Raw genomic sequence first — 68787 nt, forward strand, 5'->3', positions numbered from 1 at the left:
TCTTCCATATTTCGCTTAATGCCCATTGTTACACACATTACTCTAAACGGGTGGTCTATCTGTTGTCCGTAAGCTGCATTGCATGGCCTGCCGAAGACCATTTCGTTTAATTTCCACTAGAATCTCGACAAACCGAGTTTCCTAATCCATAGCGCAGTTTGCTTATGCACGGGCGTTATTCTGAGAATTTTTGAAGACCATAGTTTTTCTGGGCTATTTAAACGCAGATATTTTGGTTTATATGCATGTATGTCTGTCTGTCTGTGTGTCGAAAGTCAGATTTCTAATAACCGATACAAAAACCCGCTTTGATACATAGCTACACGGATCGCCTAAAAAATAACAATAGTTTCACAGATTGTAATCGAAAATACCCATAAAGGTCTCTCAAGCAGGAAACCATGCACACTACATGTATCACTTTACACCTCTATTACACCATCCACTACAGTTCTCCACAGTGCATACACGACATAACGACTATTACACCGACAGATCACTGTAGATCACAACCTCGACAGTTCATGACAAAACTTCACCACGAATGCAAAAATCTGTGACTTCTCGAATTCCTCGCGGGCGGTACCCAATGTCAGCTATGTCTGCCAAGCGATGGATGGCGCCAAGCAGACAAGCAGCCAAGCGTCGGCGCAGTCGTGACTATCGCAGAATATACACTTCATTACACACGCTATAGTATTATCGGCCAAACTCTCCTGCATGCTTTTGCAGCCCGCTTCTTGTTACACAAGCGTAGATATTCACTGCATCGCATTGAGGTGATTACTATCGGTGATGTCACTCTTTATGTAGGGGTTTTCCGCCTGGCTTTACAGATTTGCGTCAGCGCCCTTAGCCTACAACAAAACATTTGGAGCCATTACTTTTCGACAGCGTCTTTGTTGCGACCTTTTGAGACGGAGTGGTGAAACTAATGTAGGGTCACGTGGAGGACAAGTGCATGTCCTTTATGCATGTAGGTTAAACCATCTGCATCAGCAGACGTAGCTACCATTGGTGTAAAGTGAGCTGTCCCTACATAGCTTTGTTGCAATCCGTTTCATGCAGACGGGCGGTGGCGACACCATCAAAACTTGGAGCAACCAACCCACAGTCAGACGTGCATCTGTGGCTGGAAAGGAACACACGGAACGTACGCCCGCATCCGCGCACAGACCTTGATGTGAAACTTGCAGTAGACACTAGTCCCGTCGGCGTTGACCAGCTTGAAGGTGTGGACGCCGTACCCGTCCATGTGTCGGTAGCCGTCCGGCATGTCTCGGTCGGAGAAGAGGTGCATGACGGCATGCGTGCTCTCTGGATGGAGGCTGAAGAAGTCCCAGTACATGTCCGCGTCCTGCAAACGCATTTATTCACTATAGGCCCCGTGCCATACATCGCCTGAAAAGGGTGCCCTTACGTCGAGTAAAAATGACGCAGAACGGTCCTACATAGGCCACAAGCTCCCCCTATGAATGTGCAACAAGTACATTCTGTCTCGATGAACAGATCTCACGTCCAAGAGAAGTCTGAAGACCTGTGATTACGCAGTACCGTTGTCTATGAGCGCCACGTTTACGGTTAAATATTTGCTCATTCATTCTCTCCCGTCCGTGTGCGCACCCGACGAGCATAGTTGGCCGATAGCACAGTTGGACCACACGACAGTTGGCCTAGTATACAGGTGGCATCTGGAAAGTAGATTGTCATTTACTCTAAAAAGCAAGAGGTTACTGCGAGAACATGTAAAACTCACCAGCAGGTGGGTCACCGGGTTTCTGTTCTGGCTGTGGACGAAACCTGGAAACAGGAACGGGTCCCGGAAGAAGAAGACCGGCAGGTTGAGGCCCGCCAGGTCCCAGTTGCCCTGGTCCGTGTAGAACTTGATTCCGAAGCCGCGAGAACCGCGAGTTGTGTCCGGAGAACCCTTATCACCGACTGGGCAGCAGCAGAAACCCACGACTGACATTAGCAGCTCATCAGATCTTGTGGATCCTCTGGTCGATGCTCGCGATGCTCCCGGCGATCCTACGGTGTGCATCCCGCAAGCTAACGCTTACAATAAGGATCGGAATATTAACAAAGCCTGATCTGCAAACGATGGATATAACACTACCCAAGGATAATGCCTTAACTGCCCAGTTGGGCGAAAAACCGTCGTTGCGGTTGTTATCTGGTACAGAAAATGGCAACTTCACTCAAATTTCACCTCAGCCAAATTTACTGTGAATGTACAGTATGTACCACCAAACCATTACCACCAAACCATTGTCGGACATTACTGTTAGCCCCATGGAATGCGTTGTTAATAAGTTAGAAACGTTTAAAATAGCTCCGTCGCAGGTGAGGCTGCCCCTGCCGGTAAAACGCCCAAACAGCCATGAAGCGGAAGTGACGATGCGGCCGGCCGGGAGCTCTTTCCCTCGGCCAGCTAAGAGAACAGGTCGAGCTGCGCTGGCGCTTTTCTCCTAGGGCTGCTTCGAGAGCGAAGCGTTGTGTGGAGGTTTGCTCCGCCATGCCTGCCGATTGCGGCCGCTCGATCGCCGTCAGGGCCAGCTGCAACATCATTTTCGCTTTGCGCTCTTCTCACTTTCTATTTCAAAATCACCAATTTTCAATGGCCGTTCGCGCCGTAGATACGCGTATTCAGTCAGCTGTCATATTTTGCATCCTGAAGTATTTTGTTTAGGCAGACTATACGAAATAAGGTTTTGAAAAGGTATAAATTGTGAGTGCAGTTGGTCTTTAAATAGTAAATAAACACATCTGGCTCTTATGGGAATTGAACCTGGGTCTCCAAAGAAGGAGCCCAGCGCGTTATCATTGTGTTACCACTCCTCACGTAATCAACGGTAGAACAAAACTTAGACTAGTGCGTTCCGCGTGACAGGAGAACGTGATGGCACGTGGGTAGGACAGGTACACCACAGCCGCGCTGAACTCAGATTACAGCCAACCTGTGGCATGTGTAACCAGTCTGCCTGCTTAAATATTTCGCGACAAAGGACGAAGAAACAGAAGAGAAAAAAGGTAATGTCACATAATGCGAGATCTGGTAACAAAGCTTTGAGTGAAATGTCAACAACAAAGAAAGATGCCATTTTGTGCGTGCTAAAAAGCAGAAACAAGGCCAGAACGAATTTAACAACCCAATCCAATTCATCTCATACCAATGCTCCTCGCGCATGCGCAGCACGGCTCTTCAGGAGCCACGCGAAACTGCTAAACCTCTCTCTCCCTCTCTCTCTAACCTTTTTGGAACCTTTTATATGGTTCTTGTTAACCTGTTGTGAACGTTTTGTGCACAGTTGTTTCGATTTACGCGGTGCTGTTCCGTGAGCACGGACGCCGGACAAGCCTCGGCCTTAAAGGTGTACTGACACAAAAATGTGAAGGCGAAATAACTTCGGAGATAGATTGGTGGGAACACATATACATCTTCTGCAAAATATCAGCTTTGAATACAGCCTAGAACATATTTAAAGTCAATTTTAAAGTGTCCGAAACGCTACCGAGCAGCCAGCAGAGGACCACGTGCAATCGACATCCCGCGGATATTTTGTAAATAAACAACATCCAAACCCCTCACAAGTTTGTGTTTGCCGTTTCCGCACTGCCGGCGTTTTTCGCCGGCTCGCCCGGCTCGCCGCTCCAATCGGAGGGCCGGAGGGCGGAGCTTCTGCTCTCGAAAACGAACGACCCAATCGTTGGCGGCGGAGGCGCCGTGATTTTGTCAGCTCTCCGGGAAGCTGGCCGCGACCACAGTTCTACAGCGATTCCAGGCACTCTGTTTCTATTACTTTGTATTTACATTGGACGCGAAAACGCGCCGGAGACACGAAAAGCCCACTGAGCGAGCCGCACGGTCGCTGTGCAGGCGGCGGCCACGGCTGCGAAGTGGCCCAGGCCGGCGCAGGCAGCTCGAGTGATAGCTTGTTACCGCTGCACGAAATTGTACCCAAGTCTCAACCATGGCAGCTTATATTACAAAGGAGTTAATGATGCGATGGCGGGTTGCATTAAAAATTGTCGTCTGCACCGCTTACGAGAGCGGCAATCGAATATCCACCGCAGTGCTAAGCCGAACCCATCTGTAGGCGGACCTGTAGGCAGACCGGCCGGCTGCTCCCAGCGCGCGTCTTACCACCCAATGTCTCGAGCGTCGCGCGTCGTTCTTTAGCTGCGGAAGCATTTGCACTCGCAGCGCCTGCGTCACGTCTACGGTCGCTTTTTAATTAAGCGGCTCACGAGATCAGTACGTGGGGGCATTCGCAGAAACTGCCGGCGATGCGGATTTCACAGTGCTACGGCAGCTCTGCTCTGTGATATCCCTCTGATGGTCACGTGGTCAGCTTTGTTCGCACAAAATCCAGCGTTTCGCGGCGCCCGCTGAAACCGAAGCTGCGACTGGCTGCATTGAAAATGCCTCTAAATACACAACCATCGAACGCTGAAGCAAATGAGGTTTCGGCAGGTGATGAGTAGGTCACTAGCTACTTATCGCAAAAAAAAAAAAAAAAAACAAGACGAAAAATTTTTGTGTCAGTGCCCCTTTAAGGTGCTTCACCCCAAAAAATTCGCAAACAAATTGTAGCACTACGGTAGCCTGTAGAATCATTTCGCGCCAAGAGACCGAGGCACAAAAGCGAAGGCAATCGCAAACGTGATGTAGGAATACAGAAGTCGACAAGTATCCTCCGTCTTTTGCCTCCAAAGCACGTAAGCAAGCTCTTCATTTCCTGTGATGCCACTAGTTTGGAAATTCGTTTATAGCCGAACGCACGAACGGGGCGGAAGCAGTTTAAAGCCAATAACAGGAAGAGCTTGCTAACGTGCTTTGGAGGCAAAAGACGGAGGATACCTGTCGACTTCTGTACTCCTACATCACGCTTGCGATTGCCTTCGCTATTGTGCCTCGGTCTCTTGGCGCGAAATGATTCTACAGGCTACCGTAGTGCTACAATTTACCGCAGTGCTACAACAGGAACACCCAATGGACGATATTTATATTTATCAGAAAGGTGTATACGTACTGGCCAGCGAAAAGCGAATCGCCACCGGGGTTTTCTTTCCGACGTGGTCGAAGACTGAGGCCCTGGTGTAGTTGGTGATGTCGTGGGTCACCTGGAAGTACCCGAAGGCTCCGGCCCCGTTGGCATGCGCAACACGCTCGGGAATGCGCTCCCTATAGAGGGAATGAAGAAAAGTGGCGGGAATTTCGAATGCCCATGGGACCACTTAGTTCAAAAACAGAATACCGGTACGCTCCTCGGCAATACAATACAGTGCGCCTGGTACCTATTTTCGAAATTACCGAAACTTCCAGTGTTCCCCAGCTCGATAAAACATCGGCCTGGTGGTCTCTAGAGTAAAAGTTAATTAATCAATTTTAGTTAATTAAAGCCTCCGAAATCAGTAATTACCCCCTATTTATGAGTCCCCCTGGGCGCATAACTTCACTGTAGAGGTCGTCTTCACGTAAATATAAGCGGCTATTTAAAAAAAAAACATCCCCCTCGCGAGGGGCACGGTCAAATGCAGAGCATTTTCGGGGGGCGCACATACCCGATTTTATCTGGTTCGAAAGAAATTGACAGCGAGAGCGAACGCCGAGAACGCCCCATCACGGCACGACCGCGCCACGACCACGTCACGACTACGTCACGATCACGCCACAACTGTTGTTGCTCCCGCTCCAAACTACGACGCATGCGCGCCCCACCTGTTGCTGAACGCGATCCGAGCACGCAGAGAACACGCGAGGAGCAGCGGAGAGCAGGCGAGGAGGAGTGGGGGAGAGGGCGCACCTGGAACGGCTGTTGCGGACGCCGAGACACGCCAACGCCGGGTGACATCGTGAGTTAAAGAAATGCTCTGCATTTAAAAGGCCGTTACTTAGAACTCGAAGGGGACCATAAAATTGATTAATGCGGATCTCTGGGCAAGTTGGTATTCCATAGGGGACGATTAAAGCGCAAAAAGTGCACAAGAGACGAAAGAAGGACACAGAGACAAGCGCTTGTCTCTGTGTCCTCACCTGTTAAAGCGAGCTCACCTGTTAAAGTGCGCCATTTCATCGATGAACGCGAAGTCCTGGAGAAGCACGGGCCCGCGAGGACCAGCAGTGAGGACATTACTTTTGTCGCCGATAGGGGCGCCCCAGGACGTCGTCACCTGTCCGGCTTTCTGAGAGGATGTTCCGGGAGTTTAAAGATAAAAATAAGGGTCCATTGCTGTTTTGGAGACATTGGCAAAAACACAGAACACGTCTACACACACCGCTTCAATCGGCTCCTCTCATGATTGTTGATGAAAGGGACCGGATGACTTTGCACTCGAAAAGAAATGGTGTATCATTTGACCATACGGCTTGGCCACTGCTTATCGCAAGGGGCGGGATCGCATTCCTACTGTTCTTCTAAAAATTCGAATTCGGGTTTTCGCGCCCAGATGCTACGCCAAGGGCCATGAGGCGTGCTGACTCGATTGACGCTGATCACGGCGGAATCGTTTCTCCACGGCATCGCAAATTGAGTGATTAGATGAAGGCGTGAGCAGGGCGAAACCGTAGAACAAAGGCGCTGGTACAGCCCAACTCGTCCGTAGACCCCGCAAGTTTAAAGCAAAAGTTAAAAGGAATGCAGTAACCATTTCATTGTGCCTAAATACGTGGACCGAATGAAAGTCTGAAATGGGGTGAGGGAAGCAACTCTTCCATTTTCTTCTCTCTCTCATTCATTTTTTACGTTGATGATGATCATGATTTCTATTGGTTTCCCCTTTGTATCGGGTTGATGACGTGTCATCTTACCAAAAAGGACTAATATACCTATGTTTTACACTCTTGGTTTAATATTAGCGCTGCATGGGGCAGGCACAAAAAGCTTATTAGGCACAAAATACTTTTTTTTTCTGTTACAGGTGGTAACTGTCTTAGGCAATATTCCCCTCTCTGCTTTTCATCCACCAGCATTCTAATCTTCTTCTCGACCCCTCGACAGCCTTGAAGATAACTTCCTCTGTGATACCCTTAAATCCTAGCGCTTTTTTCCCAACTTTTTTCCTTTTATCTGTTTTTTTTGCCTCACTATATTCTCTTACATGTGAAGAAACAAGCCCCGCCATTTGTGGGGCTAGCGTGTTCAGTATTCATTAAAGCTTTCTCTCTCTCTCTCTCTCTCTCTCTCTCTCTCTCTCTCTCTCTCTCTCTCTCTCTCTCTCTCTCTCTCTCTCTCTCTTCTCTAGCCGAGACTCACCTTCGGGACTTGGAAGCGCTGCCTCTGTGTTACAACTAACTGCCTCTGGCAAGCGTAGAACCGAACTACGAGAAGAAATGAGGTTGCTGTTGTCGAAATACGCCATTTAAGTACACTCTTAAAAAAGGCCGTGGCACTTACTAACAGAACACTAACCAGTTTCTTGTCCCCAATATAACCTAGGTACTACCCTTTTAGTAAGCTGGGTATAAACTAGGTATAAATTAGGTACTACCATTTTAAAACGAGCTCTTTTGTTAAGAGTGATAGACGTGACAGACTCACACGTTGCCAGCTGCGCATCCTCCGTTTAAGCGATCAATTATGTTTCTTGTAACGTCTGTATGTTCGGTCAGATTGAATGCGTTGCCTTCTTCGTTTGCTTTTTGTTTGTTTCTTGCCGATAGTGAGCGTAAAATTTATGTCTGCATAGTGTTTTAACTCACTTCCCGACGTGCATACATTTGTTTTACTGCACTTCTTCATTTGTATGCAGCATCACGTGCTTTTGTAGTCATGGTGGTTATTTATATGCTGTTGGTGTCGGAAGACAATTTTTTGTCGTTGTTTTACTGCAAGGTTTTGCTGGAGTGCCGCCGTGTTCCGCTGTTTTCCTAATTAGATATCGCGGCTGTCTGGCCTCGTCAGGATGATTTTACAGCTTTTGCCAGAAAGGGTAAAACAATAACCAATGTTGAAATAAACTATGATTTAATTTGATCTCACTAAACAAGAAACGAATGGCCGACAGTGTGAAACCTATACCGCCACATGGACGAAAGCCCCAATGGCCGAAAAAAAAAATTGGCCGCGTATCTGCTACTTCCTTTGCAAATGTCGACAAAAGACGATAGACGTTATCGACATTTTCCAAGTAAATGCCTCCCTTCGCTTTCCCGCTCACCTCTCATGTTGTTCCTCTTGCGTCGCACTCCTCCCAAGGTAAATACGCTATAGGTTTGCACAAGTCAGTTTAATTTTACCGCGTTCCACTGCTCCAGGCCGGGTTCCTCGATGCCAGCGCTGCTGTGCGGCGAGGACGCGCTTGAATCGAGGCACCCTACTTCGACGCCAGAGTTATTCAATATAGACAGTTGCGAAACTCCGCTTCAGAATCCGGGCGGCGCTAGCCCCCCCACTCCGTGGAAGCTAAGGGGCAAGTCGACGCGCGCGGCACCTAGGAGATAAAAACGGAACTTCACTAAACTATTATTATTCAAAATTCTTCTGTAAAATAAAGATTGCTTTTTAAATTAAAACACAATAATTACGTAAAATGTATTTGTGTTTTTGCGGCTTTTCTTTTTATGACTTACGGCAGCAGCCGCAAGCACTTGAGTACTGCTTCAACGTCCTGCCGACAGACGACAGGCTAGTCAACTTGCCCCGTGCTTGCACCGGCGCAGGGGGGCAACCGAAGACCGGCTTTCGATAAATGGGGCCTATGGGGAGTTTCGCAACTGTCTATATCCAGTAACTCTGCTTCGACGCTTATAGAACCGCGTTGCCCTAGTCCACGTGTGTTCCAAGCAGAACGTGAAACCTATATAGTGGAACTTTTCGCAACTGTTCCCACTTGATTTGTTAAAATGCCGCCAGAAGCTATAGTGGCGCGGGCGACAGCAGGTGACAATGTGATTTTTTTTTTCTGCAGTAGATGTAGTATTTCATTTCGCAAAAATCAAGCATCTATGAATTATTTATAAAGGAACACTGCAAATACCTCTTGTGTATTAATTTTCGGTCTTCTATTTGTGTAATGTCTTGTTCTTGTTCAAGAATGTTGACAAGTATGAACATATAAACCGGACTGAGACGTTTAGAGTTGCCTGCGAGTATAAAATACTATTGCGAAGACTTCGTTGCACTTTGGACGGGTGGCTGAATAGAGTCACAGACAGACAGACAGAAAGACCAAAATTTGTGGGTTTAAGTAGCCCAAGAAAGACTATCGTCTTTAAAAGGTATGGTGAGGATTGGCTTAGGCGTGCATGGGCAGCGTGTAAAGGAAGTATAATGGCGAAATGTTCGAGAGTTGTCATAAACGAGCTCAAACGCACAGATGCTAGAAACAGTTCATGTGCAGGTAAAGCACCGGTAATCATGACGGGTGAATCAGCGCAGTTATGTGACGCAGTCGCCTTCATGTCCTGCAGCTGCGTGTCCCTTGTGAAGTGCAGTAGAAACGCACGTCATGTACTGTCGGCCGCAAAAGGTTGCGGGATGTGCACGGCGTCGCTATGGTGCCTCGATGCCAGCGTTGCCGTACAGGGTGAAGACACCCTTTGAAAGATATCATGCCGCCGCTATTGGGTCAAAATGTTCAAAGCATACTCGTTTTCGTTTCGCACAATACTCAGCAGCGCAAAATCGATACGATGATTCAAACTTCGCAAGTAAACCCCGTTGTGGCAAAAACTATGGCGCGCTTTTGCTAGTGACTTGCTGCGACGAAGAGCGAGTGACCCAAAACGGCGGCGCCAACGTATAGGTGTCTCCACCCTGTACGGCGGCGCTGGCATCGAGGTACTCTAGCGCTGAATGACTGAATCATTCTATCCTCCATGGACTAAATCAACTTTATTGAAGTAAAGATGGAAGAAAGTCGCACACTCGCCTGTTCGGGGCCTCGTTACCCTTCAGTCCCTCGTGTCCGTGGGGCCACGTATTCTGAGCTTTCTCGAGGTATTCCGGAAGTACCCTTCGAAGTGCAATTGGTATTCTTCCTGCCGCTACCATTCGCACGGCCTCTGGCGAATCGGTGATGGTGTTGATGCCGCGGCCGTTTCGTTCTCCCCAGCGAATCGCGAGGAGGAAGACTCCGGTCTCAGCGTGCTTTGTGGTGGTGATTCGCATGGTGATGCAGTCTACGATGTCCCCTTCACGGGTGGTCACCACTAATGCCGCCGTTTTAAATGCAGAGCATTTCAGTAACTCAGATGTCACCCGCGTTGACGTCCGTAGTCCGCACCGCACCCCTCCCTACTATATAAAAAAAAATACTATCCGGCGCCCGATTTCGATCCCTCGACCCTGCGGGCGGAACGCAATGTACATGGCGCTCTACCCACTGCGCCACAAAGCCGACACAGAATGGGACGCTACCAACGCGCCTTATATCGTTGACTCATTCAAATTACTGCTAACGAGCGCTCTCTCGTCAGCAGTTTCCACAAGTGCAACAACATTAACGTAACGCAAACTACTTAACGTCGTGTGCCCCCGGAAATGCTCTGCATTTGATCGTGCCCCTCGCGAGGGGGATGTTTCCATAGAGTTAATACTACTGACTCTAGAGGAAAAGCTGCCCGGCCAGCCCGTGCATTGAAACCGTGCTACAGCCGGGCGCAGACATAATTCCACCCTCACAGCGTTGCCCGCTGTCTTTTTGCCTACTCGAGCTGGCGGCAGTATTGGGTTTTCTTGATATAGCGCCGTAGTTTTTTCGGTTGGTTGCCTCGCCCTTTCCTAACACATTTCTAAGCGTCCATTCAGCGTTTCAAAGAAGTGTTTTTTTTTTCATCATACTTCGCTGCATGGACGTACAAAATATTACCGTTTTGTTCGAATTTCCTTTGCAGGAAAGTGATACTGGCCTTTCTTCTTTCTGGATGGAAGTTCAGATGCATGTTTTTGGGAAGGGGCAGCGCCTTGATGTGGGATCGTTGTGCAGGGTTAGGGGTGTTTCGAGCTCTTGGCGTCTGCTATGGGGCGGATCACCTACTTGCCACAAGATCGCCCTCTCTTCACTGGACTTTTCTAGTCGTATTCGCTGTGCTTGAAGGGTGGCGTGTTTTGACACTTGCATGACGTTCGTGAGCCCCAGCAGAGTGAGTTTCTCATTGGACGTGAAATGGGGTATGTTGAGCGCAGCTTTGAACGTTGTGCGTATCATGGCGTTGATGTGCTCCTTGCCGGGCTTTGTGAGATTTTAAAATGGTAGACTGTAGCTTGCCTGTGACGTGATTTTGATGTTATCGGAATCCGTTGTAGAGCCGCATTACCATCGCGCGGATGTGCTTTCACTGGTGCAGCTAAAGGCGTAGCTCGGTGCAGCCTTTTGCGGGGGGATAAACTTTGAGTGTATACGGTATACGAAGTGATGCGCTATTCGAACGTTAAAGTAATGACAGCGGAGTTGTTATAGATGGATTATGAAAAAAAAAAAAAAAAAACTGCGTGCGTCGAGATGGTGTGTTGCAGCAAAGCCAACTTTCCGGTGATCGGTCAGTAGCTTGCAATCTACTGTAAGTAGAAAAGTCATTCTAAAATGTGCGCCCAAACCACAAAATGGCAACAAATTACGGACTAGAATTACTGGAGACCACGCTTACGAGCGTCCGCATAACTGAAGTGCAACGCGGAACTGTTACATGCATAGGAAGTATGTCTGTTCATGCGCAAGTTTTTTCTTGTGATAACGAGAAAGGGCGCCGATTGCAAATGGCGGAACAAATCACTGACTTTTGTGAAATGATATGGGGAAAAAGTGAGCGCCCTTTTACTCTGTGAAGAGCGATGACCAGGGAACTTGGCACGGTACTGGTTTGTAGAGTTTGGGCTTGAGCTTTTTGGTGACGGTAATCCATGACTGCTATGTGCCAATTTCATGATACCTTGCTTCTGTTCTTTTCTTTGTTGTGTACCATAATATTCCGCTTCCGTGCTTAAATTCCCACGTTTTTTTTAAATGCTACTTCTGGAACCTTGGGAAAAAGCGCTTGTGCCCGTAGCCTCCTTCTGTCCTTGTCCGTTTTCTGCGCTACACGAAGTCATGGACAGTACAGGAGCACAAAACAAACAGTTTGTAAATTACTATAATCGATAGTTACGCTGGTTGGTTCCAGTACACTATTAAATGGCGCTGGATGAAGAGGACGGAAGATGAGGAGACACGCCATCCGACGACGTGAATATTGACCAGTCGGGCAGGTGCATCACGTACGGCTCATAGAGCACAGGAGGTCACGTCGAAAAAATTCATATGCGCATATCACATCACATCACAGAGTAAAGAGCGTTGTGGTCCGCTGTTAGAGAACACGTGTATTTTGTGGTGGCAGTAACACCAACTGACAACACAGGTGGTTTGGCGTTTTACGTAAAAAGGAAGGAATGGAAGTGTGTCGGTAATGCGTCGGTGACACTTCATGAAAATGAATTTACTTCTCTGTCGAAAGCGATAACCTACGTTGTTGGGGTTGTTCCTTTAAGTGTGCCTTAATCTTGTGCTTATACCGCACCGCAATGTCCTGGGTACGGGTGTGTGTTCTGGTAATGCCTAATAAAAAACAGTCGCGAGTTAGCGCCGTCGTGTGCCTTTTCATCTGTCGTCGTGCTCTTCAAGTGCGATTTAACGACGTACGTTTATAAATTGCGATGGAACATACATCCTAATTAATTACAGGAACGTAACTTGGATCGAGTAGAGTTTTATTCTAGAGGACTAACATGGGCCGTCTGTTCCCTTCCCGTAGAAGCACATGCATTGAGAGCAGACGAAAACTGGGCATTATTTGCAAACTACCCTGTGAAATACCTCATTACGAAAAGTAAGCGAAACTCGTCAGAATGATAGAGTCGTCCTTGCGACGTATTTCAGAATGACTTTCTTTAGGATACCTAAATTAGATTGAGAGCTACAGCGCGGTGACCAGAAAGTTTATTTTGCCGCAACACACCTTGTCGACGCACGCAGTAGTAGTAGTAGAAACTTTTACTAAAAGGAAAGGGACGAATGAGAAGGCGGTGTCTTCTATTCGTCTTCCTCTCCTATTCCGCAGTCGTCGGCAAGAAGCCCTTGGATTCTCGCGGCGGCCTCGGCCATTCGGAAGATCCGAAGTTGCACTTCGGGGTACGGGCTGAGCAACGGGGTCCCTGAATGATCCATATTCGTTACGGTAATTAAATGAGTTGCTCCTAGCGTTTCCTGTGCCATTCTGATTCTGTCTTGCGGGAAGTACGACAATAACATGTGGTAGAGGTCCGCCCGACCGGCGCATAGCTTACAATTTCCCGAGTATATGTCGGGGTACAGAGGCCCATTTTTTTCAGATCCTAGCCTGAAGCCTATTTTAACCGGGGATCTCACTACACGAGCAGACGCCACAACCGCAACGCCGTGTTTCCTCTAAAGGCAGAGAAAAACACTGCTCTCGCGGTTGAGGACGCTAGCCACTCACTCCAAATAACAGTTACTTTTAGAAAGAGTTTGACATCCAGCTCAATGCAGCCGTACGGCTACAAAGGAAAGCTGTACAGCTTTCTCAGAAACTTCGCAGTTTGTAATCATCCCCATCTGGCGTAGCAAGCACTGCCACTATCAGAGCTGACCTCTCCAGCCCACATTAAAGAGTTTTCTCTCCCTGTCTCTCTTCGCAGTTGAACAAAAATTCGTTTTTGGCCAGGACGAATTTTTTTTCAACTGCGAAGTTTCTGAGAAAGCTGTACAGCTTTCCTTTCTAGCCGTACTGCTCCATTGAGGTGGATAACAAACTTTCCTTTGCAGAAACTTACTCCTCCTTGGGGATTTTGCCTAAATCTGCTCGATTAACGGTTACTTTGGGTGACGGTAATTCGGGATGAAAAAAGGGTAAGCGAACGCTCCTCACCTTGTGCTTCTTCGCGTAGTCCTTGAGTTGATCTGAAGCCCAGTCGCGGCTCGAGGTGTTCCTGTGATGGTATGAAGAATGATCGGGGCGAAGGCGTTCTGAAGTTGCAGCAGCCGCCCCAAATCCGAGGGAAAGCACGAGACAGGCGACGATGGCCCGCATCACGAACGTCGCGGACCAGCGAGTTTGATGAGAAAGAAAAACGGTTTCGTCGCCTGGGCGCGTATTCGCCAGCTGCAGGCTCGGAGTATAGTGATGCTGCGTCGAATCTGTCAAAGTGACTGGCGCCCTCGCGCTTTTTTCTGCTCTTCTGTATGTTCGCGCCTGAATACGCTGTCACCACCCTTTTAAAACTCGCATACTCGTCTCCGCGCATGCACATAGACAGACACGTTGCATCATTCGCGGATACTGCCGACGACGTCAGCGCGCGCTACTTCTTTGCGTCGTTCGCACCACGCATGCGCCTTGCACTGCGCTGGTTTAGCGTTTAGTGAACGTCAGACGAGCGGACGCCATTTCAGAAAAATAGCGCGAGTACGCGAGGCGGCTTGCGTATCTTTGTTTACAACATGGCGGCAAGTAGTAGACGAAGGAGGTTAAAAAAATTTTTTTATCTTCCTGGACCGCGACGACCCTTCACGGTTCCATAATTTGCCTCTGATGGACCGAGGCAAATTTGCCTCCGTAATTTGCCTCTGATAGACCGAGTTCGTGCGCTGGCATCGGCGCTGGCATCGTGCCCCGGCGCTGGCATCACTACACCGCCGTTGTGCATAGCAGCCTTTAACCACAATGGCTGTCAATCAACAGTGCCGCTGTCACTGGCTTTAGTTGTCCAAAGAAATGCCGCCGGTGCCTCTTGCCGCCATGCAGCTGCGATGCGCGCCTTCACTTTCTCACCCTGCCGTCGTCGGGCTTGGTAACGTTTTAGCGTCTCGAGTGGGGCCAGTTGGTACATTCTGAACATACAAAACAGCGCAAAAAATGAGAACTAAGAAAGAAGGGCACCGACGATTGTTGGACGTTCTCGCGCTTCCTTTTTGAGCGATCCTTCTTCTCCAGACGGACGCGCCGACTGTGGAACAGGGCTTTTGTACTCCCACGGTAGCTTTCCCTAAGCGGGCGTAACAGTAGTTAGAGGCGCCGGGCGATGGGGTCAAGCATCCCCTCGCGCCACTCCGCTCGTCGCCATCCGGTTCCAAGCCCTTGTGTCGCCTTGGCTTGTTCGGCGGACGCTGCACACGTGCGCGAGCCGGACGTTGGAAGGCATTCCGTAGAGAAAACCTACACCAGGTTTCTCTGCGGCAAGCAGACTTCTTACCCTTCTTACCGACAAACGCAAAAGCAGCATTTGCACGAAAACGCGCTGTGAGTTAGGCCCAGGGAAGGAAACGGTGTAGCCACAAACACCAGGCATGGGCGACTGTATCCGCCGACACCATGGCACGCTGGGATGGAAAGATTTGTTGAATGTTTAAAGACAAAAATTTTCTTCCCTACCAAAGCATATGCGACCCGTGCCGCTGAAACGGCCACCCTGGCGAAACAAGCGATAAGTTACTGCTGTCTGAGAGAACCGAAGCACCAATTGCAGACGAATAGGGTAAAGGGGGTGCAGCGAATGGCAAGTGGCAGGCCGGCAGCAGAGCACGAAGCCAGTGTTCAGCGCTACAGGCTTCCGTGTAAACGGAGCAAACAAATTTCGCCTGTTTTTTTTTTTAAATTCCACGTTGACCACCAAATGAGGCGGCTTTTTTTTTCAAAACGAACCTAATCCGCAAACCAAAAATAAGTCAGATAAAACTGCACTGCAAAGAAAATCCCGGCAAGTTTCCCCTTAAATAATGTGGCAAATAAATAGTTGAGGCAATTCACTGCATACGTGTGGGCAGATCTTACTTTGTATGGAAAATGAGCCAGACCCTGCTTTGGCACGGATCAAAATGAGCCAAATCATTTGCCCAATGGGATTTCGCGTTTGGTGTGACTGTTCGGGCTGTTTTTGCATGATTTCTTTTTTTGCTTTTGAGAGCTGGCTTATTATGAGTTCACAGAGCAATGAGGAGATCGGGAAATTATCTGCCGCCACACGTCTACGATAACGTGAACGGAAGTGAACCAACTGAAACTGAGAGATGTGATACTATCATTTTGTCTCGTCTCACTCGTCCTTAGGGAGTAAATCTGGTTATTATTATTGTTATTACTCCTATATTTCCCGTTTGCGTACCTAACAAATTAGCAGCCGCTTACAAGCCATGACAAGCTATTATGGAAGATGATATGAGCAGGCTTCTTGTGAAGCGTTTTGGAAATTTATGGCAAGGCAATGAAGACCTTCATGAGTACCTTCATGAGGGGGGGGGGGGCCCGGCCTTCTCCCCCGAATTTTTTAAATGCGAATGCATTTATTAGTCGGGGGTTGTCTTGCGTCCATCGAGCGGCGTGCGCCTGCATTCCTCCAGCGCGAGCGCACGTGAGCGCGCGCCTCGTAGTTCCGCCTTCGTCGTCGTCGTAAATGCGAATGCATTTCTTAGTCGGGGGTTGTTGTGCTCCGTCGGCGTGCGCCCGCAGGTGTTATCTCTCTGCGCTCAGTGCCGAACGCATGCGCTTGAAGCGAGCTGTACTAGTTTGCTCGAAGCGGCAAGGACGGCTAGTACTGCGGTGTTAGTCTCGTGTCTAACGTGTATGGGAACTTGATATCGCACGCCGTTGCCACGTCTCCCGTTCGAGACACGTCTCCGTACAAGGACTTGTACACCCTTGCCTACACCGGAGACGGAGTCTTTGTGGTGACCGTGTACCTCGCGCCCAACCTCGCTCGAGACGCCGTTGCCGCGCAGCTGGGCGCGGCTATGGAAAGTGTGCGCGTGCGCTCCAAACCCTCTGACCCCATAGTCTTGGTTCGCGACTTCAACGTTGACGTGCGCAAGAAGAGTGGCGAGTGGCTGGTCGAGTACATGCAGACCAGGCACTCTATGCATTGTCTCTCTGCCAGCTTCGACACGTGCCCCACTACCATTCACGGGAGTTGCATTGATCTGGTCTTTACGCGAAGCTGTGACGCGCGTATGCTTCTCAAAGACCCTTTGACCGTGCACTTTAGCGATCACAAGGCAGTGATTGTGGCCGTCAGGTACAACGATAACACAAACAGGTGCTGATGAATAAATGATTACGTTCACACTCTCGTCATTAATAATAATAATAATAATACACTTTATTATTCATATACAATGTATAATACAGGCCTGCCTAAGCCACAACATGGGCTTGTAGGGCAGCGCCCGGCAGCTGGGGAACATCAAGGAATATTATTAACATATACAAGAAAAAAAAAATTAGCTGAGCATTTGTAGAAGCTGCGACTTGATTTGTTTGCGGGTAATGACAGAAAAAAAGACATCAGGCAACTCGTTCATAGTGCGCGGGACATAGAAGGAACGAGCATGTTCCCCGAAATAAGTGCGAACACGTGGAATAACAAAACGATCACGTGGGCGCAAGTCACGAGGAGGAGTGTATGTGTGACAGAATTCTTTTGTGTACAGATATTTCAAAACAACAGTCTCCTTAAACAATGAGTCAAAGGAGTGCATTCTCAAACAGGCAAAGACGCTAAGGTTTTCATCCCTTGACATACCATACATAACTGAGCGAAGAATTCCTTCCAACATAGCATTAATTTTCTTACGCCAGAAAGCAGTACAAAAATAAAAACAACATATGCCGTAACGGAGTACACTGTAAGCTAGGGCATGCGCAATTAACCTTCTAACAGTGATCGGACATAGAAACTTAAGTGAATAAAGCAAGCAAGAAATTTTGCGGAGGTGCCCACAAATGTAGGCCATATGACTGTTCCTGGACATATTCGAGTCAAAAAGAATACCTAAATATTTAACATTTGTCTGGTACTCTATCGGAAGGCAGGAACAATTACTACAACATCGAGGAGAATGGAGGTAAAATGGACGAAAAACAGGAATACGTTTTAAAGGATTGTGGAAGCATACTAGTTTTGTTTTAGCAGTGTTGACCGAAATCAAGTTGCTGCGAAACCACTTCATTACATTATTAGCATCAGTCCTCAACGCATCTACCGCCTGATCATAATCACCGTTACGCGAAACTAATAACGTATCGTCTGCATACTGAAAGACACGGCTGTGTTGAGCGGCATCAAAGAGGTCATTAACGTAAAGGTTAAACAAAGTGGGGGCCAAAATAGAACCCTGCGGTACACCACTCGTTAGTTTAATGTTCTTGCTTTTAATGCTGCCTATTGCAACGACCTGGGTTCGGTCACACAAATAGTTTCTAGAAAAGGACAAGAAAGGGCCGCGAAATCCGTAGTCACACAGTTTACAAAGGAGCACTTCATGACTGATAGAATCAAACGCTTTCGAAACGTCTAAAAATAAACCGCAGGAAAACTCGTTGTTATCAATTGTATTGTTCAGGTGATCGGACAGATCTTCCAAAGCCAACTGAGTGCCGCGCCCTGTGATGAAACCGTACTGTGTTGTTGATAACACATTATGTTGCTCGAGGAAGCTCAGCATGATAAAGTAGACATGTTTTTCAATTAACAAGGCAATACACAAAAGTATAGAAATAGTGCGGTAGTTTGATACAGAGTTGCGTTCCCCATCCTTGTAGAGCGGGAATACGAGTGCTTGTTTTGGTTTTTGTGGAAAGGACTGTGTTGAAATGACGTTGTTAACAATGACCAGTAAAACGCATTTCAAGGTATTGAAGTTCCTGCAGAGGACATCAACCGTAATACCATCCATATCAGCGCATTTCCGTCGCTTCATACTAAATAAAATATAGCGAATGTCTTCTTCTGTACACTCAGGCAGAAAGGCAGAGTTAACTACTGGACTCACTTTAGATGGAAAAAAGCCAGCAGGGGAGGAATTGCTTGCAGCCGAAGCAATTTGAGTGTTGAATTGGTCTGCTAACGTTATGGAAGGGGCACCAAAATTTCTAGCAATGGTTTCGTGCGTGTTTTTTGACTGACGACCTCTAAGCTGATTTATACCGGACCAGGTTTTGCCCGGGTTAGACCGGGATTCTGAAAATCTCCGATGGAAGTGTTGACGTTTTTCCAATCTAATTAAAGCAGTAACTCTATTGCGGGCAATTTTATAAGCGACACGCAATTTGTCGTTTTTAGGGGAGCGTCGACACAATACCCAAGCCAGCTCTTTCTCTGCAATAGCTGAGAGAATGCTGCGATTCATCCAAGGGCAATCAGTCTTCCTCTGTTTTAACAGTACCGTTTTTTTGCACGAGTTTACCATTTCCCCATAGATAGTTACAAAAGAATCATAGGCAGAGCATTCAGGAACCTCTGAAAGGAACGTTCCCAGTCATATTCTTTGAGCAAGAAGTCCAGCTTCCGATTTTCAACAATTTCAATTTCTGATCCTGCCCTGCTGTTGTGTACTGATTGCAGTGAACGCGAAATAAAACGACACCCTACAAAGAAATGATCGGACAACTTGTGCTCCACAACAAAAGGAATTACGTCATCGTTTTCAGCTCGAACGTTTACGTGATCCAAGCACGATGACACCAAAGATGCTCCTAGATACTCTACACGCGTCGGACAACTTATCATTGCCTCGATGCCAGCGTCCGCAAGTGTATTTAAGTATTCCACTACAACGGGCTTTTGGTTTTTTATTAGGTAAATGTTGATGTCGCCTATCATGCATATATGTCCCCGCGGAAAAGGAAGCATGCGCAGTTCTTCCACAAAATGTTTAGCGTTTAGGTGCGGAGGCCTGTAAATAGCAAGCAGGGTGACCGCAAAAGACTGGTTGCAAATGCGAATTGACAACGACTCGGCATTTGTGAAACCGATATCTACCACAGACGAAATCCAGTCATTTTTAATGAAAACCGCAATACCACCACCCACTTTATCCTTGCGAGTGAAGAAATGTTCTTGGTAGTCATGAAGAGAAAATTTACTAGTAAGCTCTTCATGAATGTTAATTTCAGTCAACACGAAAACATCAGCTAAGTCACGAATTACAGTCACATGTGCACAAAATTCATCCCAGTGTCGACGAATGCTCCTCACATTAACATGAAAAATAGTGAAGCAACTCGCAGTTCTAACAAAATCGTTGCGCAAGGAAAGAAAGTCCCTAAACGGAATGTTGAAACGGTTTAAGAGAAAAAAAAAAACGACGCAGAGCAGATTACTAATTAATGAGAGACAAATCAGAAGCGGTTACTATGCGAACACACCGGTCGCCCTCTGTTTTCCTGATGTAAATCCTGCCGTTCTTCACCCAGACAAACTCGTAGCTGGCTTCCCTAGCTCTGTTTCGTGTCATCCAGAAGAGCTCCCTGTTGGCTTTCGTGAGGTTCTCGGAAAAGTATATTTGCGGAAGCTTGTCCGTTTGTATCAAGTGTCGCAGCTTACCGCTCGCAGCCAACCATTCGTCTCGCACAGCAATTGAAGCGAACCTAACAAGTATTGGCGCGAGTCTGTCACTACGCACAGGCAAGCGGTGAGCAGCAACTACTTGAGTTGCATTGAAAGATACGATTTCAAGCTTAGCTGCAAGGTCTGAGACTGTGTTTGAGCATCAACGTTTGAGCATCGAACACCTTAAACGGCCGTGCCCTCAATCCCGCATCGTCAATGCGAGTGCTTGGCGTAGAAATAGACGCCTCTGGGTCCGCTGCTCCATGGATCCGCTGCGTGCGCGGCAAAGCCTCCAAGACGCTTCATCTCTTCCGACGGATCTCACAAAAGACCGGCGGTGCCTGTAGTCGCATGGCACGTATCCTAGTTCGATCTGTCTTGCAACCCCGGCTGATATACCAAGCTCAGTTTCAGCATCTCACACGAAGGGACTGGGACCTACTGGAAAGTGTAAACCGAGAGGCTATGCGAGTTATCACAGGCCTGCCTCGTATGACCCCAATTCCGACGCTACAAGCGGAGGCCCAGCTGAACACCCTCGACGAGCTTGTTGAACAGCGGAGGAGGGCACGTCACCTGAAAATTCAAACAATTCCCGTTGCTGCGGCATTGGCCCACTACTTCGATTCCAAGTCACCTGTTATATTACGAAAATCACCTGACCTTCCCCCTTGGAGCCGAAGCCAATCCACAGACAACCGGCCACTGACCCGGATACGCCGTTTTCATAATCAGTCCCTGCAGCCCAACCCTTTTCCCTCGGAGTCGGATGGCGCAGCCGAGGCAATGCAAGTGTACGTCGACGCAGGCATGGCCCCAAATCTCCTACACACCAGCCTTGTGTGCCCCACTCATCCAGAACTGCAGCAGACCTGCTCATATCTCACCGAGGCACCTCTTCCCTCAATCATGGCAGAACTTCTGGCCATCCGGGATGGGTTATCCTCATTAGAGCCTCGATTACGCATAAACCCGCCGTCGTGCCTTCACCTGTACACAGACTCCACACAGGCAGTCCGGGAACTCCGACGCGTCGCCAAGTCGCTCGACTTGACCTGCGATGTGCATCGCATTGTGAACTCTTTTCCGTGTCCCGTGCGAGTTCTGTGGAATAGACGTTCAACACCTGCCCACACTGACGCTGACGCGGCCTGCCATCCCCAGAGGGTAACTGGGCCGCTACCCCTGCTCCAGTTGTCGCAGAGTGACACCCTCATCATTCACAAGGAGTCTCTCCGGCGCTCCACGCGTGCCCTTCTTCCCCCGCGTGGGTCGGACCTTCCTGGCGGTTTAACCCGCCGCGAGGAGGTGGCGCTTCGGAGAATCCGCGTGGGCGCAGCTTTGACCCCGGCGATAAAGGCCTCATGGAGGACGCAAGTTCCCCCAGAAACATGCCCTTTCTGTAAAACCCCTGCCACTGAAGCGACCCTGGACCACCTCCTTGGTTCATGCTCGGGCCTCCAGGCAGCACGAGTTCGTCACATGAGGGCCCTTGGGTACCACCCAGGACGACCACCTGACCTTCGCCGCTGGACGCACGGTCCCCAATACCGGCCCCTCCTCGACTTCATTGTGGAGACGGGACTGCTGGACTACATCTAGTTTATGCCAAAGGGCGTACTTGCGTAAATAAAAAAAAAGAACACGCCTTTGTTGCTAGACCATGTCTATATTGAAGGGCCAACGCTGAAGCATCACTGCACAGCCGCACTTGCTTGCGCCCTAAAATTCATACTGCCGACGGAAGCACCCTTTTTTATCTATGTCTGTGGCTGCTAAACAGCTTTGGACATAGAGTTTCATACTAATATATACTAGAGGGAAATCGGGGGCTACGATCGCGGGCCGCCGTGGGCGGCGCCATTGCAGCTAGCGACGTTCCTCACCTATGCTGCGTTCCAATTCGCAGACAGCTTGGTAGACAGTCTAGGAAGCAGTCTAACTAGACGTCTAAAGGAATGAAATTGGAACGGCGCCTCGGTCGCAAACGCAACACCAGCGCAGACGACCAGCAGACGACAGCGTCGTTGCAGACATGTTGAGGTGAGCAAGGCGCAAGTTTCGTAACTAATATTACCATTGTTATTACAAACGTTACGTAATTTAAAAACTAGGCAAAGTCACCTTCATGACTAGTAAATTTTACTAAATATTTAAGTAAAGGAACAAGTGCTTTTGGTTCAACATAAAAACGCAAAAAGGTGGCGCTGGCGTCGCTTTTCAGTTTAGACGGAAAGGTAGCCTGCATCGTTGCTGACTTCGATGCTGTCTCCTCGAAGCAGTCTTCGTTGACTGCTTTGTTCGAATTGGAACGGGGCTTAACATGGCGTACTGTCCGCGAAGACGGCAACGAAGCTGTCTAAACGGTAAATTGGAACGCACCCCTACTTAGCTTAGCTAGCCACATGGCTTCGTTTTTGTCTCGAAGCCGAAATCAACTAAATAGGGTAAGATTTTTTTTCTGCTTCATTGTGCGAAATAATTATAAATAATCCCTAACTTCTAAATGATTCCTTGCAAAAAAATCTTTTTGAAGATCCTATTTTATAATAACAAAATAGATTTGAAGAATCTGTTTCAGTAATATTGTTGCTTTTTTTGCATTAAGAGCCAGCTTTCTAGCGTGTTCATTAGCCATGCCAAAGACAAGAGGAACGTACCTGGGGTGGTATTCTCGTAACTGTCCCTTTTGAAAACGTCCCTTTTGCGCCCCTTTCATCATGACGTACTTCCGGTTAAGCAGTGGGCCTTTGATTCAAATACTGTAACTGTTCTTGCAAACGCATTTTAAAGAACTGAAACCCTATCAGAGTATCTTTTATGTGTTTATTGTTCCGCGAGCGAACCAACAATAAGCCGACGAAAAATCATCTGCTCCAAATCGTCTACTCCAAGTAGCCACGGCTCATAGCTCCACCGTGCTTGCTTGGCGTCACATCCGGGTGTTCGTTTTTAGCCAATCAGGGCTCTCTCAAAAGGGACACTTTTGAAAGGGACACAAAAGGGACAAAACACGGGAATACCGCCCCTGAACGGTATATGACGGAACGCTTCCTGAAGCGCAGCTCTCCTATACAGTGGCGCCAGATTTCCTTCTAGTGTATATTAGTATGAAACTCTATGGCATTTGAAAAATGTTCTTCAATTGACCTTTTTCCAGTAGCGTAGCCCTCTTGCGGCGGCTGCCCGAACCACACTTGGGGGTTATAGAAAAACACGCCCTTTTTTTTCTGCCTGCCCTGTGCAGTTGAGGAAGCCGTCCCAGGCGCTATGCGTGGTTTTAGTGGCAGAGAAATTTTTCGACGGCAGCCGTAGCGCCTACCTGTGAGCCGCTTTCAGGGCTCAAAAAACAGAGCAGCACTTAGCTGAGTCGGCGTTCGCAACCAGCTAATCCAATACGGCGTCATTTTGATTACCTTCCCCCTCCCCCCCCCCAATAATGGCGGATCGGTCGCTGGGAGCGAGAGTAGCGCATGCGCAGAGCGCTACTGGAAAAAGGTCCATTGCGCGAAGCGTATATGGCAGTGTTTGGACGACTTGTCTGAAATTTTTTATGCCATTACAGCTTAGGAATCTGCCGCAGTTTTTTCGCGTAAATTTGACGTCGTGACATGCATTAGGTGGTCTTGTAATCTACAAGCATTAGGTGTGTAATGTAGCGATTCCCATTTCAGTGCCAAAAAAATATCGTGAGCCATTTGAGTCAACCTGCCAAGCTGGATGCCCCTCCTTAATGCATGACATTGAGGGCACACAGAAATAAGGAGAAACATATGACCGATGTTTATGGCTCCTGGGCGTTGACGGAAGACATTTTTGTACCACGTACACGCACGCACGCACTTTTATTTTCTCATCCGGATCTTGAGAAATAATGTATACTGACACCTAAACAACTCAAAATAAATATAAACATGAACAGACGTATAAACTTGTGGTCTAGTTCAGGTTCTAATCTTGAAATAGCGGGCTCCTTGATTATGTCGCGCATCGTCCTCGGACTTCCGGAAACGCGATCTCAATTTTCCCATGCATTGCTGAGGGACTTCCGGTCAGCACAAAGTCCCCGGATTTCCCGCGGACCATTCAGGACTGGTGAGTCGACGATGCACGCCGTCTATTATTACCTACCCTCACCAAGGTGCATCACCCAGTGAAGACGAACATAAAAATGAGGTCTAAATCGTGTCATCTTGGAGGGCAATCTTGTCTATGGTCGCGCGCTTAAACTGCGCACACCGGCACGTTGGTTGTTTAGCGCCTCGCGATTGAAAATGCCTCGCGTATCGAAGACGGTGGGAGTTTTGAAAGTTGTAGAGCTGATAGTCTTTCTTGGCCCACTTAAAATAGAACACTTTGGTCTGTCTGTCTATCTGTGTCTGTCTGTCTGTCTGTATGTCTGTGTCTGTCTGTCTGTCTGTCTGTCTGTCTGTCTGTCTGTCTGTCTGTCTTTGCTTTCAGCCACATTGAAAAAATTAATAAAGTTCAACAAATGTTTATACAGGCCAAACCTTCCCGACATACTAAACCTTGCAGGACACTCATGCTTGTCCAAATTGTCGAACAATTCGAAAATGTCAGGGGTATTTCTGGCCCACACAAATGCAATGCGCGCGGTTCTTTTATTATAAATACATGGCTGCTTGATTTTGCCACTAGATGACGATGATTACGAGTAAACTTTATTTGAGTCGAGGTGCTGATGTTAGGGCACCCGCCCGGTGGGACGCTTCCTTAGTCGGGGATGCCTTGGGCTGTGCTGGCCATCCATGCCCTCTCCACTAATCGTCGCTGGTGTGAGCGGTCGGGAAACAAAAAAATTGGTTGATTGATTGATTGAAGGGTTTAATGCGCCGACGCAACGCAGGCGATGAGGCGCGCCGTAGTGGAGGGCTCCGCATTATATTTGATCCCCTGGGGATCTTTAACGTGCGGCGAAATCTCGTACACACGGGAGTTTTTTGCTTTTCGCCTCCACCAGAAAAGCGGCCGCCGCGGCCGGGAATCGAACCCGCGACCTCGTGCTTAGCAGGGAACGCCTTATCCACTGAGCCACCACGGCGGGTGGAAAAAAAAATTAAGGAACCCTTGCCCTCCGGAAAAATGGGTGCGGGCGAAGCCCGAGCTCAGTGAAAACGAAATCGACAAAAATCGAAACGCAACGACCGCAAAACGAAACCACGTCTGCCAAATTCGAAACAACGCAATGACCGAAATGAACAAGCAAAACCTTCGATCGGTCTCAAAACTCAATCAAATGGACCCAAAACCCAAAATGAACTCAGAAATCAGAATGTACTCAGAACTCATTCGGGCTCAGGCGTACTCAAACTCAGTGGGGCTCACTCTGCTCAAACTCACTCAAGCTCAAACTCGCCATGCCACACTAGCATCGCGCTCACTCACACTCAAACTCGCACGTGAGTTTGAGTCCAGATGAGTCTGAGTGAGTGGACTCATGAGTGAGTCCGCCGACCTCTGCTCGTGTGTGCAGTGCAATAAAGCATTATTTCTCGTGACTTGGCGTTTTATTTCGCTTCATACGACACAGGGCTTCCGAATTCCACGCCCGGTGGTAGAGGGTACCGAACGAATTGTCTTAGAAGAAAAATGAACGCCATACCGCCATGTGAAAGCTGGTGTCTAGCGCAGCTGTTGTGAACCACTACACACGCACATGGGGGAGGGTATGGAATGTTCCTACCCGCCGCGGTGGCTCAGTGGCTAAGGCGTTGCGCTGCTGAGCACGAGGTCGCGGGTTCGATTCCCGGCCGCGGCGGCCGCTTTTCTGATGGAGGCGAAAAGCAAGAACGCCCGTGTGTACGAGATTTCGACGCACGTTAAAGATTCCCCGGTGGTCAAAATTAATCCGGTGCCCTCCACTACGGCGCGCCTCATCACCTGCGTTGAGTCGGCGCGTTAAACCCTGCAATCAAAATCAATCAATCAATGAAATGTTCCTCGTTGCCTCGGCGGGCTTGTCGCTTCCACTCGGCTTCTCTGGAGACAAATGCTGGGTCGTGACACATGCTCTTGGCGTCTTGGGCCAGAACTGCTCGGTCCTGTCTAGCCTGACGCGTGCGCGAGCCTCAAATGACGTCAGCCTCCTCGCCCTTTTAGAGCAGCTGCAAACCTAATCTTTACCAGAACAAACGGGGGGAAAGGGTCAGTTCCCCTTGTGCACCGGCGCTTTTTCATCCATCATGCAGTTTGATGGTTTTGTAGCGGAAGCTGCACTACGCTACCTCGGGAAGATTTCACGGGGTGACCAGTTTTGCCCCTGAGCGCCAGAGGTCAAACCACACCCCTTTCAGCAAGCACCCGGCACGGAGCAGCGGCCCGATAACGAGGAGAGATAAGCGAGAAGCCAAAGGAGACGCGCGCGGAACCCGTGCGCGGGACGTGGCGGAGGAAGGTGAGGAGGCTGCCGCCTCAGCGATAAGCGTGCGCCACGAAGGAAGGCCAAGTGCGGAGCAGAACCGTGTGCGATAGAGGAAGACGAACCTCCGACTGTGGTCCCTGGTACAGCGGCGACGCTAAACAACGCCGTGCGGCGAAAAGGAAGGAAAACGATACTGTTACACACAGCTTAGCTACTTTCAAGTCTTGCGCATTAGTGTTAGCTTCCTTCATTTTTTGCGGTTTTTTTCTTTACACAAATACTGAGCCCTATGCTGCACGCCATGATTGGCGCGAGCTCGGCGTCTTGGGGGACAACTGCTGGGTCCTGTCTGGGTTTTTGTTTACGACACGAAATTTTCCGACCAACTAGAGGCTAACAGCTTCGCTGTAAAATGTAACCGTAAAAAATGTTTACAGGGCCAGTTCGGGGGCCAGAATGGCGTCCTAACCTCACGCCACGGCAGTCTTTCTATACCAAAGAATGCTATGAAATAGGCTTTGGGCACTGCTGCTTAGCGGCTGCTCGACAGCCTTTTATGAAAGTGATGGCACGTGAGTAGAACACGCGCGCCCAAGCTGCGCAGAACCCCGATTCTAGGGAGGCTGTTGCGAGTGCCTGTCTGCTTGGCTACGTATTTCGGGTCGTAAGACGAAGAAACAAAAGCAAAGAAGGAGATGCATACACGGCGTAGCAGAAAAGAAGACTATCGAAGAAACTTGCGCTAAAGACAAAGAAGAGATAGTGAAGAAAGATATGCAAAAACGAAGTAGCAGTCAACTAGGCTTTCGTCTTCAAAGTGCGTAGGCAGACTTGAGTACTCCGAGAAATTTTTTTTATTCTTTGGTTGCACAACACAGACGAGACTAGTAACAGTGGCACCGAAAGTGAAGATCTGACGGCAGGCAATGTGCGAGAGCACGGAACATGCGCTTGTCAGTTTGTGGAGTGTAAACATTTCCCCTTCAAGTAAGAATATGCCGTGCAGGACACAAGGATCTGTGAAGTAGCAGCAGGAACACTTCAAAGTTCCTGAAAAAAGATGTATCACAGAAAAGTTGCCGTTACAGGCAGACTGACTGACTATGAGACAGAAACGCACAGAGACAGATACACAGACACAGATACAGACACACAGACACAGGCACACACACACACACACATACAGACACACACACACAGATAGACACACAGATAGACACAGAAAGACTAATTGATACTGGTTGAACCATAATTTCTATTCTTGGTCGTTGGGTCGCCAGAATTAAACTTTCTGTTTCACAAATTCTGCAAATTTGTAGGTACAGTATTGTTTACAAAATCATTTCTCCTTTGGTGTGGTCTTGGACTCCGGTTGTTCTCTTTTGATTCGTGTTTCCTCAGAGAGACCTTACCGCTGCTGTTGGTTGGCGTACTTTCGGTAGCAACAATTAAGATTTGTTAACGACCGCTCTTAAGAATGCAACAACAACGGGTAGCAAATATTTGACAGCTGGCGGTGGGCCACTCAGGAAGCACCATTTAGCGCAGTCGGTGTCTATAGTTCTCTTCGTGTTTCCGGAAGCGATGATATGGGGGAATGTTCGGACCGAATCAAATGCAAATTCTTTAAGGAATGCAAAGCGGCTGCGAATATCGAATGTGATGCCTAATACATTATTGGATTTTCTTTGAACGTGCATTTCGTTGAGAAGGGTAGCCTTCTGGCCTGAATAAGCTTGTTTGTTGCTGTGCACAAATTCGCTGCAATAAACTTGGTTTACTGAAAGAAGCCTGCTGCGTTCTTGTTTACGGGGCGATATCATAAGGCAAAATACTAAATTCCCGAAACAATAAAAAATTAGCGGGCGTTGCATACTTGCACGAGTGACAGGAACAGTGAAGTAACAGACAAACCATACCGTTGGTTCGAAATGTCGGTTTCACTGTCCCGGTCACTCATCTAAGTACGCAGTGCCCACCAAATTTAAATTCAAGGCTGTACCAACTATCTCAAAATGCCCTCACTATAGCTTCTTCTCGAATCAAATAAAAAGAGTCCGCAGTTCCCTCTGCTCCAGGGTGAACACGACCCACCTGCAAGAGTTCGTCGAGCTTCTTCGAGACGGCAGCTCCGAAGTCCGGATGAGCGCTGGCAAAGTTCGCGACAGCCCGCTTCCGTATGAAGTCCTGGGCGTCCTTGAGGTGGTTGGCGATGTTGGTCGTCAGGTGGTCGCGCTCTTCATCACTCAGCGCCTGCAAAGGCGCGCAGAAGAGTCAAAATGGCCATGGTCTCCCTCACCGCTAACGTGTACCGTAAATAACCACCCAAGAACTCTCTTAAACCAATGCACGGTTAAGAGAAATGAGAACCCTCATTTTCTTGCAAAAGGCACTTAAAAAACTCTGTGCAGCACTGACAAACGCGTGAACGCATCAACTGTTGATTCCATCGGGTACACGAAATTTTTCCTCGAAAGCGACCGACCTCCCAGAACTCTCGCGGTTGAGTGAAGTTGTCTTCGGATGAGCTGTTCCAGCGGTCAACATCTCCGGGCGATGCAAACCGGGGTGCATTCCATTTGGCGTCATCCACGGGACCGGAAAAGCTGTTCGGGAAGTAGTTGGGGGCCCCGCCTGCAGAGAAATGTCACGGGGATGGGGTAAGGGTACATGGGGCCGGGGTTAAGGAGCGCCCACACTTGCGAATACTAGAAACAAAAAAATTGGCTGCGTATCTGCTCCTTTTGTTGCAAACGTCGTCAAAAGACGATAGTCTTTGTAGACATTTTCCAAGGAAATGCCCCCCTTTGCTTTTCCGCTCACCTCTCATGCTGTTCCTGTACCGTCGCGCTCCTTCCAAGGTAAACACGGTAAAGGTTTGCGCAAGGCGATTTAAATTTACCGCCTTCCATTGCTACAGGCCGGGTTCCTCGATGCCAGCGCCGCAGTACGACGGAGACGCGCGTGAATGGAGAGAGAGAGAGAGAGAGACAGAGAGAGAGAGAGAGAGAGAGAGAGAGAGAGAGAGAGAGAGAGAGAGAGAGAGAGAGAGAGAGAGAGAGAGAGAGAGAGAGAGAACCACTTTATTTTACAACTGGGATTGAGGGGGGAACGATGGCCGAAGCCCATACGGCTTCGGCGACCGCAAGGGCCCGTGCGGTTAGAGTGTCCTGAACCGCCAGGTCCGAGCTCCCCAAGGCCTGTAGGCGGCCGACTAGAAGGTTTGTAGAGCCACTTGGCCGTGCTCCACGTGCGTTCCAAGGAGAACGTGGAATCTAGCTAGTGGAACCTTTCGTTGCTGTTGCCGCGTGATTTTTCATATGCCGCCAGGAGGCGGTGATTTTCTGAAGTCGATGTAGAATATCATTTGCTATCGAAAAACCAAGCATCCATGAATTTTTTAATAAAGAAACACTGTAAATATACCTTGTGTACTAATTTCCTGTCTTATATTTGCGTAATGTCTTGTTCTTGTTCAACAAAGTTGACAAGTATGAACAGATAAACCGGGCTTAGACGTAGTATATAAGACTATTGCGCAATATCATCTTTACTTTGGCCGGGTGGCTGAATCGAGTCACAGACAGACAGACAGACAGACAGAAAGACAGACAGACAGACAGACCAACATTTTTAGGTTGAAAGACTATCGTCTTAAAAAGTGCTATGCTCCACGTGACCCACGTGATCACACGCGACGCGTCTTTAAGTGCGTTACACTCCCCTAACCCGACACGACCGACAAACGACAGAATTAGTGTCTATTTGTCTATCGGACATGTCTTACAGTAATCTCATCGGACGTAACCAAATACACTACAGTTTTTTTTTTTCATAATAAAATTCTTCTCGAGCGTACGAGTTCGTTTCACGTCAGTGAAAAGGGCGGCGTTCGAAATTGTTTGGGTGCGAAGCCCAGCGCTACCACGGCGATGGTACGCAAGAGACCAAGGTGTGACAACCTATCAAAGCGGCGAACTGAAACGATAATGACTGATTGGGGAAAAAAACTACGCAAGAGACTAGACCGCAAAACGAATGGACACAGTCTTTGGCTGCAGCACATACAGGGCAAGGAAAGGATGTAGCAGATGTCAACAAAATAAAGCATAAATGACATGCGAAGTGTTAGCAAGCCACATGCAATCCACAGCCATCACCGGGAGCCTTATTTTGGAGCGGCCACGTTGTTTTGAAATCTAGTAATTTAGTTTCTGCTTATCTGTTTCCCCCATCCCCCTACTCCCACACCTACAGGACTTCTGGTGTCCACCCTTAGGTGAGAAAAACTACCCCTGCTGGTGGACTTTCCCATCTGTTGTTTGTAAGAATAAATTCGTTCATTTGACGTTTCCAGCGGAAAATATTGTATAATGGTGAAACGTGATAACCACAAAAGGCGATGTTATGACCACGTTGCATATCTGCAATGATGTTCCAGACAAATCCTGCCGGTCGTCCCACAAAAGTGGACGCTTTGAGACACATGCGCAGGAGTCTGTTCATTGACTGGAGCTATGTTAATTCCCCACCCCCTCTCAGTCAGGAAGAAAAAGGCAGTACCTGGACCTTAGGCAGTTTACCTGAAAGCAGTACTCTTTTTCAGCTGGTACATTGAGCATGCGAGAACATTTCGAGCCAGCGAGAGATACGTTTTGTTTAAGCGGTAGATTAGCTTGCGGTGACTGCATTCAGGCGCGATATGTTTCAGGGATAGGAAACGTTCGCAGTTGTGCTTCAGCAATGTGGGAGCTCCATGTTTGTTCCCAATATTAATTATCGCGTTTAATTATGCGGACGTGACAATGTAATTCCCACCACTAAAAGCAAGTGCTAAAACGATAGGAGGATCCGGTACCTTGATTTGTGACGGCCATATTGCCATCTCTCTCGTAGTTGGCCAGGCGCACTTTAAGAGGGCAGTTGACTGGCAACTGGTTGAAGTTGGGACCCAGTCGATGCCTTTGAGAGTCACCGTACGAGAACAGACGACCCTGCGATGAAACAGAAAGGAGTTTATTTGCCGAACAATTGTCTGCGTGTCTCACAACATTGCTTAAGACACCTTAATGGACAAATTTAGAGAATATGAGGAGGAATGTTTTAGAAAAATACCCCGGAATACGAAAATTAGCCACTATTGATGTTTAGCGGAACTTTAAGTGACCTAACGCACTGTGTTTGGCTGCATGCTCAAATGCAAATGTAAATAAGCTTAACAGCCCAGAATTTCATCTCTAGGTGAGAAGTTTCCTCAGATACTGTGCTTTGGAGTACCGACACGGCAAACTTCATTTAATTCCAGAAAGTGTATCTTCGGAAAGCAATATTGGGCGTAGGTACCTGGTCGGCGCACTTGCGCATGCGCAAGACCAGTTTTACCCGTTTGTGCGGGCGCAGTGGCGCCGGTCAACTACTAAGTACCGTACCGGTTCTCCCTTCTGCTATGACTCTACTATAGCAAAGCGAAGAACCGGTCCTGGTATAGTATCCGATAGCGACCGGCGCCACTCCGCATGCACATAACTTCTCTTGTTACCTCTGAGCATGAGAAGTGCCGGTAAGCTATCGGGTACCGTTCCTTACTGATTACCCCTTCTGCTGCGACTCAAATGACTCAAACACTGTAGTTAACCCTTCTTGTCCCAATTTAAACTCATCTGGAGGTTGTTAAAAAGCTTCAGCGAGTATTTTGTTTTAATGCGCAAGCATCACTCCCACATTACTTCGTAAGTTGCCAAAAAAAATCGGTGTCCGCAGACAAGCACGGCCAGAACGTGCCACCGAAAATTCCGATTGGCTGCACGTGTATATAGCAAAAACCTTGCATCAAAATCACCCATTGGCTGCGGCGGCCTAACAGCGTGCTTACTGCAGGTGGATTGGCCAGGGAAGATAACAGAAGCCGCCAGAAGGTCACCGTCGATTCAACGACTCAAATGTGGCAGCGCACGGGTGCATGCGACGGCCGGACGGGATCCCCAACCTTACGCGTCTAACATTCCCAGCCGTTATACACGCAGCTTGACGTACAATGCTCAAAGTCTGGGTGTAGGCCTAGCAACATAGCCACTCAGTTGCACTGGCCAGTGACGACAACAGCTGCAGTCATAAAATCGCGGTTCATCCTCATTTTCCAGCGACACGTCGGCGTACCCACCCACAGGCGAACCACACTTTCCAAACTCAACAAGAAATTAACGATGCTCCCGCATTCCCACATCGGAAGAGAAAGCTTAGCCTTCCCCGTCGCTTTATTTGAGGGTGTAATGTAGTAAATACACAAACCTGGAGGAGCTTGTCGGGACTCGGCTCGATGCCCGGAACTAGGTTCGCTGGGGTCATGGCTATCTGCTCGACGTCGGAGAAGTAGTTGGTGGGATTCCGCTGCAGGACCAACTTGCCGACGGGAATCAGCGGGAACTCGGAGAGTGGCCACAACTGGAAACAATGAAAGAGCCGAATGAAACCTTGCTTCAAGTGCCGACAATGTGGAAAAGAACGCGCACGTCGTCTTGCAGGAAGCGATGATCAAGTGGGGTGTTCAGAGAAGGACAGCCAAAGTGGTGGCATGACCGTTTCTTGTTTGATATGAAACTTTAATATTGTGTAGACCACTGTATCCTCGCCATTGCACTGGCATTATTTTAGTGAGAAATCCCATAGTTGGGTTTAGTAAAGAAAAATTTAGGACGCGATTGGGGAGGGCTACTTTCCACATATGCGGCAACTTTGGGGACCTGCAAAACAAAGCGGAAAGAATTCTGAATCTTCGTAGGTTTTTAGCCAAATATTTGCAAACTTTGCTACTGGATTCCGAAAAATTCACTTCGTCATGCCTGCATTTTTTGACAAAACATTTCTCAAATTTATTAGCGAGAGCAATGTTGTTCAAAAGTGGCACTTCTAAAGACGTTTTTTACGCATCGGCCTAAAGGCTAAGCTCGATAGTTTAACCTTGTTTACACGGGGCTTCTGAACACGTGGTACCCTGCTAATTGCCAAAGAAAGCAAACTTTTCAATACACTGCTTCCTCATTTGCGGAAAAAAAATGAAAATATAAAAAAGGGCCACCTTGACACGTCATAAAAGAACAATGCTTATCAATTTACGCAATATATACAACAATATGACACTCCATAAATGCATACTATTCTTGCAATATTATTGCAATATTTTTGCTTTACTTGGAGAAATGGGTCATATGCAACATTTTTTTCCCGATAAACTGTTGAATAGGAGTTCGCAATAAACAAAGACGAATAACTATGGCTGTCTTTACAGATTTTAGAAAAAATAAATTGACTGATACAAAGAAAGCTGATCAGAGCAATTATATTTAGACATTGTCGGAATTGTTAGTTGTGGAAGGTATTATAATATTTGAGCTTTTGACCTTGTGTCTTCTACCAGAGTGAGATTGCCATTCTAACAATATTTCGCTATCGCCTTGCCTTAGCTGTGTCAGAAACCGATATTTTACGCTTCTGTAGACGGTGCTTAACCGCACATTATTAGTATTTGTTCGATTTACAAGTAACGACGCGGCTGGTACTGAGATGGTTTGACGTGCGGTAATCGCGGTCAAGGGTGTATTTCCATTCTCTCTGATACATACGACTTAGCCTTTTCAACTGTTCATCTTTTAGGCCCCCAGGGATGATCGTTGCGTTGGTGCCGGTTTTGCTCGGGTTTAATTCGAACAGCTCCAGAAGCGACCACACTATGGCGAGGTTTTATACTTACGAATCTCGCACTTGAAACTTTTTAACGTTATCAAAATCGGCGATCGATTTATCAAAAGTACCTTGGCGCGATCTACTTGTTTCTCACTGGGGTACAGAAGCCATTCAGCGTGAGCAAGACGGTGCGAAGAAGAGACACCAATATGGACGCACAAGGTCCCATATTAGTGCCCCATATTGCTCCTGTCTTGCGCGCGCTAAGTCCGTTTACATCAACTGCTACTTCCTCAATAATAAGGCTTTCGAGCTTAGTTCGCCTCTTCACTGTTGATTTCGCTCTCAGTACTGTCCTGCATTACAACTTTATGGCCCATAGTCTTTAAGCCACCTCCTGTACATCGAGTTTCTGTCTTGCATCAGAACCTCCCCCTACTCCTTCTAACACTTTTGTTGATCGCGCGGTTGGCACAGCAGACAAGTGTACTGATGGATTGAATTACGTTTATCCCGCCCAAAAGTTTTGTCCTGAGCTTCGTCCTATACGGCAATGAAACCTTTTCTCACCAGCCAAACATATGGAACCCTTATTGAGCATGGATGTTTCACACGTTATTGGCCGCTTTCTAGCGCACATTAAATTTCTGCGCAGAATCGGCGAGCATAAAAACTGACCTTGGTCACATCGAAGGGGTTGAAGGTCCAGGACCTGGCCTGCTCGAACGTCATCACTTGGATGTAGAGAGTCCAGGTCGGGTAGTCCTTGCTGGCGATGGAGTTGTAGAGGTCTCGAATGTAGTAATCAGGGTCCTTGCCCATAAGTCCCTCGGCCTCACTCGCCGACAAGCTCCGGGATCCTTGGTCGTTCTGAAAAGGGAAGAAAAGCGCTAAAGGCACAACTGGACGACAGCAAATCCGAGAATATCTCAAATAAAAAGAAAAATAAATCGGACAAGAATAATGCACTAAAAAAACTAGATCTCTTTCTAAAACTGCGCGGAGACATAGGACTAAAAGGTGACACATGAGTGCTGTCTGCGCGTTATTTCTTTAGTAAAGTTTTTGAAGAGGTCATGCATCACACCCAAGTAGCCCAACGTCAAGGGCTAGTACAGGTTATATCGGACGTTGTTTTTAATGTGAATTCAGTACTTGTTAGGCGAAAACCGAGCGTCGTGGCTAAGTGGTGGCCCATAAAATAGCCGACCCGAATGACACAAAATGGCTGAAATCCAACCCCTCCAAAATAAAAAAAAAGATCTATGGCTTATACAGCCCAAGGAGAAGGGTGCCTTAGGTGCTGATGTCTGGGCATCCGCCTGGTGGGGGGGTTTCCAAAAAAACTGACAGGGGTACATTGAACTAGACGGTAAGGTGTGTCGCGCGGGGGAAAACCAATGGAGACCGAGGGTTCTTTTTGTGAGGACAAAATTGTATGGAGCGTAGGCTCCATACCCCAGAGAACTCCTTCCCCAGAGAACTCCTGTTACAGCCAGCGCCACCTATAAGTTTTTAAATCAAACTAAACAGTTATTTAATGGGTTTTATAAAGCTTTATATCATGAAATGCAGAAAGAAGGCTATTTAGGGTGATACATAAGGATGAGCTGATATAGGACCAGACCATTCTTGCACTGTACCACCGCCCATAGACTTTTCACGTGTCGCACTGACGGACCCCAACACACACGCTTCCTCTTTTTTTTTTTCACTTTTATTTTCTCCTATCTTCTCTCTCTTCCACCTTTCTTCCTATTGCAACTTTTTTTCCCTCCTCCCGTACCCCGCAGAGTAGCATGTCGGCGTCAACATGCCGGCAGACCTCTCTGCTTTCCTCTAATAAAGAGCTTTCTCTCTCTCTCTCTCTCTCTCTAAGGATTAATTTAACAAACAAAGCTTCTAAAACCAACTGGTAAGCAGCGGCCGCCAGGTGCGCTGCTAACAATAGGAGTTTCCTCAGCAGACATTTTCATCGCAAAAGGGACCCCCCTAATCGGCCCCGAACGGCACACCTCTCTCTTCTAGTGCACTGTAACAGGGTATAAAATGCTCTGAGTAACCGCACGTTTCTCAGGGAAGTTCGTATGACCGAAGTAAGTAACCGAGTTGAAAGCGAAATTGGGTTAATGTGCGTCTTAAAAAATTAAACCTCGGGACTCCGGATTGCAAGACAAGCCCACCCAGACCCTATCTCCGACGCCATCCAAGTTTAATGACCACCTGACTGAAGGTGAACCTGACTTAACCTGACTGAAGGTGAACCTGGCCATCGACTTAAAAAAGCGCTAGCAATCATCAAATTAATCAGCAGGCCTGCGTATATGTCGCTAATTACAGAAGTAACAGTTAGAGTAGCAAAGTTTGTTCCCTTTAAATCTCCTCTTTGTTCAGTGATGGGATCGCGGGTATGCGGGTAGACCGCCGTCCGACGACACTAGCTGATCGCTGCAGGCATGGCTATCACCGCAGCCGGATGTTACTCCGCGCGGCGCAAGGAGTGCGCTTATGGGAATATTTTGATCTTATGGCACGAACCGTTTCCGGTATTTTTTGGACCTAATATGCTTATAGACCACTGCAGCGACGACAAACAACCTACGTGAGGAAATGCAGACGATATCCGGCATTAATAGCAATGTCCTTTCAAAACGCGCGCCGTGACATCCGGGTCCGTCGCTTAGGCGGAGTGATACCGTACATGAGCTATTGCCGTTTTCAACTTGTTCCCGAGTACAGAGTGCCGTCCGACGACATTCGAATACTTAAGACCAGGCTAGCACCGGCCAAAGCGTCTGTCGTTGCGTAGAGAATCCGTCTTAACTTGTTAATCCCAAGGACGGTGGTTCTAGACCGGCTCTTGCCTGGGTTGTTTTTTCATCTTTAAATTGAACTACAATTTTTATGGCTTAGGTTAGTTTTGATGTTTAAGATGATATCTTTGTGTGAGTTAGATCATGATATGTTATGTTTAAGTTGATTGCCCAGCTTTACGATATTTAGAGCGATGTAGTGCGAGACGCCGCAATTTTGTTACAAAACTCCGGTGGTCGTCGATATAGTGGAGCGCTTATAACACCGTCGAACGGCACTCTAGACACGGCCAAAGGAAAATGCGCAAAGGAAAAAGAATGATCATAATGACGTCATTCTGGGCAACAGCGCGAAAAAAGACGTGGACGAAGGGAACGGACAGAATGCTCGCGCTGTTGCCCAGAATGACGCATACTTACTTTTATTTCTCTACTCATCTACTGCTAATCCATCCTAATATTTAAATATTTTTCTTTCCCTACAAAAATTACCTAATTTCTTTCGGGAAGGCGCCCATTTCCTTGCCAATCCCCCTGAGTGGGTACGCACTATTTACTGGAACCACCACCACTACCTTGCCCAGCTCACTACTCTGATGATAATGACTTCACACCGCATTTGCTTCGTAGTGAACGCGAAAGCCGTAGGATCCATCGCAAGGGGTGCTTAGGTTTCCCCGTAATTTTTTCTCATGTTCTTAATAAGTGTTGCAGCAGAGAAGGTGAACACAATCTATCACACGTAACACAGCGATGTGCGAGATGGTTTTAGTCCTAACGTGTTCTACTTATTTACCGTACCGTAACTTCGTGCACCATGAGTTGGATGGCACAACCGAAATTGCGTAACTGAAACAGCGACGGCGTGCCAGCTGTCTAAAACTCAGAAGGACTTTTTTCTCTCTCCACAACCTCCCCAACCCCGAATTGGGTCTAGTTGCGTCTCCTGATCGACCAAATCTCTTACTTTGTTCACTGAGTGCAACAACCTTCCCTGGCGGCGGTGTGCTAGTGCTGCAAATAAGGGGGTCATACCCACTCAGGAGATTGAACAGGAAGACACTCACAAAAATCAGCGACATAGCAAGTAGAAAGATGCACACAGACATGTCCGAGCACACGAAATAGAACTACATGGAACGAAGAAATTGGAAAAGAGAAGTACGAGTAATGCCACCCCTCCACCAAGGACTGAGCCGGGAGGAGGCCGTGTTGCTATGGCAGCTCCAAACCGGATCCATCCTCGCGCTGGCAACGCTGCGCATGTTACACCTAGGACTTTATTTGAGTGGTCTGTGCAAAGTGTGTAAAGTGGGTCTGGCAGATCAGTGGCACATCTTCTGGGACTGTGTCTGGTTTCCAGACGAAGCAAAATCGAAGACTTATCCGCCAAAACTCCATGAAGCAGTGCGCAGTAACGACAAGGACGTGCTACTTCGGGCCGTCCAGTAGGCCCTGGGTGCGCTCGAAAAACACAGACCAGGCGACCCGACAATGGGGTGCCTTGGCGCTGTGCAGAGTAACAGCAAACCCTAGGTCGGCGCCAGGACCGCGTCGGGGCGAGTAAAAACCGTCGTTTTGCAGGCATCAATAAAGTTATACCTAACCTAACCTAAATGTAGAATATTCCGGGAAAGTTTGTGGTATATGCCGCTTCCAGAAGACGACGAACTAGCACATTGCACGAGACCACGATCTCGTGCGCTCGCAGAGCTAGATTGGAACACGGCTACACCGGTTTCGCTGACGTCTTGATCTCTGCCGCCAGCAAAGCTCATTCCGAAAAGGAACTTAGGTGAGCGCAGTCCTCGAAGCAGCCTTGCCCTCCTGTGCTGCTTCTGATCTTGGCCGACTTCAGCTATCCGTTCTTCGGAACGTCTGCGGTTCCCTGCAGCTCGCTCAATACCGTCCACCTGGTGCCGGCGTGGTGCTAGCATCGATCGTCGGATCATCAAGGGCCATTGGCTTCACTGGACACCGCTCCCGATAGCTGCCGGTAAACGGATTGTCCTCTTCAAGTTTGTAAGATTTCGAGCCCGGCAACACAGGGAGAAGCACTGATGATGCCTGGAAATTCTCTGTCAACAGCGGCTGCGGCGGACGACGCATCACTTAACCGTCGCACTCTGATGCCAGACGAACTCGAAGACAAGCCTTTTGACACCTCATCACCAGTGGGAGGTAGCTACGTTTCGCCCGTCCTTCACGCGGACTCGCTGGGGGCGTGCGACGTAATGGAATCACAGTGGGCCAGCCGATCCGCAGGCAACAGAAGGCCATATGACCCCGCCCAGGACCTGAGGGAAGGCACCAACTGGAAGGTATGGAGGCTGTCACGTAAGGCCTCTGACACTGCAGAAGACATGCCGGTTTTCATGCCAATAACTGAGCCCACTGTTCGGAACAGCAGCTCGCCCAAATCCAAGCTTCATTGGCGGCCCATTAACCATCCGTGGCCGAGAGACGCTTGGCACGCCAGCCTTACTCTGAATCCCAGTCACACTCGCTATCTTGGGCTATCCCCGGCGCCTCAGTACGCTAGGCGGCCATGTCCATCATTCCGGAAGGAACACAGAAGCTTCCACTCGCAGGGTCGCCACGGTACAAGCGGGATCCAGGCGTTCTCAAACAGTGGCAGTGCCAGCAGAGATCTCAGGGCCTTAGCTTTCCCCGTGGCCGGTTTTGACCTCACGGCGATTCTCACCCAATCCTCCAGCCGGATGCGCAGATCTGACTCCAACACGGGCTACGGGGCAGCGAATTCAACCACGACAGCACAAGCGACTGACATCGCTATCGGCGTTGCCAGGGCTGGTCCTGTCCGCTTGTGGAAGGGTGCTTGCGCTATCACCAGCTTGAAGGGGCTCCCCTACAACACACCAAGCCTTAGTTCTGGGAGTGGCTCACGTGAGCTGTGGCCTGATTGGTCTGACTTCGTCAGCCTGCCTCGCCTTTCCAGCCACCGAGTGCAGTCTCCAGGCATGCGTCATTCTGAAATCGACAACCTCTCGACCTGGAACCTCAATCAGGAGATGTGGTCGTAGGAGTGCATGTGCGGGGTGTGCGTGCGAGGCAGATCGTGCAGCAGATCCTGATCGCGCTTTTGGCCACTGAACATCTCGGGGAGGACACGACAGCTAACGTTGCGGCCTGTTCGAAAGCCATGTGATATATCGTCTCAATTGTGAATGTCAATTCGAGCTGGGATGGTCTAAGTGCCGGCCTCTTCTACAGCTTTATTGTTAATTCGCTCGAAAATAAAGCATGTGAGAATGCGATCACGTGTGGAAGATATCTTTATACCGGCGACGTGTTTTAAAGACAACCTGCGTATGTCATTATACGCTTACAGTGTGAACGTGAAGTACTTTTAAATGTGATAGAATTTAGTGGGAGAACCACTCGTCTTGTTTTTGACGCTTGATGTCCGAACATCAGGGCGCATGGTGTAGAAAATTTTGACAGCCTCGCACACACGGACATGGGTTGATTAACCAGTGGACTTGAGGGAACGACGAATAATAAACGTAGTCACGCGGAAATTTGGCCGATGTGCGGGCCGATGTGTGGGTGTAGTAAGGTACCTTTATTCACGAAAGATTTCAGCAATAAATATAAGTTGGAAAACGATCACTGATATAGCGAATTATCGGCTATAGCGAACTAAATACGAACTTTGGTTGGTCACGCTTCATTTCAGTGACAGTTATTCTTTCATAACGAAAGTGAAAAGAGCTGCGCACACTATCGGATATAACGAAGAAATATTTGACCAGTAGGCTGAGAAGCTACTTGGAAAAACTCCCACCATTAGAAACTGCAGAAGTAGAAAAGGCCGCTTTGTTCGTGGACACTGTGGAAAACTTCATCTTGCTTAGTGCTGTGAATAGCCACCAGACAAAGGTCACATCCTTCCTCGAAAAAATAGGAACGCAGGCATGTTCTGTCAAACGAACTTTGTTCTGTTACAATTTTCCATTTCAAGTTCTGGTTCATTGAGCTTGAAATGTCACAATAAGAATGATGAGGGTTACGTTGTTTATAGTAGGTTTGAAGATTAAAATAATGCGTTTTTGTACCACGGATTTTTGTGGGAGCCAGATTACCGAATGGTTTGAGCCGATATTTAGCTCTGGTGTTACAACGAATATCGGATATAACGAACTAAATTACTGTCCCGATACCGCTTCGTTATAACGAGGTTTGGCTGCAAGATACATCTACTTTGGTTGGGACATCGAAATGCCTCTTGCTTCATTTGTGTGTTTGGGGTCATGATTATGCTCCGAATTGTTATCGTTATCGTTCTGGCCCATGCGCAACCAACCCGTACCCTTACGCCGCTCCTTTCAGCGCAACGCTTTGCAGTATGCTGAAGCGGCGGGCGACTTATCTTCATTACGAACGCTTTTGCATTCACGATATTATGATGAGTGCCAAGAGGCCAGTTACCCAGATAACCAAACTATGGTGGCAGTGGTAACATCTAAGAATGCCCTCATCACCACCGCTTCAATCCGGACAACTTCCTCCCTGGACGCTGAAGAATTAGCTATTGCGCTCGCCCTTACCCAAACCACCTCCAAGATTATATTTACGGACTCGCAAGCCGCCTGCCGCAGGCTCTTGTCGGGACGGGTGGCCCCCGCCACAAACCGACTTTTGAATGAACATCCGCCTGCCCATCGGGTGGACATTGTGTGGACTCCCGCCCACTCTGCACTGACGGGCAACAATTTTGCTCACCAACAGGCTCGAGACCTCACTCACCGAGCCGCTGAGACCGGGGCTGTTTCCGCACCTCTCCTCACCTACCAAGAAAGCACCCAATACTACCGAACCACGAGACAGACCTGCCCTAGTCCTCACACATCTTTGACCAAAAGCCAAGAAATCACACTCAGACAAATTCAAGGAGGCACTTTTCCCCACCCCATCCGTATGCATTTACTCTTTCCTACACAGTACTCTGATAAGTGTAAATTCTGCCACGAACCAGGAACTCTGGCACACATATTATTCGACTGCAAAAAAAACTCGGACCTTCCGCCTCTGAACCCGTCCCCTTCCCCTGAGCAGTGGGAGATACTGCTGTCCAGCTGTCGATCTGAGGACCAGCTCCCGCTTGTGACCAGGGCTACGGCAGCCTGGACAGCACATGGGCTCCTGGACTAAGGAACCACTCTCGCATTATTGCGTAATAAAGTTGTCTCTCTCTCTCCTCAAATTGTTCTCTTTCGTACTTCACGCGGGGAGGGATTGGCCCCACCTTCTGTTCCTCGGAGGCATACTGACCGCACCCATGGCAAAGGATGAGGAGTGAACTTTGTTGAGCCGACAAATATAAAATAAAATTGGCGCAGCTTGCACTAGTGGGGCAAGGCTGGAGGAACAGCAGAGCTGGGAGTCGACCTAGCTTCCCCCCACACTGGCAGCGGATCCCAGGAGAGAGGGAGCAGTGGGATCCCAGCAGTGCAAAGCCCTTTTGGACGACACTGCAAAGCAGAGACCATTAAAGTATGTGCAGTGCTTTCTTCAGTAGCATTCGTCATTATCCCTTTCGTCGTCGTCTTCCGACGGCATATCCGCGTAGGGCAAATCCTCTTGTAGCGCGTCCTCACCTCGGTAGACCTCCACTTCTTCGTCAGGCAGTCCGGTGGCCGTCTCCACTTGTGTGGGGTGGTGGTGGCCCCGAAAAATGACGCATACCCAGTCAAGAGGAGCGGCCAAGAAGAGCTCTTTTTTCAGGGTAATCAATCGGATAATGCAAAATAGTGGAGCAGCCGAAAGAATTTAGTCCGTGTTCACGAGAAAGAGAAAAAAAAAAGATCAGGGAGAAGAGAAGGGATGGCGTGACAGATTCGTCGTCGTCGTCGTCTTCGGCGCGACGGACCAGTGGCACGCCCGCTCGCTACACTACACGACGATCTCCGCCAGCAAAAACGCCAAGGCGCCAAAGGCCTAAGACGCCGAGGGCATGCATCAGGCTAATAAAGCAAACCGCATAGGGCTCAGAATTCGTTTAAGGAAACCACAAAACAAGCATCGATATCGCGTTATGGATGATAAGGCTCCTATGAACAATGGTTACACCTACACCATGTGTTCCTGGTAAAGGTTCTTTGCAGATTATCTTTGAAGGCTAGGCATGTCTAGTGTCACTAAATAGCGCAGCTCTTGCCCTAGACGCCGAGCGCATGCGTAGGCTAGGCAGGACCGGTATGTGCCGCCAGAGAAGCCGAGCGTAGTGCCAGTAGATAAGGTATTAGAGTACCGCCACTCAGCCATGCAAGTCAGCAACGGGGGCCATTTTGTCGTTCATCAGTGTTGCGAGATTATCGCATCTATGGCCCCGCCGTTAACTTCGACCGGGTAGTTTGTTAACAACACTACCAAAGATGCAGCAAAACGGAATTTTTGGACACACTTGTGCTGCTGAAATGCTGTTACATTATCGTTACCTCCGATCCGCATTCGGAACGACGTCAGTCGCGCGCAGCCGCAGAACAGGGAGTACAAGCTAAGCCTACCAGAGTTGACAGACAAAAACGTATATAAACAACAAAATGGCGGCGCCCATGAACCGTCGCAGTGAACACAAATGTCACGTGATGCGAACTGACCAATGGTCATGGAGGCGGCACGAAATAGTAGGAGAAGAGAATGCCGATACCCTGTATTCTTATACGAAAGGAGCGTATCTGCTCCTTTCGTTGCAGATGCCGACCTTTGTTGACATTTGCCAATTAAATGCCACCCTTTCCTTTCCCGCTCACCTCGTGCTGTTCTTCTCGAGTCGCGCTCCTCCCAAGGTAAATACACTAAAGGTTTGCTCAAGTCAATTTAAATTTACCGCGTTCCACTGCTACATGTCGAGTGCCTTGATGCCAGCGCTGCCGTACGGTGGCGACGTGTGTGAATTGAGGCTCAATACTTCAACGTTGCCCTACTCCACATGCGCTCCAAGCCATAGCTTCCTGTATAAGAGGCTATGTACAAGCAGAATGTGGAACCTATCTAGTGGAACCTTTAGTTGCTGTTGCCGTGTGATTTCTCAAATGCCACCAGGAGCACGGGCAACAGCAGGAGACGGTTTTCAGCAGTAGATGTACAATATCATTTGCTGTCGCAAAAACCAAGCATCCATGAATTCTTTAATAAAGCAACACCACAAATATCACGTATTGATGTTCTGCCTTATGTTTGCGTAATGTCTCGTTCTGGTTCAACAATTTTGAGAAGTCTGAACATTGACACTGGGCTTAGACGTTTAGATTTGGCTGTGAGTATATAAGACAACTTCGCTGGTTTCGTTTCACTTTGGCCGGTTGGCTGAATCGAGTCACAGACAGACAGACACAGACAGACAAACAGACCAATATTTCTGGGTTCAAGTAGCCCAAGAATGATATCGTCTTTAAAACCCGCGGCGGAGACGAGGAGAAACATTTCATACCCCCCTCCATCACCATTTGTAGTGGTTTACAACAGCTTTTCTGGACATTCACTTTCTCAGGATGAGATGGCGACCAATTCTTTGCGTGGTATTTTTTTTTTTTGTAGGAAGGCGGGGGGGTATGGCAACGGACGAAGTTGAAGCTCAAACAGCTGGACAGTTAATGAAGTTGTAGCGACACCATCTCCGTCGTCCCCATCATCACCACGATCATCATCAGCGGTCCTGGTACTGGCTCGTGAGCAGTTCCACGAGACAGTAATGGAACGTCGACTCAACACCTTGGCGGCCACTCGTTCTGGCCGGGCCTTACGCACCTGAATAAATGTAGGAGGCCACAGCGCATCACCGAGCCCATGGCTCTTTTCCTACAAAGTAAAAGTGGGTGGCCTCTTCTCAGTTCAGAAAGTCTCGAGCGAGCGCTACTGCTCTAGCCCGGGAGATCAGGTGTTCCCGAGTCTCGAGCTGAGGGCTGGTCAGCCTGCACTCCCACTGCTCTGGGGTGGGTGAAGGGAGGAGGTTTGGGTGGTCAAGGCATGCACACACAAGATGGTACGTCATAGTGGGAGTGTGGCTGGTTAAAAAGTTGTAAGGGCATGTAGTGGGGGATATGTGATGAAGACACAGCGGATAGGGTAATCACTGGACGGTCGACATCAATCCATTCCAATCCAATTGCATCCAAGCAAATTGCTCATCCCTCAGCGGGCAGTGCATGCGCCCACACCGACACGCAGTCATCAGCTTCGACACTTTGGATGCAGAAGGCATCCCTTGCCTGTGACACAGTACTCGCTTGGCGGGAAAGAGGTCCGGGGTGCTAAAACTGCGGGGGAAGCAAAGAGGACGGACGGGCTGAGCTGCCACGTTCCACAAAAAAGGACCGATTTTTCTCTTTATTTCGTTTACTGTCCCTTGTTCCGCTAAACGGACCGTACTACTGTTCATCGTCATACGCATTACATGGCCTGCCCGTTAAAGCCCACTTTCGCTTAATTTGAACTAGAATGCCCTCCACCCAAGTTTCCTAATCCATACAGCAGTTTTCTTAGCCGACGTGTCGACCTCTAGCATGCTTCTTTCCGTGGGCAGTTGGACCTTTCCTTCAAAACCATGTCGGACAACAAAAATTTTCTCTCTCTCTCTCTCTGGTCCGACATGAGCTCTTTCCTGGTGCTTAGGGAGACCAAGTTTCTGCCTCGTGTCACAACGGGAAGTGCAGATTGGTTGTATAGCAGTTTTGGCGGGATAGGGTTGCTAGGCTTATTGAGCGATTTTCCGCTGGCGCTAGCCGCTTGATATCAATCGTGCTCACCAACCGTCGTAGGAAAGACGTTATCACCTCCAACCGTAAACGACGACGCGGCAGCCAGAAGCGAGCGGCTGCCTGAAGCAGGAGTCGGACGCAGCGACAACCTAAGTGCCGAAAAGAAGTGTCACCGACAATGATACTACAGTAGCCGACCGATTTTTCGGACCTAGAGGATACGACAAATAATCCGAATGAAAGGGCAGTCCAAAAAATCCGTCAGTGGCAAAAACGAACTTTATTTCATTTAAATGGGGCTGAAGAATTCGCCAATTGCTCCTGGCCTTGCCTCGCTCCTTGCCTGGCCGTCACGTTTCCCTTGTAAACATTGGACAAAAACGCCAAAGCGTTGGCAGTGTCTTGCGTTGACAGTTGCGGGCGGTCGGGAATTTCTTCGCCGGATTCAGAGTCGCCTTGCGGCAGCGGGGTCACTTTGCGCGCGATTCCATTAGTGCCAGGGGATGACACAAGAAAAAAACTGATGATGATGTTGCTTATAGTCAGCCGTACCTGGTGCGTAAAAAAGTGGTGTAAGAAAACCGGCCACGTACGACCCATTTCCGGCTTTAGATATTGCTTCCGCCGCAGACTACATGCAAAATTATGGCCTCCAAGATAAAAGTTTGTTACCCCGGCGGGAGTCAAGCCAACCCCCATCCAATCCGGAGCTAGCCGGGTGGCTTAGGATTCAAAATGGCGTCGTCCTTGTGTCGCACCGTGGCTGTGTCGCGGAAATTGTCCTCCGAAAAATCGAACTTTTCGCTTTATTTCGTCCAAAATATGAGATGTACATATACATATACTCGGGAAAGTCCGGAATATCAAGCAAGTCCGAATTTTTGGATTCCGAAGAAAGGGTCGGCTACTTCATTGCGAAAACAGGATAGGAGATTTCAACATGCGCTGCGCCTTAGCAGCGAAGTTCGTTTTTCGATGCCAGCGCCAATATTGTGTTCCGTAACTAGAAAGTGCCTAAAATATACGCTAAGCTCTCAAATTAATTGAAGGTAGAGAACACGAACAGAAACGAACAAAAGCGACTCCTCTACGAAATTTACAGATTACTTTTCGAATCTCCAGCGGCAGGTAACCATCGCCACTTCTATCTGCCAAAACGATGGGTGGCGCCACGCAGCGAAGCGTCAGCGCCGTCACGACTCCCGCAGAATATACACTTCAAAACCCAAAACTGCCGCATTCCCAAACTCTGCAGTACCCGCAGGCGTACGTAGATATCCTCTAGAGATATAAAGTGCACCGCAAAGGCGTCATTACTTTCGGTGATGTCACTTCCGCAGCGCTTCCGCGCTTACCTTGCAGATTTGTGTCGGCCTCCCAAGCCTACAACAAACCTCTTCGAGCCATTAACCTTCGAGAGCATCCCTGTTGCGACCTTTTAACACGGAGTGGTGAAAGTCACATAGGGTCACTTGGAAGATAAGGGCATGTCGGTACGGATGAATGGACATGTATGTTAAGTAATCTACATCATCAGACTATAGCTACGTTTGTTGTACAATGAGCTTTCCCTACATAACTAGCAGTGTTGCAATCCGCTTCCTAAAGACGGGCCCACAGTCTTTCATGGGCCCTTCATCCCACACCAGCCCACCAACCAGACCAACCCACCAAACCAACCCACAGTCAGACGTGTATTCGTGGCTGAAAAGGAACACACGGAACGTACGGCAGCATCCGCGCACAGACCTTGATGTGAAACTTGCAGTAGACGGTGGTTCCATCGGCATGGACCAACTTGAAGGTGTGGCATCCGAATCCGTCCATGTGTCGGTAACCATCCGGTATGCCTCGGTCGGAGAAGACGTGCATGACGGCATGCGTGCTTTCTGCACGGAGGCTTAAGAAGTCCCAGTACATGTCCGCGTCCTGCAAACGCATTGTAGCCGCTATAGGCGCTATGCAGTATGCCGCCTTAAACGTGCGCCCTCACGTCGAGTCAAGATCATGCAAAATGGTCATTTACTATGACCACACAGAGAGAGTGAGAGGGAGAGAGAGAAAGAAAACTTTAAGCTCCCCCTATTAACGTGGAAGAGATACAATCCACTCCAATAAATGCTTCACACGTCCGTTAGAAGTTGGAAGACCTGTGATTGGGTAGTACGCTTGGTTATAAGCGCAACGTTTACGATCAAATATTTCCTCGTTCAGCCTCGCGCGTCTGGGCCTTTTCAAGCACAGCCGGCCTTGTATGTGTCGTCTGGAAAACAGATGGTCATTTACTCCAAAAAAAAAAAAAACCAAGTGGTTCAGTGCAAGAGCGTATAAAACTCACCTTCAGGTGGGTCACAGGGTTTCTGTTCTGGCTGTGGATGAAACTTGGAAACAGGAACGGGTCCCGCATGAAGAAGACCGGCAAGTTCAGACCTACCAGGTCCCAGTTGCCTTGGTCCGTGTAGAACTTGATTGCAAATCCGAGAGGACCGCGAGCAGTGTCCGCAGAACCACTCTCGCCGACTGGGCAAGAGGAGAAACCCGCGACTCACATTACCAGAACATATTTAACGGATTCTGCCTTCGAATAAAGTTCCTTGTCTCTTTGTGTTTCTCTGTGTCTGTATCGGTCGGTGTCGCTCTGTGTCTGTGTCCGTCTGTGTCGCTCTGTGTCTGTGTCTCTATGTGTCTGTGTCTCTTTGTGTCTGTGTCCGTGTCCCTCCGTCTGTGTCTGTCTCTATGTCTGTCTGTTTGACTTTCTGCCCTCCATGCTCGCGATCCTCCCCGCGACCCTACGGCCTGAATCCCGCAAGTTAACGCTGACAATAAGGGCAGAAATCTTAACAAAGCGTGATTGACATGCCCTGAACCTAACACTGCCCATTTAGTGCCCCGTTGTACGAAGAACCGTCGTTCTTGTTGCTACGTTTGTGTTCATGTGTGAATTGAACTCCTGTCTCCAGAGAAGGAGCCCAGCACGCTTCCACTGCGCTATCTTCTCAAGTTGCCAATGGTGGAACAAAACAGCCTAGTGCGTGCTGCGTGTCGGGTGAACGGGACGGTACGTGAGTAGAGTAGGTGCACCACAGCCGCGCAGAACTGAGGTTACAGCCAAGCTGTGGCGTGAGTCACCAGTATGCCTGTTGAAATATTTCGCGACAAATAAGCACACGGGATAGAGAAGAAAGATGCAAACACTTTGCAGCAGCAAAGAAACGTGTCGAACCAATGGCGCAACGACAAATAAACAAAAGCGAAGGCCGACGCAAAGCTAATGTAGCAGTGAAGAAGTCGACAAGTATAGCTTGCAAAGCACGTAAGCAGGATCTTAGTTTCGTGTGCTGGTACTGATCGGGGAATTCGTTCATAGACGAACGCACGAACGGGGCAGAAGTAGTTTAAAGCGAATAACAGGAACACCCAACGGACGATATTTATCGGAAATACGTATACGTACCGGCCTGCGAAAAGCGAACCGCCACCGGGGTTTTCTTCCCGACGTGGTCGAAGAGCGAGGCCCTGGTGTAGTTGGTGATGTCGTGGGTGACCTGGAAGTACCCGAAGGCTCCGGCCCCCTTGGCATGCGCAACACGCTCGGAAATGCGCTCCCTATAGAAGGAATGAAGAAAAGGGCGCGAATTTCGAATGCCCGTTGGACCATACAGTTTAAAATATGTGGTTGTTCCCTCTTTCGTAGGAACCAGTACGACACGAAAGGGAAAGGTGCCTTCACTGGAGCAGTTGAATGTTTATTGTGCATCGATGTGAACTTGCACGTCGCTATTTATATTTCGTTGGTATGGCACCGTTAAACGCATCAACGTTAGACACTGGATTGTACGCGTAGGAGCATTGCGTAAATCCGACTAAAACCACAGGCGCTCGCAAACTGTCCGTGGAATCGAAACCAAAGAGGTTGTCAGCGAATTGTTTCGTGAACACACGGTCCGCTGCAGCGAAAAGAGCAGCGGACCGTGTCACGAGCGAGGCATCCGCAAGTCTGCTTCTCCGCAGCTTACGCTGAGCGTCCCTCGTACACGTAGGCGCTGGCATCGAGGCACCAACTGTCGGCACTCATTAGCATAATGATGCACTACTTGCTTCGCCTCTTCTAGGTGGCGGCACAATCTTAAAGGAAGGCTATAAGGCCCGTTTGTCTTCCTACTCCCGCGTCTGTTCATAGCGCAGTCGGAAGCGTGTTTCGTACCTCCCGTTGCGGCGAGAGAGTTCGTGGCTCGAATCCCGATGCCGCCGCGTCAATCAAAGATTTTCTGGCGATATCATTTCCGTGACAGATATGACGTCAGTTAGATCTTGGTGAACCCCGGCGTAAAACACTTTCTTGTTAAAATTGCTGCAGCTTACACTGCTGGTGCAAAACTGGAGAAACAGCGTAGCTGAAGGTTCACCTACCTTCTTACGGCATTGCTAGGGTTTTGTTAGGTTTTGTGATGTTCTTGCTAGGCTAGGCTAAGTGTTCAGGGTTGAGGCCAAGTTTAGCCGGATTTTACGAGGCCGTTCCGGTCGGGTCGGAGAAGCAAGCTAGGTCGACGTCCAGCTGCTTCTCCAGCCTTGCATCACTAGTGCAAGCTGATGGCATTTCGTTTGCATTTTAGTAGCCCATGAAAGACTATCACCTTTGAAATGCTGTAGTAAGGGTTGCGCAAACGCACCCCTTACTCCCTTTGCGCTCACACGCAAGTAGGCGCGAAATCCGGCGTCACTGTTTTAATACCCCACGTGTGGTGGTGCCCCCTTTACGGGCGGCGAAGTTTTTTTTTTTTGCTAACGCCACCGGACAAGCTCAAAATTTTAAGAGCTAGGCTGGTAAAACAGAATATGGCCATGCTCTCCGGCCATGCAATGCAGTACACTCGGTAGCCATTTCCGAAATTGCCGAGAATTCCAGTGTTATGCAGAATGACAAAACGTAGGTCTGATTGTCTCTACTTGCTTCACCAGCCATTTAGCAACGACCACAAGTGACCTTCAGCTATTAAAAACGTCGAGGTCTGCTCATCGGTGTTCAAAGATGGCATCTATGAACAAAGAGGAGGAGGGAATGGCTCCTTCTTTGTTCATCCCTCAACACAACTGTTGGGGTAAGTGGACATGCAGCAGATGGTGTAAGGGTATGGTTAGGTGTATACCCTAGCAGTTAAAGGGACATCCCGCCCATAACGCATTAAAGAACGTCGACAAGTGAGCTTACCTGTCGAAGTGCGCCATTTCATCGAGGAACACGAAGTCCTGGAGTAGCACGGGCCCGCGAGGGCCAACCGTGAGGACATTACTTTTGTCGCCGATAGGGGCGCCCCAAGATGTCGTCAACTGTTTGGGTCCCTGGGAAAACGCGTCGGGAATTTAAAGAGAGAATTAAGTGTTGATTCCTATCTTGAAAACGAACAGAGAACGCACAGAACACGTACAAACAAACATTTTCAATTGTCTATCACTAACCAACTTTTTTCTGTGGCATTGGACCGGATGGCGACTTTCCGTTCTGGTGTAATCACAAGCCCAGTACTTCCAGCGAGATGGAGAACGTTATTGAAACGTGGTATTAGACTGTGCCCCCGCCCCTAAACTTACCTAAAAGGTCCCAACTAGCGTCACTAAATAGAGGTTTTTATAGTATCGGCACTCTTTTCTCTCATTGTTATGGGCCCCCAAGATTTTCATTGGTCGGTCGTCACTACGTGACATTTGTTTACATATAGGCACGGTCATTTTGCTTCTGGGCGCCGCTCTCTTTTTCTCTCTGCTGCGCGGACGCTAGAGCGGCCAGTCACACTCTGCCCGTCACAGCCGGTGGCGCTTTCGTTGGGAGAGATGGCAACACTGCAAGCCAGAAACGAAATGCCCCCCCCCCCCCCATGCTTCCAGGTATCGAAGTGGCGGTACTCTTAAGCGTAGCTTATTTGGTGACGCCAGTCCCAACCAACTTGCGATGGGCAAACGGATTTGGGAGAACATTTTTAAGAAAATCCGGAGACACGAAAAAATAAAAATCATAGCCCTTCCACGCTGTGAAGACAGAAGCCAGCGGAGCTTTAGATACGGTGGGTTTTCGAGGGCACCGTGAATCTCCGCCAACTTCTTCAAACCGAACACCGGCGCTCCTTCAATTCCCGCTCTTCCTCCGAGCGGACGACACGTTTCGCGTACCTCCTTAATTTTCTTAAAATATTGTTACTGGACTAGGTGGGCAATGCCTCACAGCCCCTTGACCGAAGAACGATTACGACGACGACGACGTTCCTGGTGCGCATCTTCCGCGAGGTCTAGGTCATGGCCTTCTTTTAATCCAAATTTCAGTTTTTCCTCTTCTCTCAGTTAGCGCCCATTTCCTGGCCAATCCCCCTGAGTGGGTACGAGCCATTTTTTTTTGGAACCAACCAACCATGGCCGCTATGCACATTCTGGAAATAGATCGCTTCACCCCATCCCATCGTTCGTCTCATCTGTGTCCTGCCACCACGTAACATTTTGGTGGAGTGTGCGGGCGGGATCATCCCCATCCTGGACTCCGCATCGCATCGTCTCGGCCTGGGGCGAAATCGTCGAGGGACCGTCGGCCATGTCGGACAGCCCCAGCCCACTGCGATCTGCAGACGACCACGTGCCCCGCCCCGTGTCCCCAGCCCGTGTGCAGCCACTGGAGACCAGCCAATACAAGCCGAGAACAGACCAAAGAAGACGCGGTGTCCCCAGCCCTTTCTTCATACGTGGTTCGAATTCCGCAGACGGTTCGTTTCTGCCTTGAAGACATCGCTTCTGTGGGGCCAGGCTTCAACAGGGACGTCATCTTCATCTGTGGCGGCAGGCAAATCTTCAGCGAATGTTTTCATCGCATCGCTCACCGCACCGCAATCCTCACGTTGCCTCGGCATCGACTGGGACGGTCGCCCTCGTCCCGGGGGGTGATGTTACGGGAGTAGGTGGGCAACGCCTCACAGCCCCTTGACCGAAGAACGATTACGACGACGACGACGTTCCTGGTGCGCATCTTGCGCGAGGTCTGGGTCATGGCCGCTATGCACATTCTGTAAATAGATCGCTTAACCCCATCCCATCGTTCGTGTCATCTGTGTCCTGCCGCCACGTAAAAATATTGTCGAAAAACGACACTCGTCTGCCGCCCCTCCCACATAAACGCCTCTCTTTTGTCCACCACCCACCTCTCCCACTCGTCCCCTCCCGTCTCGGTCCTCCCGATTCATATTCTCCGATTCGAGAACGGCCGTTGTAAACTATGCCAGCGGCCAGATCTCGCCTCAGGCCCATCAAATTCTTAATGAAGAACCACCTACTAACCCTGTAGAAGTGATCTAGTTGTCTGCCCACACGGGTATTGGAGGAAATGAAGTGGCACGCACCGCAGCCCGTCTGCCGGGCCTGTGATGGCAGCACTGCCTCCCATGGAGCCCGATCAGTCGGTGATAGTTCACTCACGTACAGAGACATTACGGAACATTACCGCCTTTCCCACCGCAAATACCCTCTCGCACACCCATCATGATCAGTGGAAGAGGAACGCCTTTGGCGACAGCTTCAAACTGAATCCCTACCCTGTGCAGCCATACTTTTTTTTTTTTTGGAGAACGGGCTACATTGCGGAGAACGGGCTACATTGCATCATATGTGGGCCTGCAAATCTGACCCCTTCCCTCTCATCACCTCCGTCGACCAGTGAGAAGCAGTGCTGGGTTGCTCAAACCTGGACATCCAAAAGTCGCTGACGGGTCGGGCAGCCACAGTCGCCGAAGCTCTACGGTCTTCGGCCACCAAGCTGTGCTAACACTTGGTTAAATAAAGTGTTCTCTCTCTCTCTCTCTCTCTCTCTCTCTCTCTCTCTCTCTCTCTCTCTCTCTCTCTCTCTCTCTCTCTGTCTCCCTCCCACGAAGAACACGGTGGAGATTTGCTAACGTTAATTCAGTATTGTCGCACTCCACTACTCGCGTGCCATATCTATTCGAACCTTTCGTTACTTTGGACTTGGAAAGCCGCCACAAGTTCTAGGCCGGGCGGGACCTTTTTGTATTTTGGGGTAAAAATGTTGTTGTCGGCGCGAATGTTTTTGCTGCCGACAAATACAAGCCCCCATCTTTTCACAAATAAACAATGGCAGTACCAAGTACCAGTCATGTAATAATATTGTGCCTGAAATGTGCCTAATGGGTTCCTATTGCTCGACAATGTTGACTTGTATGAAGTATGGTACCAGGTTTAATGGTCTGGAAACGTTTTGCCTACATAGAACTTGCTTCAGAACTTTTAAAGCTTGTGAAAGACGTCGGTTCTGGCGAGAAGAAATGTCTCGACAATTTTGACTTGTATGAAGTATGGTACCAGGTTTAGTGGTTTGGAAACGTTTTGACTACATAGAACTTGTTTCAGAACTTTTAAAGCTTGTGAAAGACGTCGGTTGTGGCGAGAAGGAAAATTGCTGGTCTGCTTTCAAGGAGTCAATCTGCATTATCCTTGCCACACTCAGCTCCGCTGTAAAATTGTTAGACCGGCTGGGACTCGTATCCCGGCTGCTAGCGTAAGAACCCGAGGCTTTACCACTAGGTCGAACAGCAAATATGTTTAAGTAGTAGCTTAAAGGAACAGAGGGAGGGTTGAAAGCCAACCGTCAGATGGCGCTAGGTGTAACAGGAAGCGTTTGGCCATCAGGCGTTGGTCTGGCGTGTACCCACATGAGAACAGAAGGTCGCGACCGGACGACCTTAAATGGTCCTCAAAACAGATAATGGCAGGTCATTTGACCATGCAAAACGGTTTGGCCGATGTCTACGAGAAGGAACGGGATCATATTTGTACTCTTTATGCTAAAAATACAAATGGTTATTTTCACGCCCAGAAGCCATACCAGGGGTTAGGACGTGCGCCGACTCTCGATTCACGCCTACTGGAGCGGATTTGCTTCTGGGCATTTCGAACGGACTCAATGGATGGATAGAAGAGAGACAGAGAGAGAGACACATTTGTTGAGTTCTGCGGGTTAGTGGTACGTGGTGGAACCCGGTTTAAGGCTGGCGGCGATGGTGGCAGCCACAGTGACGAGGAGTGTTTAGACTTCCAGGTCCGAGCTGCCCAGCGCATCCTCCCAGTGCTCATCACTATTCACATATGGGAAAGGACCTTGGGGCATGCCCACGTAGAGTGGTCAACTGTGACTGGGTCGCCACAAAGGCAATTCGGTGAGGCATTCTGTGCGGGATAAATGCGGTGGAGTACTGCCCGCCAAATCAGGGTATTGATTTTCAGGAGACGACACACGACACATGGATTTCTGCATGGAAGCATAGGGTTGGCCGAATGCACAGAGCTGGCATCGCGCGTGTATAAAAAGCCACAAATATGCAATATCTATTTAATTAGCTGTTTAATACGCACTGCGGAAAAATCTGAAAGGTGGTTAGAAATACAGAAGCAACTTGGGAAGGGAGAGAAACGTCGAGCTCTAGCAGATGACTCATATTCGCTACCTAGACATTACCGTAGACACGTAGTCTACGTGGCTCCCTACATGAATCCCTTAAAAGCTAATCAAGCTTGACTGGAAACTATAGTCCGGAAAGTTGCCAAAACGGCCCGGCATCTTCCATTGTCGTCATTCTCGCACAGACATATGGAGTTGGGAGCCCACGACACCCTTGCAGAACGGGTTGAGGCTCACCGCGTCAACCAACTGGTTAGACTCGGTAAAACACCTGCAGGAAAGACCATCTTTACTCAACTCAGCCTCACCCCCATCCACGTGGGTGAAGCACCCAGGAAACTACCCCCGCCTGGATGTCCCTTTTCGACGTCCGCTCAATACCGAAAAACCTGACCCAACGAAGCACAAGGGCTGGCGAGAGGCATGCGCAGAACTCCCAAAGATGCTTCCGCACATAGCCACTAACAGTAGCTTACACGGACTCAGCCCTGGTTTGTGCAAGGGAAGGGGTAGCTGTGGCATGTACTGGGGAACAACTATGACGTCGCTTCCCTTCGCAGCACTATAGGAGAAGAAATTCCTATCGGTGAGCAGGTGGCCATCGCTCTAACCATCATACCGTATCCCGGCTACATCTACACCGACTCCCAAGATGCCTACCCTGCCTACCTACGTGGTCGTACTTGCCCTAATGCTCATCACATCCTCGACACCCACCAACCACCTGAGGGGAAGCGGACCATCAGCATCATCTGTACTCCATCCCATAGTGAGACCGACGTGAGGGGCAATGCCCGAGCCCATCACTTGGCACGCGAAGAAGCTGGCGCCCGTTCCCTGGTTTCGGGGGACGAAGATCCGGAAGAGCGACTGAACCCACCGTGGTGAGGGTTAGGTGGGTCCAGTCGCTCACAACACACTATCGGGAGCAACGGCGCACTCTACCATCACCTCATCATCTGCCTGAAAAGGGGGAGCAAGTCAAGGGGCGCCAGCTCAAGAGCAACACCTACCTAACAGCATCCAGAATGAACCCGGTAACCACCAGCTCTGACCCTAGCTCACCCCATGTTCCAACTGCCACCACGCCCGCGGTACCATCTGGTACATGGTCCTTGCCTGCCCAACCATCCCGTACCTCCAGACGCTGCACTACTTCGAGACCACCCAACCCCTGCGAGACGGCCATCAGGGCCTATGACGCGGAGGGTCAGCGCCTCCCGATATCCTTAGCGGATGAGGCCTGCAGGACCAACAGGACCCCGGACGTAGGTTCCAGCCCAGGCTGATCCCCCGAGCTCCTTTATGGATTCAACGAAGTCTTGTCCTGATCTATGGTGTGAATGAACATTTAATTACTTTAACCATTCAAATGGCTTTTACCTCCTTGGTGACTGAATGGCAGAATCTAGGACAGTGGCCTCAGATTTGAACACAAATCAGGACAAACTGTTGCAACAGCGTGCATATTTTCGAGAAAGCTGCGCACATATCCGTGGCCATCTAAATGCGTTATATGGTAGATCCTCATTTATTGCTTTAGCAAGAAACTTGCCCAGCCCTGGGATGATCCTGTTCAGGTTTTGATTAACGCGCAGTTACTGTGTATTTTGTACTGCAAGGGTGTTTCACTGATACAGGAAACAAGGGGGCACGCGGCTGATGGGCGCTAAGAGAATATTGTCACTAAGCCAAGAACAATGCAAGGTTCTTTCCGCAAACAGAGTTTATTGCAGCGTACTTGGGCTCCGCAAAGAACTTAAGGGGATCTCACACAATAACGTTGCTATGGGACTTGCAAATTCCTCCCCCATGGACGTAAAAAGCATCGTGTGCTAATATGAAAAATTTTATGTCTCTGGAAACGTTCCTAGCGGCCTTGTTTGCTTCCTTTTAAAATATAGCACATAGTTACTGAAATAAAAATAAACAAGAGGTGCACATCAGTTTACCTTGCCATTATTAGATGGCGCTAGCGGTCTAGCATGCGAGAGTTTTATGTGTTCATTTCAGTTCAGAAGTGAAGTATTTCTAAAATAAGCAAACTGGGCCATTGTGCGCATACGCAGATATAATTTGGAGTCCATATAAAAATTTCTCATTAATAAAACTTAGCGAGTGCAAAATTTAGCAGTTCGATTTGTGTTTTCAGATCACTCCAGTGTTACTAATCTGCGTAAAAGAGCTGAACTTCATTGTCTTTCCCAACGGAGAATACACTCTAAACTTAAATTCCTGTATCTTCTTTATCATGGGAATTATACAATATCCAGACCAGACCATCTTCTTGAACCTTTCAGGCATTCCACGAGAACTAACCACAATAAGACAATACGACTGCCCAAAAGTCACAATAACATTCACAAAAATTGTTTTTCCGTCATCAATTGCATATTGGAATCAACTTCCATCATAAGCAGTGAACTGTGACACAATAGAATCCTATATTGATAAGATTAAAGATATTGTTTTCTCTAACTATTGATAAGTTTTGTACAATAAATGCAAATCTATACGAATAGGGGATTTATTGTGAGCAGTTTTTTTCCCTTGCATTGGATTGAACTTTTCCGCATGATTCGGAACTTTGGATTTTGACACTGCTGTTTTGCACCACTGGGTATTGAATAGTTTTCTTCTTTTCATGGATTGTGTCTGTGCCTTTCTGTACCTGACACCATTGTCTGTATACCCTATGTACCACTCCTGCTTTTACCGAGGAGGTCTGTAGTATACTGAAATAAAATAAATAAAAAAAATTCTATGTGTCTGAAACTTTTCGTGTTGGTGCATGATGGTTTCTTAGCCCGCGGGTCATGCAGTACTGAGTCCCATAGGAACAGGCGAGTCCCCCTTAAAGAAAACACAAGCGTCGGAGAAGTAATCAGCGAAGTGACGTGTACAGAGAGCATCAGCAAAACGAATGACGTGGTGTCTGCCCTGCAAACGTTTGTCTGTTCACATGACAACAGAATGGATGACTGGGAGAGCTGGTACTGGTTCACGCCTATTGTAACAGCGCGCAACGACGAGTGACAAATAAAGAGACAACAGGACGAGCACTGACTGACAATTGATGTTTAAAAAATCAGTAGAAATCCAGCTGCGAGTCAGCGTTCCTCCTGTTATTTTTCTTTGTCTGTGCTCGCTGTTAAAATTACCATAAATCCTTCCACAGTAATCTTTCTGGAACCGTCAGATTAGATCCAGTACACTGGCGACCAGAGAAGATCGTTCTAATGTTGTGGCGACAGGGCGATCACTCTCCCCGTAAAATAAGATGGTCCGCTGGGCGTACAAGAGAAAGGGGCGGAAACGTGCGCTTTGCTTCGAGAGAGAGACAGCAACGTTTATTTAGCGTATTTATGCGTGAGAGTGGCTTCTCAGTCCAGAAGTCCAAACGCTGTCTTTGCACGTTCAGCCCTCTCCGTCAGCATGACCTGGTCGGCGAGGTGTGCGCTGGACAGCGCAGTCTCCCACTGTTCGAGGTTTGGGCTAGAGAAAGGGGGTGGCAAGTCTGGGTTTTGACTGAATTCCCAAATTACGTGATACAGGGAGCCTGTTTGTCCGCAGAACTTGCAATGCGGTGAATGCTGGTTAGGGTATTGCTTATGAAGTCGAACCGGATGAGGGAACGTGTTGGTTTGTAGCAGTCGAAGCGTGGAACCTTGGCGTTTACTTAACTGGGCGTGTGGCGGTGAATAGATCCTTCGTTCGAGCCTGTAGGGCTGGGTAATGCTTCGAACCCGCAAGCCAGCCAGGCACGGCCATTCACTGGCCACAAAGCACATCAATAAACAAAATTGAAGTATGGTTCGAGGCAATATGCTGGTACGTCAAGTGTATCCCGTCGTGCCGAAGATATACTTTTCGATGCACAACCCCCCGCTTTAGTTTTATAAGGCAGTGCGCTTTCAAGAGCATAGACCCCTCGTTCCCAAGTTTCCGTTTAACCGTGGATCTCACTGCACGTGCAGACCCCACAGCAGTAACGCAGCGGTGCCCCTCTGAAACGAGTGAAAAGTCCTTAGGGCTTCCAGAGCGAAGGCTGCCGCTCGTCACATGGCTTCCTGGGGTAGCAAACCACTCCCACTTCACCGGCTGAACAAAACGTCTTTTTAGATGCGAAGCCTCTCATGGTCGGGGCTATGTCCCTCCCTTGTCGTTGTCGTTGTTGCGCCGTCCACTCCCCCACTGCGCATGCTCGGCTTGCTGAACGCCCGGTGGTGTCTTACCCTTCTATGGCTCCTGGAGTGACAGTGTTGCCGGTGCCTTCCTGGGCCGGCCCGGGATGAGCACGCTTCACGCGCCTTCGACGTTTCATCGTCGTCGGCAGCGGCGTGCGTCGGCGAGTCTCGGCGGGCCGTGATTACAAGCAGCCCACAACCATCCGGGGAACGTGCATCGACCTCATCTTCAGCAACTTTAGGGTTCATTCACTACAACAGCCGTTGACTTTACATTTCCCAGACCATAAAGGCGGTCATAATCAAAGCGGAACGCCAACCACAGCTCGACGTCACCTACGTTGAACATGATGATGATAATGCTTAAATAAAGACAAACTCCTACCACCCTGAGTAATATACGGAACAGCCATGGGGTCAACGCAATTTCCCATTTCGTAGTTCCGGTAAGTGAAAAGTGTGGTAGTTACCATGGAAACCAAACGGTAAATATAACGGTAGCTACGTACCTCAACCTCAAAGAAACGACGAACTGAAAACTAATGGACACTTGAATCGAACCCATGCCTGCTTCGCATACTACTCAGGGTTCCCCTACTGGAAGATGGTGTAATTTTTTACTATTACTAGTAAACTAATGACGCAAGTGAGGACTCTGATGATTCACTCCCACACAACGGTTACTCCCGCATGACGGTTATTGAGGTGCAAGCCAACGCTCCTCACCTTGTGCTTCTTTGCGTAGTCCTTGAGCTGGTCCGAAGCCCAGTCGCGGCTTGAAGCGTTCCTTTCATGGCAGGACGAGTCATCAGAGCAAAGAGGATCCGACGAAGTAGCAGCTGTCGCAAATCCGAAGGAAAGCACAAGACAAGCGGCGACGGCCCGCAGCATGAAAGTCACGTATCCGCGAGTTGGTTCGTCGCCTGGACGCGTATTCGCCAACTGCATGCTTGGACTGGACTAGTGTAGCTGCACCGAAGCTCTAAAAGCGACTAGCGCCCTGTCCTGGGTGTATTTTCCGGTGTTTTACCGCCTGAATGCACTGTAACCCCCTTCTAAAGCGCGCAACCTTGTTGACGCGCATGCGCACTGACGGGCACGTTTTATCATTCGCGTATACGGCCGCTGACGTATTGGCTGTATATATTTAGCATTGACGGACTGACGGGTGCCCACCAAAATGGTTTTTGTTTGAAGAGTTTGTTCCACGTTATTTCATATAACGACATGCGGTGGAGAATTATTGCGAGAGGAGGAAGGGAAAGCGTGGCGGAAGTGAGTGGTTGATGCATAGGGGTCGTATTCACAAACGAAAGACTCGATGGTCTGGCGCATGTATAGTCCGGCTTATCTATTGCTATAACCTCCTTCGCCTGCGAGTTTAGCACGGCTAGGGCGGTGTACGAGGAGAGTGAAGAAATGCCGTGTTTTCTCAAGCCGTACAAGGAGTGAAAATGGGTGCTCACGCATTCGTAAAGATCCCCCAAGGATCTTAACATATGTTTTTTTTTTTTTGCTTTTGTTGAGTTGCCGGCCGACCACGCTTACGACTCGAAACAACATTGGCTGAAAAAAAAGGCCTCGTAGGCAGGTTTTCCGTGCAATGTGCCGAACTTGCTTTAACGCGCATGCATATGCCGCTTGGAAGAACAATGGGTTGCCATTTTATGGCGGGGCAGGATGTGCCGTAGTTACTTTATTAAACGGGCTCATGAACTGATACCCTTCCCGTTGTTACTGCCGGATGTCGGACTTGATGTCGGATGTCGAACTTGCCGGATGTCGGACGTCGAACTATTGCAGAATAACAATGCGACCAGACTCGCGGATAGTAATAATTTCCTGTTAACCCAGGCTCATACCAATAACGGGGGAAAAAGCTCTAGAATTCACTGCCATTTCTCTCTGGAATGAGCTACATTCAAATATGAAATCCTGTACTTCTTTTCTGTGTTCAAAAAGTCTCTCAAGAAGCATTTTCTAGGATAACATTACTTGTTATTTGATGACTGTCTGTTTTTTTTTTGCTCTTCTCCTTGTTTCCTTCGATGTCATGTTGTGGGTTTCTATCTTTATTTGTGCTGTGAAAGTGTATTTCATCATCATCATCATCATCATCACCAGCCTATCTACGCCCACTGCAGGGCAAAGGCCTCTCCCATTATTCTCCAATTACCTCGGTCCTGTGCCAACTGTGACCAATTCATCCCCGCAGACTTCTTGATCTCATCTGCCCATCTAACTTTCTGCCGCCCCCTGCAACGCTTGCCTTCTCTAGGGATCCACTCTGTTACCCTTAATGACCACCGGTTATCTTGCCTTCGCATTACATGCCCTGCCCACGTCCATTTCTTCTTAATTTCTACTAATATGTCTTTAACACCAGTTTGCTCCCTGACCCACTCCGCTCTCTTCTTGTCCCTTAATGTTACACCTATCATTTTCCGCTCCATTGCCCGCTCAGTCGTTCTCAATTTAAGTTGAACCCTCTTAGTGAGCATCCAAGTTTCTGCCCCGTAGGTGAGTACCGGTAAGATGCAGCTGTCATACACTTTCTTCTTCAGCGACAATGGTAGGCTGCTGTTCATTATCTGAGAATGTCTGCCATATGCACCCCACCCCATTCTGATCCTTCTAATTACCTCTGCCTCATGGTTGGGATCTGGGGTCACAACCTGGCCTAAGTAGATATATTCGCTTACCACTTCTACTGCCTCGCCACCTATCTCAAACTGCTGTGCTGTCCCGAGGTTATTGATCATTACTTTAGTTTTCTGCATATTAATTTTCAGACCCACGGTTCTACTCTGTTCGCCCAGTGCGGAAAGCCTGCTTTGCTATTCGTCCCCCGAGTTACTTAGCAAGGCAACGTCATCAGCAAATCTGAGGTTACTGAGAGAGAGAGAGATGAAACTTTATTAGGCAGCTCAAGTCCGAGCCGCGGAGTTATCAGTCCACGGAGGAAGGGGGTGTTCCACGGTCCTCCGACGGTGGTGGGCTTGACGGAGGTGCACAAAGAGTTTCAATGTGGGCAGCCAAGAGGGACCACAGGGCTGCCCGTAGGTTTTCAGGGGGAGCGGCCCAGCTAGACCACGAGTAGGGAATATCAGGGGGGAAGGGCTTGGTCGAAAGAAATGTGGAAGACGAGGTCGCCCGTACACAGCGCCAATATGTATGTTCATTGTCCGGATAGCCACCGCATACCTGACAGTGCGGACGGCCTGGTGACTTTTGTATGTAGTGGAGGAACAGATCACAGGGGAGGGACAATGTTTGCGACTGTCTAATATACGTAGCGTGTCTCCGTGACATAAATTTAGATGGGGAGGGAAGTACCATTCTTGCTTTGCGGAGGTTGCCGAGATGTTCGCGGCGCCTTTTATGGTGCATTGCTCTATCCTCTTTTGGATTGTATTCCTCAGGCCACGGCTGAGGGCTGCCCGGGAAATGAGCGTCGCGGGCCAGAGCGTGAGCTCGTTCATTACCCTCTATGCCTTGGTGGCCAGAGATCCATTCGAGGAAAACGTGTAGGTAGGGATGAGCGTGCATGTATGTTGTCAGGCTAGTGTGGACAGGGGATGGAATGTCACTCGAGGCGAAGCTTCGAAGTGCTCCCTGACTGTCCGTGCGGACTGTAATGTGGGCGGTCCGATGCTGGTGAAGTGTAATGGCTTCTGCGATGGCTTGAGTCTCTGCAGCTGTGGGCGAGGTGACGTTGACGTGATGCCGTACGTGAGCTTTGCAGGGGCCAACCGATGCCGTAGTCGTTGTATGGTCCACAAAACGGGCGTCCGTGTAGTAGGTGTCATGGATTGGTTCGGGCAGATGTTGAGCGCGAGATGCTCTACGTTCTTGATCTGTGGCTTGACTCATGTGTTTTGGTATGGGTAGCACAGTGATTCTTGGTATGCTTTCCCAGGGTGGCGGCGAGGGAGTGATGGGTGGGAGGTGGTCGGTGGGATACCCGAGGGCACGAAGAATATCCCGCCCTTGCATTGAAGTTGTTAGTCGGTGGTGCTGAACTTCATGATAAACTGAGGCTTTTTCTTCAAGCGTGTTGTGGAGGGCAGCGTCATTAATTAATGCTGTGGGAGCGTAGAGAGGCACTCCCATTTCTATGCGGATGCATTTTCTGATGGCTGTTTCGATTTTGTTGGCTTGTGTCTTGGTAAGGCGCTGAAAAGGGTATGCATACATGACGCGTGAGAACACGAGGGCTTCCACTACTTTGCGTAATTCGTGTTCTTGGAGGCCTTGATGGTGTCGCGTCACGCGGCGGAGCATTTGGTGAATTTGGTTAATTTGAGCAATGATGGATTTGACCCATTCTGTAGTTTTACCGTCTTGTTGGAGGATGAAGCCCAGGACCTTGATGTGGCTACGGCGAGGGATGGGCAAGTTGTTTACTGTCAGATTAATTAGGTTGCGATATTGGTTATTTTTCTTGGTTCTGTTGTCCAATACCACTACATATTCTGATTTCTCGTTTGAGCAGGTGAGTCCAACGTCAAGGGCGTGCCCGCTGATGATATCGAGACCCTGTTGTAACGTGTATTCCTGCTCGCCGGGGCTACCCTTTGTACACCAGAGTGTGACGTCGTCAGCGTATATGGCGTGTTGAAGATTTGGGATAGCGTTCAGTTTGTCGGGGAGATTTTTCATCACTAGATTGAAGAGCGTTGGTGATAATATAGACCCTTGTGGTGTGCCTCTGTGAAGTGGGTAAGGCCGAGATGCTTTCCCATCGGGTCCCAAGATGCAGATGGTTCGGTCTGTTAGAAAAATTTTAACGTAATTGAAAATACGGATACCCGGTCTAGTTTCCTTGAGGCTGAGAAGTATCGCGTCATGGAGCACATTGTCAAATGCTTTTTTTATATCTACTCCTACGATGGTGCGTAATTGGGCTGCACTTGGCTGTGCGTATACGTCCTCATGGATGCGCTTGGCAATGTCCTGTGTGCTCACATGCTTTCGAAATCCCACCATTGTGGCTGGCAGGTGGCCGTTGTTTTCGAGGTGCCATTCCAGTCTAGCGAGCACCATCTTCTCCATTAGTTTTCCAACACACGATGTCATGGAAATAGGGCGGAGGTTGGCGGGTGTGTTGGGTGGTTTTCCTGATTTTGGAATGAGGGTAACATGAGCTTCTTTCCATTCGGGGGGTAGGTTTCCTGATCTCCAAGCCCGATTGATATGGTCGAGAAGTTGTGCAAGTTTCTCGTCAGGCAGGTTGCGGATCATTGCGTATGTAATTTTATCGGGTCCCGGGGCCGTGTTGCGATTGAGTTGATGCAGTGCCATGTTTAGTTCTCCGGAAGAAAAGTCCGAGTTGATTCCTTCATCCTCATCTTCTGGGGCCGTTTCTGTGTAAATGATGTCGATGCGTGTGGTACTACAAGGGGGGTACAGTGCGTTAGGGATCTGTTCTGTGATATCATGTGGTGTGCCTCCCATCGCTAAGTGAAGCCGTTGGACGGTGTATTTTGGTTTTTGTTGTCCCAGTAGTGTGCGGAACAGTTGCCAGACCCTTGCCATATGAAGCTTGCCGTTGAGCCCTTCGCACACTTGAAGCCAATTCTGTGTGGCTAACTTGTCGGCATACTCTTGGGCTTCGTGATTGAGGCGGTAAAGGCGTTCTTTGAGCACGCCGTTATGCTTGTCACGTTTCCAGCGTTTGACAATAGCACGACGCTTTCTCCAGAGGGTTAGGAGGTGCTGGTCAATGTAGGGATTGGATTCGGTGCGGGCTATTCTTTTGGTGTGTTTACGGACGACTGTCAAGATGACGTCGCTCCATTCAGCAAGGGTAATGCCGCTTGTGTCAATTTCTTGCAGGCGTTTACGGACAATCGGCCAATTCGTTATACTTGTTGTGGGCCTGTTTGAACCGTTTCGTTTTGATGACCGAGTGAGAGGGACACTTATTTGGACAATGTTGTGGTCGCTCCCGAGAGTTTCTTCGGTGTTGTCCCAGGCGGCGATTAACGGACCTCGAATCCAGGTAAGATCGGGATTTGTGTCAGCCTCCTGATTGGAGCCAAGCCTCGTGGGAGATGTGGTGTCATTCATAAGGGTGAATTGATGGAGGCTGGCAAATTCGTCCAATTTACGCCCTAAAGGGGACGTTCGAGTGTAGCCCCAGGTGGGGTGGGGAGAGTTGAAATCCCCAAGCAATAGGAGCGTGTCTGAGCTACGAGCTGCATTATACATCGTATGGAAGGCGGGCAGCGTGGCAGTTGTTTGTTTGGGCGGCCAATAGCAGTTTACAATAGTGATGTTATTACCGTCAACCATCGTAGTAGTAGCTACGTGCTCTTTTTCAGAAGTATTAAGATGCATCGTATCCAGCTGGACGGTGGGGAGCGTCTTGTCTACGTAGGTAATTGTCATGGTTTGCGGGCTGGATAGCGGTTGCGTCCCTTTCCTATTTGGGATAATGCTTGGCTGAACATAGGGATCATATCCCGGGAGGGAAAAGTCTCCGTTAGTTTCTTGCAAGGTAAAAATATCCGGTTTGTTGTTGGTGATGAGCATGTTTTGAAGTAAGGCATGGCATTTTCAACGGAGACCTCTACAGTTCCATTGCCATATTGTGAGTGATTGAGGGGTTGGAGGTGATTGGTGGCGCATCCTAGACATGTTCTGCGTTCGTTGGCTCTGCGGTGGTAGGGGTATGGCGCTTGCGGGGAAGGAGCTCCTCTTCTACGACTTGGAGGCGCGCTGTTAACTGTTGTAGCATGTTCTCAAGAGGGGCGAGAGCTTGTTGAATAAGGGAGGCCAGTATTTGCTGTAACAGCCCTGGGAGCGACTGTTGAATGATCTCGTGCACCTGCTGTGCTATTGCTGAGGGGGATGGTGGTTGCAAATTTTGTATTGTGTTTGTGTATATTGGGTTTAACGTGGGTATCTTGAGGATCGGGGGTTTATAATTGGGGGAGGAGTGGGGGGGTTAGCTGGGCCGCTCACCTGTGGCGGATCTTGCTTGTCTTGTAGCGGATCTTGATGGGGCTGGGAAGGCGACGTCGCTTGGACAGTGGAGCGAGCCGGTTGGGTGGCCTCGATGTGAACCTTGTTCTGCCCATGCTTCTTCGTTCGTGGATGAAGCTTGTTCGATGTGCCCGGACGGCGGTGAAGGCTACGGTTCCGGTGTTTTGAATGATCCCGGCTCTTGTTCCATTCGTGTGACCGGGACAGAAGGTCAAAGCGGTTACTTGTAGGGAGCAGTGGCCATGCTTGTGCGTCGTCACGTTGCGGTGGGAGTTCTTGGCGACGTCGCTGTGTGGCATGGAAGCGGGCGCGGAGAGCTGTCGTAGCGTCGATGCGTGCTTGACACTTTGCGGATGAAGACTGGTGCTCTCCATTGCAGTTTACGAAGTGAGCCTCGCATTCATGGGGGGTCGTTGCGGGGTATACATTTGGGGGAAACTGCTTGCCGCAGTTCGCACATCGTACGTACTCATTTTTGTTTGGGCAAACATCGGCGCGATGTCCTATTGCGTGGCAGTGGTGACACTGTTTGCTCTGTGGTTGTTGCGGGAAGATGCGGTAAACGCCGGAGAAAAATGTAGCATGTCGGGGCAAGTTACGGCCTTCAACTATGATTAATATGGTATTAGTCTTCCCTAGTCTCCGGGCAGCTAATATCTTGCGGCCTGGAATGTGAAGCTCTTCGCGCAGGGTTTCGTCTGGAACGTCGGTGAAGATACCATGAATTACCCCACGAGCATTGGAGGGGTCATTTGCTACGTAAGATCGAACTCCATGGCACTTGCCGTTGGTGAGGACTTCTTGCATTGAAATGATCTTTTGTAGAGCAGTGGGGCGGTATGTGTAGATATTCTCCATTAACCCTTACTCCCACCTGTTCCCAATCCAACGTTCTGAATACTTCTTGTAAGCATGCTGTGAATAACATTGGAGAGATTGTGTCTCCTTGTCTGACACCCTTCCTTATAGGTATTTTACTGCTCTCCCTATGGAGGATAATGGTAGCTGTAGACCCATTGTAGATATCCTCTAGTATTCTTACATAATGCTCATCTACCCCCTGGTTCCGTAATGCCTGAATGACTGCTAGGGTTTCGACCGAGTCAAATGCTTTCTCATAATCTATGAAGGCTATATATAGGGGTTCATTATACGCCTCGAGCGCGGCCTGTAGGGGCGCCACTGAAATCCCCCTAGCGGCCCGTTTCAAAAGCAGCCGCGGGAGTCCGCGCCCCGCTCCCCAGTGCCGCCGCTGCTTTTGCGGCACGTTTACGACTGAGATTTACCGTTTGCGGGCGTTTGAAATCCATGTTTATGTGGTGCAGTCACTCTGTTCGCAAATGGGATGTGTTTAAGGGAGTGTAAATGCTTGTGACGCGATCTTAGTGTGGTGTATTCGGTCTGTATAAGCGCCAGGTGTGTGCCACAGGCCAGCGTCGCGGAACCGGCGTATGATGGAGCCGATTGTAGTTACACTGACCTGAATTTACTAGCTGTGTCTCCGTAACCACCGGTTCCTCAAATGTTCATGCTACGGCTATACACTACGATTTAAATCGGTTTTGTGCGCTTACATAATCAGCGGAGCACTCATACCTGAGAGCATGTCAGTTGCGTTTGCCAATATTATACGTCAGGTATTGATCACCACCATTTACAAGCCAGTCTATGTTAATTTCGGGAATATTCAACAAAAGTACGATGGACAATGCATAATTGTACTCGGGGATCAGCGCACGACAGAATCGTTATGTCGTAAGGTAAGCGCCCGCAAACAATTTCATCTGCTACATCTATCCTCTGCGAGCAGCGCGCGGAGACGGGCTTAGAATATAATTCGCGTCCGCGACTAAATCCTTCTTCGAAATATCGTCATATGGCACAGGGAGCCTGCAGAATAAAGCAGAAACTGAAATCAGAGTGCCTTATCACATACCACACTCTTCCAACGTACGACACCTTTCATCGCGTAATTGTTGAACAGCCTAGCCTGTATACTTCCAAAAATGCGTCCGCCGTACGATCAGCTCTTCGTTGAAGTAGAAAAACAAAAGTAAAGTGAACGAGAGATTTGTGTGTGGGATTACTAAACCGGTCATTGCTTGATTCCGCTCCGCATTTGTACACAGCGTCCCCCCCCCCCCCCTCACCAATGTCTCGCGAAAAAGCAGTGCATTTCGCGTATAGTTGGTCTAGTGAACCCTACCTGGCTTAAGTTTCAACGACGTCTTTAGCATGTCAGAAGC

General features: G+C 48.9%; 2 protein-coding genes across 3 annotated transcripts in view; both read right to left on the reverse strand.

Annotated features, from left to right (window-relative positions):
- The window catches only part of LOC144142628 (catalase-like), an 87533-nt gene extending 73397 nt beyond the window's left edge, over positions 1-14136 (reverse strand). Inside the window, exons 1-5 of one of the 2 annotated variants that reach the window (XM_077674271.1) lie at positions 13868-14136; positions 6056-6186; positions 5034-5185; positions 1757-1938; positions 1178-1357 (exon numbers count right to left, since the gene is read on the reverse strand). In XM_077674271.1, the coding sequence (XP_077530397.1) occupies positions 1178-1357; positions 1757-1938; positions 5034-5185; positions 6056-6186; positions 13868-14029 (807 nt within the window). In that variant the 5' untranslated portion in view covers positions 14030-14136. Of the gene's footprint in view, positions 1-1177; positions 1358-1756; positions 1939-5033; positions 5186-5423; positions 5468-6055; positions 6187-13867 lie in introns of those variants that run through there. The other variant, XM_077674273.1, reaches the window with a different exon arrangement.
- Positions 14137-27549: 13413 nt separating this feature from the next.
- LOC144142627 (catalase-like) lies at positions 27550-60682 on the reverse strand. The gene is made up of 11 exons (XM_077674270.1): positions 60278-60682; positions 51129-51259; positions 49374-49525; positions 48258-48439; positions 47669-47848; positions 35062-35253; positions 32992-33144; positions 31562-31697; positions 29189-29337; positions 28798-28956; positions 27550-27753 (listed from the first exon to the last, which is right to left on the reverse strand). The coding sequence occupies exons 1-11, from the start codon at positions 60497-60499 to the stop codon at positions 27745-27747; spliced, it is 1665 nt and encodes a 554-aa protein (XP_077530396.1). The 5' UTR covers positions 60500-60682; the 3' UTR covers positions 27550-27744.
- Between the last annotated feature and the right edge of the window lie 8105 nt (positions 60683-68787).

The sequence above is a fragment of the Haemaphysalis longicornis genome, unplaced genomic scaffold (assembly GCF_048455015.1).
Source record: "Haemaphysalis longicornis isolate Haplotype H1 unplaced genomic scaffold, Haemaphysalis longicornis Haplotype H1 scaffold_6, whole genome shotgun sequence".
In the NCBI taxonomy this organism is placed as follows: Eukaryota; Metazoa; Arthropoda; class Arachnida; order Ixodida; family Ixodidae; genus Haemaphysalis; species Haemaphysalis longicornis.

Excerpts from the sequence above, each read along its gene's own strand:
- LOC144142627 (XM_077674270.1), bottom strand. The coding sequence starts at position 60,499 with ATGCAGTTGGCGAATACGCGTCCAGGCGACGAACCAACTCGCGGATAC. Across the intron at positions 47,849-48,257 it reads ACCCTGTGACCCACCTGAAG|GACGCGGACATGTACTGGGA; the intron begins GTGAGTTTTATA and ends ATGCGTTTGCAG. Across the intron at positions 28,957-29,188 it reads AACCGCGAGAGTTCTGGGAG|GCGCTGAGTGATGAAGAGCG; the intron begins GTCGGTCGCTTT and ends GCGCCTTTGCAG.